Source organism: Myodes glareolus, chromosome 7 (genome assembly GCF_982192425.1).
Source record: "Myodes glareolus chromosome 7, mMyoGla1.1, whole genome shotgun sequence".
In the NCBI taxonomy this organism is placed as follows: domain Eukaryota; kingdom Metazoa; phylum Chordata; class Mammalia; order Rodentia; family Cricetidae; genus Myodes; species Myodes glareolus.
The window spans coordinates 28379346-28451222 of NC_142032.1; the positions used below are offsets into that span (position 1 = coordinate 28379346).

Sequence of the window (71877 nt, forward strand, 5' to 3'; positions counted from 1 at the left end):
AGTGAGGCGGGATTTGAACTTACCTTTTTCCTATCTCAGTTTCCTCCTGAGAACCTGGGCTTATTTTCCTGTACCACCAGGCTCAGTGTTTAAATGAAGTCCTTAAAACTGAATTGTGTCTCTGTTTGCTTTTTTTTTTAAAGATTTATTTATTTTTATGTGCTCTGGTGTCTTACCTGCAAGTATGTCTGTGCAAAACTGCAAGATTTTCTGGAACTGGAGCTACAGACAGTTGTGAACTGCCACATGGTTGCTGGGAATTGAACCCAGGACCTCTGGAAGAGCAGTTAGTGCTCATAAACACTGAGAAATCCCTTCAGCTCCTCAGTTTGTGTAATTTTTTTTGTTTTGTTTTTTGCGAAACAGGGTTTCTCTGTGTAGCTTTGAAACCTGTCCTGGAACTCACTCTGTAGAACAGGTTGGCCTTGAACTCACAGAGATCCTCTTGCCTCTGCTTGCAGTGCTGGGGTGAAGGGTGTGGCTTCAGTTGGCTTTTTAAAATGAGCGGATCAGTGTTTGTTATTGTAATTTGGCCTCTGGATCTTGTACTTAATTTTCAGTTAAATGACAAAATGTAGATCATCTATAAGAAAGAGAATTGCAAAAAGAAGTGGCCCTGCAGTCACCCTGAGTGCTCATTAGACTTTCCTGATATGATTAAGTTTTGATCAGCACATTCCTGTACTTAATCAGCTCCAGTGGGAGTCATTAGAGAATGCTGGAGAACTCGTGACAGTCCCGAGTGTCTCTGAGCACTCTACTAAACTTCTCTTCTTGGTCTGAGCCACACAGCCTGGCGGGGGGGGGGGGGTGGTGTCTGTGCCACACAGTCTGGGGGAATCTGTACCACAGGAGCCTGTCCTTTCTCACGGGACGTTGGTTGCTGGGCAGCCATGTTTGCCCTCTTCTATAGACAGAATCAGATGGGAGCTTCAAACTTTAAGACCTTAGTGTCTGATTCAGACATGACTTCTTGACAGAAAATATTTCTGGAACTTCTTTTTCTCACAAGATTTTGTACTAATAGGTTCATCTTGACAAAGTGAACACCACACGCTTCTTTAATAGCTGTGATTTTATCAGGCTTTATTCTGAGATCAGTTTCTATTTTGTATTCTAACCCTATCACTGTTCAAATCCTCTTCCTTCCCCTCTGACTCATTAGCTTAGGCCTCGGTTGTTTTCCCTGACCACCATTGTGGACTGGATAGATGTCGCAGTGAGGAGCTGTCTCGTGTGCTGTGGGATGTTCAGCAAAGTCCTTAGCCTCCACCTGCCCTACAGTAACCTCGCAGGCCCTAGGTGTGCCATCAAAGCATCTTCAGGCATTACCAAAAGTCCTTAGCTTTTTAATGAAACAGCACAGGACCTTTTAGCATAAAGAATTCCATGTAATTTCAGAAACAGTTGAAGTTTAAATTTAACTCAATGGGCCTGGTAGTCCTGTTGTTGGGATCTAGTGTCCTAGTGTTAATGAGTTTTACAAATTATAGTGGATCAACTGTCTTTTTAGTGTTTTGTTTCAAAGTTAATCCCACACCGAAACAGTTATTTTCCTCACAGTTATAAAACGTGTCAGGTTCCTTTCACACAAGATGGCATTAACAAGGCATGGAGACTCCAACTAGATGAATTGTGGCGCTCATAGGAAACCACTTAATTAAACCTTTAATGCTCAGTTAGGGAGGAAAGCTTGGGTGAAGAGCCAGCAACAGCTGCAACCATGGGCCGGGAAAATGTAGAGTTCTTCCTTCACAGATCAGTAGAAAGAACCCACAAGGAGTTATTACAGGGTTACAAAAGACTTGCTTCGGAGAAGAAATTTCCCAGGGGAGACAGGGTGAAGGTTTTTTCTAAGCCCATGATAAGATGCTTAAATGTTTCGGAAACAAAGGAGAGCAACAAAGAAGCTACAAAATGGGTCCTTACGGGGTTACAAAAGGTTTTGCCTCAGAGAATTACTTTTCCGGTGGAGAAAGGGTGAGTGAAGGTGCTTGAGAGTATTAGGCAACAACAGCAACACAAAATCAGACCACACTGAAGAGGAAGTCAGCAGCAATCATTAGTGGGTATGGAAGGCATCTGTTTCCTGAACGTCTTGGGAGACTGGTTTCAATGGTAACTCCAGAGCAGAAGAATGTAATTCTTACAACAATCATTAAGATAACTCAAGAGGGCTAAGGATATAGTTCAGTGGTGGAGCACTTGCCTAGCATGCATGAAGCACTGGTTTGCATCCACTGGCTCTGTAGAAACAAAAAAACAAGACAAACAAAACCCCTCTTCTTCAAGTTGCAATATATCCACGGATGGAGTCAAAGAGTTTCCCTAAATAGGTATAGGCACAGACCCCCTTGACCTCTAAAAACCCCCAGAGGATTGGGGAAACCATATCAACCAGCTTGAGCTTGTTGTGCTGTCTCTTACATGGGTATGTGGGGAATTGTGGAAAGGGGAGTTTAATTCTGGAAATGTCTGAAGCAGTACTTCCAAGAGAAATGTGAATAACTGATACTATCCATAGCTCAAACAATGTTTATGATATTTAAGGGGATTTGGCATATTAGCATACTTAGCAAAATATGATGAGTCAATTTTTAGATGTGTAATTCAGGAATTGATTTTAGAAACAATATTGAGATATTTAAAACAACTTAAAAATTTTCATGGGTGGGGCTGGAGAGATGGCTGAGGTTAAGAGCATTATCTGCTCTTCCAAAGGTCCTGAGTTCAATTCTGAGCAACCACAAGGTGGCTCACAACCATCTGTAATAGGATCTGGTGTCCTTTTCTAGCCTGCAGGCATATACACAGACAGAGTATTGTATACATAATGAATAAATAAATTAAAAAAATTTTCATGGGTCATGAGCATATTATATCAGAAATATAGATGAATACATTAGTGTCTTTCTACAATGTCATTCTTCACTAATAATAGTAAATTCACATGATAGATCAGTTTTATTGGCAGCAATTTGCCAGAAAGTTCCCCTTTCCATGAGACAAGGACAGATTCTTTCACTCCAATCTTAATCACTAATACTCATTCTCAGATCACACCTGATATGTCACAGCATAGATCTCTGCTGTCAGAGGGTCTATGCAGGAAGAAGGAAGCAACCAGTCTGAGGGAGACAGGGCCGCTGCTGCGGCAGTAGAAACAGGCTGCAGGGGCAGAGTTGAGCTTCAGAACATGGGACATGAACCACAGTGACTGGAGAGGGAAAGGAAGATCCAGGAGACAGATGGATAGACATTTAAGGCTGGCCACAGCAAGGATAGGGACTGAGCTGAGCTGAAGTCGTGGGCGGGGGCGGGGCAGTCATGAGTTCTCTTCTGTCGGGCTCTTGATGAACACGGCAGGAGGGCAGATGAAGGGTCTATGAGGCATCACCATCTGTCCAGGTTAGAGAGATGCTTCCATTCCTGAGTTTGGAGTGTCTGCTAAGTCCTCAGCCTCGTCTTCCTGCCGTGATCTCCACACGCCCAGTGCTTCTGCAGTCCCAGTTCACAGTGACCACTGTACAGAATGACATCTTTGCTTGGAGGAGTAAACTACTTACCAGTCTGCACCTCTCAGGAGAGTTGCGCCCATGGTGCTTCTTATGTGTTCATCAAGACGAACAGTTGCTCACCGTCTCACAGTGGAGTCAAACGTTTCTTGTAAAATGAAGTCTCTCGGGCAAGGCAGTTTTACACAGCACAGAAGAACTTAGAGCAGGGCACTGGTTGGTCTCCACAACACCACAGTAAGAGCACAGTAGTAGCCACTGCAGGCCAGGAAGGTGTTGGCGGGGATGGAGGCGGGTGAGCCACAGGTACCACAATAGAGTTATGCAGCGAGTCAACCTTAGTGTGCCGAGTACCTCAGAGTGACTTATTATGCATTTTATCCTTATAAAGAAGATGGAGAGAGGACTTTGAAGGTTCTCCATGCACAGGAATTACATTGAAACCTGTGGAAATGCTAATTACTCTTTATTTGACCATTCTATATAATACTTGTTTTGAATTATCACATAGAACTGTGTGTAAAAGTATGCAATTGCCACATGCCAATTAAAATTAAACATTAATAATTTAAGTTTAATTTATTAGCTTATAGGACTCTTTAAGTGGCTAGAAAAAGGTATTACATGCTAGCTATGAGTTTTGAGGAATTTGAGAATTGTTTGTCCAACTAGACTCCATGACTCTCAGTAACGAGTTGGCTGGCCGTAATGACCACCGTATGCTAGCTTGCAACTAAGAAATTTCCTAAACACAGCGTCCTATTTTGAACTCTTCCTGCTAGTCTGAGAAGTTCCTCCTCCCAGCACCCCACCTTTGCTTCCTTCTTTATTGGGCGCCTCCACGGGCAGAGCACACATGACTCAGAAACCGGTTCCCCTGGCTGTAACAATGATACAGCTCTGGGATCATTACCTAGTAAGCCAATGCCTTTGCTTCATCAGCCAGTCTCTCTGAAAGGTGTGTTGCTGCCACAGACTGCTGGGAAAGCACTCCCAGGTGTGGAAAGAGAGGGCTTGCCACCGCTTTAGACTTCTAGGGACATTTCTTTCCGGGAAGAAATTTAATGTTAATTGAAACCACCTCTAGAAGATTCACTACTGCACTGTAGACGGGAAGCAAAGCCAGGAAGGACCGGCATGGGTATCCTGTATTCTGAGGTATGTTGTCTTTCTGAACCTAGAGATCCAAAGCGGCTACAAAATTGCTCACATTGTCCACATATAACTTTCTAACCCTGTTTTTATGCCTTCTCAATTCTGTTTAATTTTCCTTGTGAGTATTAAATCAGAAAAGTTCCTGTGTGCTAGGGTTTTTAGTATTTTTTTTAAATATTTTAACACAAATTAGTTTGAAATACTAAAGTTTTAGCTAGATGTAGGTTAAGCATGATGGGATATATATTAATTGCAGAGGTCATCTGAAACCTTGAAAATGGAGTGGCAGTTATGTTGTGTCTCGGTTCACACTGGAGGACAAGAGGAGCTTGTACCTAATTGGGTTTTGTAAAGAGCCAAAAGCTGACAGACTTTGCTATGGAACCCATGAACCCTTTAAGCTTGTGTGTGAAAGGAGTTCACCTCTGGCAAATATTAATCCAGGTTATCACCATGTAGAAGTGGTGACAGGCAGTGCAGTGTTGATGTTTTAATTATTTCCTTTTCATAACTGATAACACGACATTTTCCCACATTTAAAGTAACTTACTACAATCAAATACTTTTGTAATGCTTCCAAGGGTGATGTTTGAACAAGAGTATAAGAAGTACAGTGATATTTTATTATTATTATATTATTATTATTATTTTCACAACTCATTTCCTCTCTGACACAATCAACTTGCTAATCTGCATTCCATTCTCCAAACTCAGAGGAAGCTCTTTGATTTGATCTTCGAGCATGAAAGGTAGTTGTTTGGCGCCCACTTCAGATGTGCATGTGTGAGCATGAGTGTGCGAGGATGTGCATGTAGGTGTGTGCGTTTCTTGAGTAAATGCACAGTTTGTCCATCTTACTGTTCCGGGAAAGTCTTGCTCAGTGATTTTGATCTCATGAAGAGGTCACATATACGTGAGAACGGCAAAACATACAAAGTAGTAAGGCTCCACTCTGGTAAATTATTAAAGTGTCAGCAAGAGAAATTTATTTATAGGGAAGCTTCTAGGACAGCCACTCCAGAGTTCTGATCTAGTTCATGTAGGGTTCAGAAAACTAGTTTTGAAGAGGGGGATCCCAGATAACTCTGGTGGGTGTGACTAGCTCACTACTGTCCTGAGAGACAGAACTCATGCTCAAGGAGGGTCTTTCAGACTCTTACTTGCATGAAGATAATCCCAGTCTTGTGCAAAGGCAGGTTAAGATCAGACATTTTGGCCCTCCAATTCCATGAATATGGCAATGGCTATGGAACGGTACTGTGAGTAGCCTGGGTCGTGGGAACGGCTGTGGCTTGTGGAGTGTCTATCAGAGACCAAAGCAGTGCAATCACCTGTCAGTTTGGTGTTGCTCTGACAAGCAGCTGAGTGAAGGCAAGTACGGGCCAAGGCAGGCATGCTTAACCACCTCCATGTAGAGGAGTGCGAACAGTTCACAAAGTGACTTTAATGTTTAACCCTTCAGCCGGCTCAAGGACAAAGTAAATTGGAGCTTTGTTTTTACTCTCCTGCTGTAATTTTTTTTTTTAAAGAAAGATTTATTTAGTTCACTGCCAAGGGAATAGGACTGGGGAATAACGTATGTTAACATGAAATTCTCTATAAAATCTAAAGTATACCCATATACAAATACCTCTGAAGGATCTCATAGGCAATAATACACAACTCAAATTAGTGTTAATGGCAAGCAGTGTGGAGTGTGGCTGAAGCAAATACTGTTGCTGTCCTGTGAGGGGAGGCAGGCTTAGGTTCCTCCCTGTTATTTTTCTCAGTAATCTGTTTCAGGATTGGCAGTCTGAAGCCCTTAAGTCACTGACGAAACATTAGTCACTGCAGAAATAAGATGTTTTTGATTTTGGCAAGTGATTTCTCAACTTGTAGAATCTCCCGTTGATGTCGGGGGAGAGATCTCCACTTGATACTGGGGCTGGGGATGTACCTCTGTTGAACAGTCCTCGACTGGTGTGAGTTTACAAGCTGTAGTGTTCTGTTATTGCTCCCTTCCATAATGGAAGCTGTTCTGCTCACCTTATGGTGTTCCTCAACCCTCTGTGCACCAACATCTCCTAGAGAACTTCGAGACAGCCACAGTGCTTCCACCAGATTCCCAAATATTCTGAACTAAGGGCTCAATAGTGGGACTCGAACTGGGTTTTACAATTACCACCATAATTCAGCCAACTCTTCAGAAATTTGTTCATTCCTCAAATGAGAATATATAAAAAGTGCCCCACAGATTTTCCTAAAACAAGACTAGCCTAAACCCATTGTCCTTTAAAATGTACACAGAGAACACTGGTCATTTTTCACCTCTTAACTCTTCTCTACATAAATACAAAATAGTTTGTGTCTAGGGAAACCTTCTGAGTGGTCTTCCACTTTAAACTTTCAAACAAATTTTATCTATCTATCTATCTATCTATCTTGAATTTTAAGAATGCCATTGTCTTAGAATAGCCTATTTGTTGTTAGAGGAAAGAAATCTTTTGCACACCTAGGGATTGGTGCCCTCTGTATTTATTTTATTCTGTTACGCAAAATGATCAAACTGGAGAACCCCTGAAACACACATCCAATGACAAATATTCTGGCCAGATTTTTACAGTTTGCTCCAAGAAAGGCAAAGTGTGGTGTTTGCACAGTGTAGGTGTCTGGACTGGGTACATTTTCTCTGCTGCTTAAAGAATTCAAAGGCAGGAACCATCCCCAGGGAAACAGGTGACGGGTGAGACATCCCAAACACCACAAACAGCAGCAGAGTCTGAAGGAAGGCATTTGCTCAAGGGGTGAATCCATGCTCATGCAGACAACAGCCAGAGAAACAGACCCTCTGCAGAGTGGGGGTGGGGGGGGTTGGGGATGGGGGATGGGATGGGGGATGGAGAGATGGGGGTCTTGGGGGTGATGACACAGCGGGGAAGGGGACAGGGAGAAGGGGATGTGGAGAGATGGGGCTTGGGAAGCCAAGAATCCAGTCCCTCCTCAACGGCTGGGTTATTTGATAGCCTCTGAGGATGGTTGGTTGGCCCACAGCTGTTGTATAACAACTCCTGGTCTGCTCTGAGCTTGTTGAGTCAAGCCACAGAAGGAGGTCTGCTGGCGGGAGACAAAAGCCTACAAGGCCTTGTTTTAAGATGTCAGGCCTTTAAATCATGAGAGTGAGGAGGAAGTCAGCCATCTTGGAAATTTGCCACTTTTATTACCTAATCACTGGCGTTTTACCTGTCCTTCTGCCTACCAGGGGATTTGTCTAGCTCCTAGTCTCTTAATTCCTATGGACAATATCAATTTTGGTATGTCTCAAAGAGAAGCATAGAGCTGATTCCTCCATAGTTTAATTTTGGCTTCATGGTTTCCTAGCATGTGCACCTTGCTCTTGCTCCCCTTCCTGCCAGGCCACATGTCTCACTTTGCTCTCATTCCCTTTGCTGGTTTCTTTCTTGCAAGTCCACCCCTCTTCACATTATTGCTAATTTATGCGTGAGGTGGCAAACCAGCATTTTCCCAGGTGACAGACGGGTTTCCCAGCTCTACTCCAGGCTCCTTCACTCCACCCTTCTCCAACCATAGATTTGCTGAAGAAACTGCCACGCCAGCCCAGCCAGCTGTCGTTTATGACTGTGATTCCACTCTTGATGATTAAAGCCATTCCAGTTTTCATTCATCCCAAACAGACACTAGTAATTAGGAATGCACCAGTTCCCTGGCCCCACGTTCCAGGAGTCTCTTCTACCCTGTCTCCACCCTTACTCCTGTGTCATTAGCCCATTCATCTAGACAAACATCAATGTTAATCCTTTGCCTAATTATGTTTACCAATCTATACATTTAAGACAAATACCTATTACAATAAAATGTGGTGACCAAACCAGATTTTCCTAACAAAAACACTTCATCCAAGCTACAGTTCTCTCTACTGAGCTATCTTTCCTTTTTCCATCACTTTGGTCTTAGAGCCAGAATTTTCCTTCTGGGTCATCCTGTTAATCCATTTTTGCCCCTGTCCTGTTATTTCTGCACTCTCTTTCAGCAATCATCTCCTATTTCATAATCACTTCTGCTCATCTTAATTGGATCCGTATGCTTCAATAATTAGAAAAGTATCTAGCGCTAATTGAGGGTTTCGTGTGAGTCAGTCCTGAGCAAAATGCTTTGTCCACACAGTCAGGTTTAATTCTTTCTGTAGTATTATGCAGAAGGAATGGTTAGTGGATGGAGGAAACTCAGCACAAGTGTTTAAAGGGTTCAGATGAACTGTTCAAATAACACGTTTGCTAAGTAGGGGAGTGAAGTTTAGAACACAGGACGCTCACATCCGAAGCTTGGATTTGTAATCACCGGAAAGCACCATGTCTCACCAAAATGCGCAGAATTCTGGTTGGACCCTAGGTGCTATATACTTACCTGCTTTTTCTGTCTATTTTCCCTGCTAAAGTTATTGCAACTTCTCGCCCTAATTCAAGTTGTTCAAAGACGGGGCCTGCCCTGTCATATGAAACTGATGATTGCATAATGACCAGTACATCTAACTTGTTCTAAATCGTACCTGGTTCTTGAGACTTTCCTGTTTTGCTAGGCTGTGTCTGTTTCCGGTTTCTACTACAGGTTTTTTTGTTTAGTTTTGTTTTGACAGGGTCTCTGTGTAGCTCGGCTGGCTTCAGATTTATTATAGAATCTAGTCTGGCTTCAAACTCTTGTTCCTTCTGCTTCTATATCCTGAGTCCTGTGATTACCTATGCCTCCATACGCAGCATATCTTTTTACCTCAGACATGGCTAATTCTTGGTCAGTTTTGGCAAAGCCTTTGAATATACAGCCAAATACTAGCAGGCCCATGACATGAGAGGACTGATCAGAATCCTGAGGGTACAAACTGGAGCTTACTATTGGCAGCAAGTCTTCCAGCCAGAGACACACTTAAGATGGAAGTATCTAGAGGCTGAACGAATGACAGCTATGCTCCAGAGTCTGGTTCACGTCTCCATCACTTATGTCTGGTTCACGTCTCCATCACTTATGAACTGTGACACTTGGGCTACAAAAATGATCTCTCCCAGTTTCACCTGTGTGCAGCGAGGATAAAACTGCTGCTCACCTTAGAGGGTGGTTTTGCGGCCTCTGGGAATGCAGCGAGAAAGTGTAGACAACTGTAATCGCGCTCACGTCGCTAGCGGGCTAGTTGGAGAGATGACTGCCGAGAACACCGATGGTCTGTTTTTAGGTGATGTGACAATTACAGATTTGTAATTCATAATGTACTGGCTCACCAATAGAAAAAGAAAGCAGTGTATGGTTGGGGGTTAGTACTCGGTGAGGGCTCCGTTGTTCCGTGGCAGAAAGATAAAGGGGGGTGGTGTGAGAGAACAAGCCAGAAGCAGACTGTCCTTTTGAAATATAAGGAACCAACCCACTGCCAAAATAAGGAACATACTTGTGAAGTAACAGTACTAATCCATGAGCGTCACGTCCTCGCAACCCAAAAATCCAAATTTGTGCCAACCACGCAGCATCACCATACTGGGTGTCTTAGGGTTTCTGTTGCTGTGAAGAGACACCATGCCCACAGCAACTCTTCTAAAGGAAAACATTTAATCAGGGTGGCTGGCTAATAGTTTCAAAGGTTCAGTCCATCATCACCATGGTGGAGAGTGTGGCGGTATGCAGACAGATGTGGTGCTGGAGAAATAACTGAGATTTTGAGCAACAGGAAGTGAACTGTGGCAGTCAGTGGTATCCTGAGTAGGAACTCTCAAAGCCTGCCCCACAGTGATATACTTACTCCACAGAGGCCACGCCCATTCCAACAAAGCCACACCTCCTAATAGTGACACTCCCTAGGAGATTAAGGGGGGCAGTTGCATTCAAACGACCACACTGGGGATCATATTCCTGATTTTAAAAAAAGAAAAACTGTGAAGGATACATTTAAACCACAGCAAACAGAATTGATTAACTTGGACCAAAAGGGAAGGTAAGGGACTGGTAGGAGAAGCAGCTAGACAGGATTTGTGAGATTTGAGAAGCAGCTGTGTCCACTCAAGAACAGAATCCTGAGCCAGTTGGTCATGGAGGAGGGTCTTCAGTGGGGAGATGATGAGCAGTTACCATGTAAGAAGAATGAGCTGGAGACTGGATGGGTGAGACAGAGAGAGATAACACAGTCAAGGGTAGAGAGCAACGAGGATCTGAACTCCGGTGTCTGTGGGCTGTGCTTTCTGACACTGAGCTGCCTCTTACTGGAAATGCCTTGTGCAAAACACCAGGGAATCTTTTCAGATGTCAGCGGGGGTGGGGGTGGGGCAACGGGGGCAGGGGACGCTCATGCTGGAGATTACTTGTGGGGTGGGTTCTTGTGGGTTTCAGTTAGGTGGCTGAAAATTACCGGTGCTGTTTAAGCTCATTGAGGAGCCGACCCCTGAAGTGGGGTTGGCCCTCCCACACTTGTCCCTAAGTGTTCTCCAAGAACCCTGTTCCAGGGACAGTGTGGCCCAGCTGGCTCTATCACAGAAAGAACAGCAAGACAGGCCACTGATTAAACATGGTGCCTTTGAGGACAACTAGATGGTAAATGATTTCCATAACAAGTTACCGTTGTTTATCCCCATCGCGGAAAATGCCTTTGTGTAGGTGGGAAACCGGAAAGCAGAAACCGGAAGTTCAGCATGGGAGGCTCACTTCCGGGGAGAGAGCTCAGTCGGGAGCTTCTTCAGTCAATTTTTTTTGCCATAGAGTGACCTTGGTTTGTTCTTTCGATCAATCCATGTCAGTCATCTTGGATGTGAACTCCTGACTTAATCTTTTGCTAGCTACATCCTGCTTCTGTCTGCTACTTGCATGTTTGTTCTTTTCGTTTCGTTCACTATATGCTTAACAATCTGGCTCATTTGAGACCAAACCGAACCATACAGAACAGTGGGTGTCTTAGTCGCTGTTTCATTGCTGTGGAGAGACACCATGACTGTGATAAATCTTGTAAAAGAAAGCATTTGATTAGGGGCTGGCTCACAGTTTCAGAAGGTCAGTCCATTATTGTCATGGAGGTGTGCATGGCTCTGGGGTAGTAGCTGAGAGCTACATCATGATATGGAGGCAATAGGCAGAGAGAAAACCTCTCAAAGCCGTTGCCAGGGATACACCTCCTCCAACAAGACCACACCACCATAGTTTGAATCTACTGGAAAAGACCAAAGACTTAGACTCAATTCAAATTTAAATTAAATGAATTTATTCTTACTACTAGCAGAAGGACAACAGCCTTAGAGCTGAACAGCATGACAAACCTAAGGGGGCTAAAGGAGGGGTTTATAAAGGTGGATATCAAAGGTGCATATTACAATTACCTATGGCGTCCACAGCTGGGCAAGAACATTTTTAACTTCCCTCAGGAGTTTCTCTTTCTGTTTGTATAGATATAAAAAGACCATTTCACCCCTGACCCATAGCATAAGCAAGGAGTAAAACAGCAAGTTGAGGTAAGCAGGGTTAGATACCCCCCGAGCAGGAGCACCATTAGCCTAGTCTTATGTTACCTGCAGGCCACTAGGATCTCACAGCTATTGCAGGGCTCTTAGGGATGCCGGGTACCATATTAAGTTCCTTTAGCTACCACAAGGGAGTTATGTGAAAGTTATTACCCAGGTCTGAGCACTCTGCAGGGAGTGTCACTAATGACTGGGACAGAGCAGGCAATAACACAGTGTCATCAGATTCAGGCTGTCACATTCCTACAACAAACTCCAAAAAGGCCACACCTCCTAATCCTTTCAAATAGTTCACCAACTGGGGACTAAGCATGCAAATATGTGAATCTATGGGGGCCGTTCTCATTCAAACCATCACAGTGAGGTAACTCTTCACTGCTTGCTTGCTTATTTTTGTACACGCACGCGCGCGCACACACACACACACACACACACACACACACACGACAATGAACCCAGGGCTTTGCATATATTCAGTATCAGCTCTCACACTGAGCTACGCCTGGCCTCTATCTAACACTTTACTTTTCAAAAAAACCAGAAACTGTGTTCAGATCAAAGGAAGCCTAAGAGAGGTTAAAGGTAAGAGCAGGCCATAGGTAAGTAAGGTTCCCTGTGCAGACTGAGAAAGCCCCTAGTAACTCTCAAGATAATTATGTCTCTTGGTCTTCCTATCTTTACTCTGCAAAGATTTTTAAAGAATCCAAGAAGAGGGATTTTTGATCTTTGAAGTAGGAGCCAGACACCCAACATGAATATTTGAAGTGTACTGGGTGTGGTGTAATGAGAAGTTGTGGGAATTATGGAGAACGTGCAACAACTGCCATGAATCACCAGTAAGCTGGTGTCCCATTTGGAATACGACCCAGCATTAGGAAATCCATGATAATTTAAAGAGAAGCAAGAAGGTAAACTGTTGTAAACTTATTTTAAAATTTGACAAGAGATTATACCTTCCAAGTCACCTGCTCCCAGGATCTTCAAAGAAGACTCAGTTCTCCAGAAGCACAGAACCAATAGAACGCATCCCTAATATTTAAGGGATTCTTATTAGATTAGCTGACACAATCAGAGGCCGAAAAACCCCACAGTGGCAACTTGTAGATTTGCAGAACCTGGGAGGCCAGTGCCAGCTAAGCGCAAGGAATTTGATGCCAGGTGGAATCAATGATATAGCCCCCGATGAGACCAGGGTCTAGAAGTCCCCTGGAGAGACACTGTGGTAATCTTCATCCAAAGGCACAAGAGTCTGGAGTCCATCATTTGTTTTTTATGTTTACTTATTGGTGTGTGTGAGAGAGCACACCTATGCTACAGGGCAGGGGTGGATGGGGTCAGAAGATGGCTTGCAGGAGCTGGTCCTCTCCATCCTCCTTGTGGGTTCTTAGATCAGAGCCCAGGTCATCAGGCCTGGTGGCAAGTGCCTTTGCCAGCTGCGGAGAAAGTCACCTGGGATCTTTATCACCCATTGCTGCCCGGAACTCTTTCCTTCCCTATGCATAATTCTACTCTAGCCAGAAGTTGCTTTTTCTGAAAATCTTTTCTTAATTTGCTGTCATGATATAAAAACTTCCTTAGTGAATAAGATTTACAGTGTTTCACCCATTTATTTACTCATTCATCAGCTTACATTTTGTCTATTCCACCTCAAACCATTTTGGAAAATGTTTTTTTTGTGTGTGTGTGTGTGTGTGTGTGTGTTTGTGTGTGTGTTTTTAATAGTTCAGGAAGAGTTTTTTTTTAATTACTATTCATTTATTATATATACAATATTCTGTCTGCGTGTATGCCTGCAGGCCAGAAGAGGGCACCAGACCTCATTACAGATGGTTGTGAGCCACCATGTGGTTGCTGGGAATTGAACTCAGAACTTTTGGAAAAGCAAGCAATGCTCTTAACCACTAAGCCATCTCTCCAGCCCCATCATTTTGGAAAATGTAAGCAGATCTTCATGGATGTATCGTAGACTTAGAGTGGTGGTTTTTGTTGTTGCTGTTTTTGTTATTCTCAGTGGTTCATGCCCGTATTTCATCAACTATTCTGCTCTTCCTGACTCAGCCCATCTGCCAGGCAGCCTACCAGAACGACTTGGGGCAAGTGTGGCGGTGGGTGAAAGAAGACAATCATTATGTGAATGTTCAAGATGGCTTCAATGGAGACACTCCTCTCATCTGCGCCTGCAGGCGAGGTCACATGCGAATTGTCTCCTTCCTCTTAAAGAGAAATGCTGATGTCAACCTGAAAAACTTGGTGAGTTTGCTGTGTGATGATGGCCTAATGGGCATGGGAGAGTTTCCATTATGTAATTTCTTATAACCATAACCTGGAAAAATCCATGCCAGCATTCTGGAATATGCCTTTAGCTGAACATTTTATCTACATAGAGATACTTACAATTTGCATAAAGCAAAAAAGAGTGTGTCACTATAACGAGCAATAATAGTTTCTCTTCCATTATCTGGTGTCTGTCAAAAGAATAAAATAAGTTAAAAATATGTAAATAAACCAAAGCAAGCAAACAGAACCAGGGAGGTTGTGACAGGACTGGGACAGAGAGGCGAGTGTTGACTGTGACGATTCTCCTCAAATTGCTGGAATTGGTGAGTTTCGCTTTGTCTTCTTATAGCTTCTAATATCAACGATTCTCTTTCGCCTGCTTCACCTAACACAGCCCAAGGGCATCTTGCTGAAAGCATAAGTAAAGCATTCAGCCAGCAGGGATGTTTGTGGTGATGTCGTTATGCCTCTAAAGAAGAGGGTGGTCCACTCTGTTGGCTGTAAGCAGCTTCTACTTGGCCTGTTCTGCTCCCTCCAACCCATCCCCCTGCTCTCTTCAGTATTACAATGGGGAAATGAAACACTGTGCCTGTCATTATTTAGATTTTTACCTGCTGTTTTAATATAGATTGTTTATTTTTATTTTTCACTGACATGTTCATATACCTGGTGATGGGTAACATGAGAGCATTTTCACTCGTCTTCTGTGTCCTTTAGCACATTCTCCATCCTCCCTTCTTTCCTCCCCTTTTGCCCTCCTTTGCTCCCCAAAACAGTTTTGATTTTATTTGCATCTCAAATATTTGTACACAGCTGTGTGTATCTTTATAAAATCTACGACCCACCAACATGAGAAACTGGGATGTTTCTCTGCAACTGACTTAGTCCACTTCCCCTGACTCCAGTTGCATCCATTTCCATGTGAATGATATGACTTCATTTTCCATCATGGATGTAACATTCCATTATGCATATGCCCCACAGTTGGCTCACCTATTTTGCTGGTGATGGGCATTTCATTTGGTTTTATAGCGTAGCTATCATAAAGTGTGCTGCAATAAACATGTTGTGCAAGCACTGTATCTGCGATGATTTGGAGTTCTTTGGTAATACCCAGTAGTGGGTTAGCTAGACCATGTGGCTGATCTCTCTCTCTCTCTCTCTCTCTCTCTCTCTCTCTCTCTCTGCATGTGTGTGTGTGTGTGTGTATGTGTGTGTTGAGTCAGCAAGTACCTGCATACTGACTTCCCACAATGGCTAGACTAGGTCCAATTCCCATACCATATTAGGGTTCCCTTTTGTTCACATCCTTGCCAGTATTTGTTGTTACTTATTTGTATTCCTAGAGACTGCTGTTCTGACAGGGAGAGATAGATTATTAATAGAATTCTACTTTGTATTTCTCTTATGGCTAGTGACTTTTTTCCTAAACATTTATAAGGCATCTTTTGAGAACAGTTTGTCTTTTCATTTTCCCCTTTATTGATTGAGTAGTTTAATTTCTTGTCATTTTGGTTTTTTAGTTCTTTGTGAATTCTAGATATCAATCTTCTGTCAGTTGTAGAGTTAAAAAAAATACTCAGTCTCATTTTGTAGGCTGCATTTTCATTTGACCCATTCTTTCCTCTGCCATGCAGAAGCGTTTTTATTTTAGTTCTTGCACAACCAGAATCCTATTTGGAAAGTCTTTGCCTATGTCTACATATTGAAGTGTGTTTCCTACTTTACTGTAGGGAGAGTTTTCATGTTCTGTCTACCCAGTGCCAAATAGACACACAGAGGCTTAATATTACTTATAAATCTTCGGCCAATAGCTCAGGTGTGTTACTAGTTAACTCTTACATTTAAGTTAACCCATATTTCTATTTATGCTTAGCCTTGAGGCTGGGCACCTTTTCTCAGTAGGGCATTTTCATCTTGCTTCTCTCATCTGCTGGTGGCTCCTGACTCTGCCCTTCCTCTTCCTAGAATTCTGCTAGTCTGGTTCTCTACTCAGTCTCTTCCTGCCCAGTGTTTTATTAAACCAATTTGAGTGACAAATCTTCAGAGTACAGAAGGAGTATTCCACAGCACTCTACCACTGAAAAGTATTATGACATGAATTCTTTTGTATTAAGGTATTTTGTCCTATTTGGACTTCATTCTTATACAGTGTGGAAGTCAGGGATGTAGCTTTATTCTTCTATAAGTGTGCACCCAGTTTTACCAGAACCATTTGTTGAAGAGGCTGTATTTGTTCCAATGTATATTTTTTGCATGTTGTACAATAATCAGGTGTCTGTGGTTGTGGGAATTTGCATCTGAACCCTGACTCTCTTTTTAAAAAAGGTTTATTTATTTATATATTTACTTATTAAATATATAGTGTTCTGCCTGCATGCATGGCTGCTTACCAGAAGAGGGCACAGGAGCACCAGATAGATGGTCTAAGCTACCACATGGTTGCTGCTAATTGAACTCAGGACCTCTGGAAGAGCAGCCATTGCTCTTAATCTCTGAGCCATCTCTCCAGGCCTGGACTTTCTCTTCTAGTCCATTGATCTACTTGGTGGTTTTTATACCAGTACCACGTATACTGCTTTCTTTGCTGTGGCTCTGTAGGATAACTTGAAATCAGGTTTAGTGGTACCTATAGCATTACTCTCTCTCTTTTTTTTTCTTTTTTTCTTTTTTTTTGCTCAGAATTGCTTTGGTTGCCTGAGGGTTTTTTTGTGCTTTTATTTCAATTTTAGGATTTGTATTCTTTTTCTTTGAATAATGGCATTGGAATTTTAATGGGAATTGCATTGAATATATAAGTTGTTTTTCATAATATAATCACAGTCACAATGAACTCTATGATCATGAGAGAACTTTCCATATCTTATTGTCTTTTCAACTTCCTTTTCTGGTGTTTTAAACTTTGTATTATACATATCAAAAGGGAGAGGAGAAAATGAATATATATTGTCTATATGAGTACAGCCATGTCAAAGACCCCAATCAGTGCTTTAGTACAGTAGGAGTGGTAAAACCTTCCCGTAGTGAGGCTTGGAAGGATGTCAAAGCCTTCCTTAAGTCAAACTGTGGATATTAACAAGGTGTACGGACGATGCCCACAATAACTCCCATCACTACTAACTGAAGATTGTTCCCTTACAGAGACTGCTCCTACAAAGATGAACTAAATCTGCCTTCTTGTTGTTCAGCTGTATATAACAATCCTGCCTCATTTTTTTTATGTGTGTATAATAACCCTGCCTCCTTGTTCAGCTGTCTGCAATAACCCCTCTTCCATGTTCAACAGTGTATAATAAATACGTTGAGTTTCTGGGGATTGCTGTAGCTTCTCTTTTTCAAGAGCCCAGATCTCACAATCCTAGTTTTTCTGTATGTGTGTCTATCCGTTCTTCATTCCCTCACCTGCAAGTTGGGCGAATCCCTGGCGCCATGCAGAGCACAGCTGGGACATCTCTATTCTTTTGTTAGGTTTATTCAAAGATTTATTTTATACAATTGCAAGTGGGATAGTTTTCTTGTTATTTTTCTCATATTTGGCATTGATTGGTCAGGAGACTACTGATTTTTGCACTTTAATTTTGTACCCTGTGGAAGTGCTTATTGGGTTTAAGAGCTTCATATTGAAATCTTTAGTCTCTCTTCCATGTTGAGTCATACCATTAGCAAATAATGATGCCTTGAATTGTTTCTTTCCTACCTATATTCTTTTTATTGTTTCTTTTGTTCTATTGCTCTACCTAAGATTTCAAGCATCACGGCATAAGACTGGAGAAAGTGGATACCTTCATTCTATGTCTGACTCAAGTTTGCCCCCATTTAGTACAATGCTGGCCATGTGTTTGTGGCATGTAGACTTTATTATGCTGAGAATACATTCTATCTGTTTGTAGTTCTTAGGACTTTTTAGCATGAGGAGATCCTGGATTTTGTCAAAAGCCTTTTGTGCATCCTATTAAAATAGTCATGTGATTCTTGACCTTGGACTGATTTATTAATTCTGTGTATTGAACCATCTCTGAAATGAGTCCAAGGTGATCATGGTGGATGATCTTTTTGATATGCTCTTTCACTGGTTTTCCAAGCATTTTGTTGAGAACTTTTGCATCTACATTCATCAATGAGATTGACCTGTAATTATCTTTTTTGGAATATTATTATCTGGTTTAATTACCAGGATAATACTGGCTTTGTGTTTCCTTTTTATTTTAGAGACTAATTTGAGAAGTATTAGTCTTTGTTTTTCTTAATGTCTGATAAATTCGGAACAGATGTGTGCCAGGACAAGAAATTTATTTTTTTAATTACTGCTTCATGCTCATTGCTTGTTATAAATTTGTTTAACACATCTTGGTTTAATTTTGGTATGCATACAGAAATCCCTATATTTCTTTTCTATTTTACACTTCAGTGGAATGCAAATTTTTCATGTCCCGATAATTTTCTAGATTTCCCTGGTATCTGTTATAATTTTTACAATTTTAGTTCTCTTCTCTGTGATAAACTCTGACAAAAAACTATTTTGCAGAGGAAAGTGAAGAAGGATGCTTTTTAAAAGAAATCCCAAACTAGCTCAGAATTGAGAAATAGATGGGTTATTTATTTGGGGATAAATTCACAAATCAGAATCCTCTGCTTGAATGGAGATCAGAAACCAAAATCTGCAACTGGAACAGAGTGGCCAGAAAAGAGGTCTGATGCAGGCTCTACATCAGCATATATAGTATAAGAGTCTGTGCCCTAGTGGGTGGGTAGCCACTGGCTGTAAGACTTCCTAAAGCACCTCCCCCTTTTGTTTAAACAAGAGAGTTCTAAACCTAATACAAAATTATATACATTAAGAATAAATATATTTAATAATTATCCTATCCTAACTAGTTTAAGTCTTGTATAATAAATAACTTGGCCAAGTCATGAGAGGAAAGTAATTACAGCTATCTAGTCTTCATCGAAGATCCAAGAAAGGAAATAATATTACTTGAGTAAGCAGGAAGTGCAATCAAGCAACTTCCAAAATGTGCTACAAATGACAGAGACAAATGGCTACCTGGGCAATCACCCAAAGTCTCATTTGTAATGTTGAAGTAACCAACTTTGGCTAAGGCCTAGAGTAACTGACATACCATTTTCAGAGGCAGGAAATTTTTCAAAACCATCTTATCCTGTCTTGGCAAGATTTGACAGTCCTGCTAATCTATTTCCGGATAACATGTATCTTGTCAGTGGTTGATGCATGGGCATTTCTTTGCCCAAAGGCCAGTTTTGCCAAGTAGAAAACAAGCTCCAAATGGAGTGTCTTCAATGCTCAACATGCTCTCAGGAATAGATCGGTGCTACCAGGAGCAATTGTGTCTCACTTCAACAGAACCCCAAGTTATTTAAATGTCATATTCTACAGCTCTTTGAAGTGGTTGAAGATTACCTATGTATGCAGAATATAATCTCTATGTATCTAAAGAACATGATTAGTGTAACTATAAGTATGAAAAACATAGATGACTATTGATTTATAATTCTTAATACCTATATAACTTAAAGACTAAGACTTCATCTTAGAATATTATACAATAAATAATTTTGCAACAAATGAGGACAATGACATCAAAATGTATAAGTATCTTGAAATGTACATTGCAATATGATAAATATATATCAATATATAAAAATATTTTAAGCAGAGGTAGAAGCATGCATGCTTACGATATTCAATGTAATTTATCTTTGTATCAATATGCAAAAATCTATACCATTATACTTGCCAATAAATAATAACTCACAAGTATTCACTCTATTACTCACTATTATTGTTAGTGTGAGTAAGCTCATATTAATCTATTAACCCATCCAATTTTTTCCTTTTTTTCAAAGAGATCCCTGAGCCTATAAAATTTCTCCCCCTAACCCCCAACCTATGCCAATTATAATCAACCCCTAAATTATGTTCCTAACCCTGAGGGTAAACTTTGTTGGGAGAGGGGACATCGTCTTCTAGAATTACTTTCAACTTTCATGAAGGCGATGTTCTTTCTATGGGATCCTGTGAAAGTAAAATGATGGTAAAGTTCCAAGATTAATGTCTGGTATAATTTCAAATACTCTGTGTATTTGGTAGAGTTTTTCTGAGCTTCCTATTTGGAGGTCTGACCAGAATATTGTAAAAAAGTGCACCAGTTCAGCTAACCAAGTTGGAACCATCTTGAGCAGCTGGTACCCAAAACAGGTCTTGCAGTAGTGCTTTTAGCATCATGATGTCATATCAACCAGGTGGAGTTGTTGTTGTGGTGCCCCATCTTCTTCCTGTAAACTTCAAAGATTACTGCAGATAAATTCAGAACAGAAGTGAGTCAGGACAAGAGATTTATCTTTTTAATTACTGCTTCATGCTCATTACTTGTTATAAATCTGTTTAACACATCTTGGTTTAATTTTAATATACATACAGAAATTCCTATATTTCTTTTCTATTTTTATACTTCAGTGGAATGCAAATTTTTCATGTCCCAGTAATCTTCTAAATTTCCTTGATATCTATTTGTTATGATGTTTACAATTTTAATTCTGTTCTCTGTGATAAATGCTGACAAAAAACTATTTTGGAGAAGATAGGGTCTACATCTACAGGCACAGTCCGTCATCATGAGAAGCTTACAGTTTATCCTTATTTTTTGCTTTTTGTTAAAATATAATTTTTGCGTCATCAGTTCATTTTATTATTCTTTTTTATTTCATTAGTTAAAATTATTATTATTATTTATTAATTATTGTGTGTGCATGCGCAAGATGTATGTGTAGTCAGAAGAAAGAAAAAGAAGAGGATAGAATGAGAATACAACAGGACAGATTTGTTTAGCTGCCATGCTAAATTGACACTGGATTTCAAATTAAAAAGGAATAAACGTCAAGAAAGAGAGAGAGAGAGAAAGACAGCTGGACAAGGATGTGGGTTCTGAACATGATCACTTTTCTGCTTGTTGACCCACCCTGGAGTCTTAGTATTTTTTATTGAACTCCTGAATCCAATCACACCCCTAAGTGTGGCCTTTGAGGGAGCCAGTGCCATCAGTGAGAGGTTCTTCACAGCTGCTCTTGTGAGTGCTTAGTCCATCTCAGGGGGTCTTTCCTAAAGTCTGATATGTTCTTAGAACTCCTGTCTCTGTGCCTCTGCACACTCTGGCTCTAATTCTACACTGCTGAACACTGTACCATTTTGATGTTCTGCCTTCCTAGCAGGCTAGAGACCAAGTGCCTGAGTGCTTAGCGGAGATGGTTTTCCTAGTATCCCACCTTCCTGTATTGCCGATGCAAGGCATCCAGTTTTTATTGCTTTCCTCCATTTTTTCTCTTTTTAACCAAATGCTATAACTGAAAGTGTGGCATAGATTTTCTGAGCTCTTTCTGACATTATGGCTCTGGCCCAGCAGTGCTCTGTCTTATTGCTTCTCATTGATGGGCAAGAACTCCCTCAATTGTACCAATTTCCCTGGGGTGGATCCTGGACTTCCTTCTATTCTTCTCTTCAAAAGTTTCTATTTTACTTTTCTACAGAAATGAGAGATTTTTGGCCCCATTCACTTATTTTGACAGCTATTATCCGGCATTCCCTGGTTCATTCCCTTGAGATTCTAGTAGACCGTTCTTGCATGCCCTCCACCATTCAGATGTTTCCTGTTATAATGTCTCGGTCTCCAGAAGATCCTAGAGTGTGTTTAGTGAACCTAAGGGTTTTACTATGACACCTACTGGAGACAAAGAAGTTGATGAGGAAGAAGCTATGTGAAGGCACGCAGACACCTAGAGGATGTGTTTAAGGAAGCGCTATCAGTGATCTTGGAGGTTTCAGAACCAAAGGGGAAGAGTATTAGTGTGTCTTTTGAACATTTCTGTGGCACGCTTTCTGACCTTCTAATATCTGCTTTTTAGTAGAGGCAACATTTAAACTGTACTGAGTAAATATCCAAAACAACCTTTAATATAATTGCAAATGTCTTATAGCCACTCAAGAGCTTTCAATGAGCAAAACAGGTAGTAGGGAACCACTTGCCCCTTCCAAGTCAGTAAAAGACCAGAAAGGTAGGAGCAATGATGTATTATTGAAAATTTAATCAGGGGCTAGACAGATCCCTCAGAGGTCCAAGGTTCAGGTCCCCACACCCACATAGTGACTCAGCCATCATCCTTTATTTCAGTTCCAGGGAATCTGGCGCCCTCTTCTGACCTCCATGAGGATCAAACATGCATGCAGTGAACTTAGATACATGAGGACAAAACACTCATACACATAAATTAAAAAAAATTAATAAAAAATAATGGTCAGATTTTCTTGCTTGCATTTACTATATTCTTGAGTGATCTTCTTTGGATCCCCCAGTGCATCAGCATGAAACCCAGGGCTTTGCACATGTGCCAGAGCCATGCTTGCAGTTTGGCTGAGTTTAAAAGCAAGTCATACTTGAGTTTACTCTTACAGATAAGCAGTTCAGTAGAATTACAGGACTCTTCTGGAACGTAGTGGTGGAGGTAGGTATGCAGGGTTGTGGTGAGCAGTTGTCAGAAATCAGATGTCTGTGGGTTCTAGAGTCATGCTATAGGTAGCTGAGGAAGGGGGATATTTGGCAGCCCAGGAGCAGGCTTGGGCTTTGCTTTACAGAGGTGAACCTCAGCCATCCTGATAGAACTTCTACCAGAATAAAAGTCGTGGATAGGACCTTAGTCACCCACTGTAGAATAGTCGTGTTTTTAGCAGAGGCATTTTGGCTTGTATTTTTGGTTTTTCATATATTTTAATAGTTGCTTGATGCTTAATTTTATTCTTCTCAGTTATGAGGTGTACATTAATAATTTGATCCAGTATTTCATATTTTTAAAATATACTTAAGAATTGTTTACTAAGTATTGAGCAAAAGCCTTGACACATTGAACAGCCCTGCTGTTATTTCAGAAATAAACATCAGAACACTGATTCAATGGATAGCAAGCTGAAATAAAATCAAAACACAACACACCATAATTGGCTAGGATTAAAAAGGAAAGCCACATATTGACTGGGAATGTTGACTGGGAAGAAAGTTGAAATCATCACTTCATAGCAGAATAATTTGGTAGCATCGTGTGATACACACTTATATCTTTGTTTCAGGTGTCAACTTATAGAAGCGTATGCAAAGAACAAATTAGAATTTCTGACAAGACTTTATAAACGAGGGTATTTAGGCAATATTCTTTGTAGAATTTAGAGTTTAAAGACTTGAAAAGTCTAACTAGTAGGTATGACTAAAGAAGTTAGAAGAGCTGTTTGATAGAAACCAAGTAGCCATTACAAACTGATGCTTAAACATATTGGTGTGATGGTATGGAAGAGGCATGTATTCTAGATACATATTTGAAAATGGATGAAAGAAACATATGGTTTTGAATATGAAATATTAAAATACTGAATGAGTAATATACATGTTTTTATCTAATAAAACAAAGGAAAAGAATGAATAATATACATGTTTTTATTTAATAAGACAAAGGAAATAGAGCATAATGTCCATCATGAACTTTGGGCTCTTCAATAATAATAATTTTAAAGTCTATTACTATATTCTTGACTGTTTACCAACACTTTTACAGATAAGACAGATAATTTGAGAACAGCGCTTCTCCTCAGTGGTCACCCGCCTCTCTTGTTTTCTTTCTCTGCTGGCTTGGTTGGCAACCCAGCTAACAGTGTCAGCCTATAGGCCTCTACTTACTTGTTCATATTTCTGTCCTACTTTAATTATGAGGTCCTGAAGGTGCACATTCCCCACCTCTCATCAAGACCTATCCCCCAGTGTATCTAAGTTCCTAAGATACTGATGTATCTAAGGAATTTCATTGTTTGCAATGTTTTAGTACTGCCTATGTGCTAGGAAACAAGGGGGAATTGTCAAGAAGGTAAACTTTGCACAGCAATCCACAAATCACCAATGACCAAGTGCTATCTATATATCTTTTCATACTAACTGTATTCCTATGTCTTATCTATCTATCTATCTATCTATCTATCTATCTATCTATCTATCTATCTATCTATCTATCTATCTATCTATCTATCCTTGTCTTAAACAAGCATGAGGATCTGTCCTGTGATGGTTTGCATGTATACTCATCTCTGCTGTTTACTTTGGTCCTTCCCTAGTTTTTCCTTCATAGCGCACAAATTCAACATTCTGGTAAACAAAACTAGGAGTTAATTAATCCGATATGTATCATAAAAGAACGTACTTAGGCTGAATATGTATATGCAGCATATGATTTTGAGTATTTTAGTTCTACATTTTAAAATTCTCTCTCTCTCTCTCTCTCTCTCTCTCTCTCTCTCTCTCTATATATATATATATATATATATATATATATCCCTGAAGGTATATGGCATGCCATCAATAATCATCTCTGTACTACTTGAAATGATTATTTAAAAATGAGAAAAAAGTGCATGGACTAAATTTTTTGGTACGATAATCTAAAAACTATGGAATTTAAGCTAAAGAATCCTTTTCTGAATTCTAGAAGGAGAGAACCTGCTTGCACTACGCTGTGAAGAAGAGGTTTACCTTCTTTGACTATCTACTCATTATCCTTTTAATGCCTGTCTTGCTCATCGGATATTTCCTCATGGTGAGTACTGTTGCTAGGACAAAGGGGCAGATGTGTAGGAGAGCCATGGAATGAGTCATCAAGTTTCCCTTGGCAGAGTGTGATGTAAAGAAATGGTAATAAAATTAGCCCTTGGTTTGTGTAAGTGTTCCTTGACTCGCAGTAGAGTCCTAGCTCAACAGACCCCTTACAAATGAAAATGTTGTAGGTAGAAATGCATTTGCTTTAGCCAGCCTAACAAATGCCATGTCTTAGCACCATAGTGCATTCTAGAATAAATATAGGGTGTGACCAGCTGTTCACATTGGGAGCGGTAGTTCACCTCCATCGCCTAAGAGCACAAGAGTCTCAGAAATACTGGCTGAAATTTTTCCTTTATGTCATCGCTCCCCAAGTTTCTGAATTTTAAGGATGCACCCTAGTGGCGATTTGGAGGAAAAATCCCAAGTCCTCTGCCTTTGGAAGCTGGAAAACACAGAAGGAATTTTTGGAGGTTCTGACCCAATCTTTCACCTCGAGGACCTGAATCACACTTGCACAGGTCTTTGGCAGGATAATTTTCTTGAATAAATGAGTAGGTAGGCAGTGTGAGAATTATTAAGAAGAAGGTCAAATTTGGTTATTTTGTTTGGTTTTTGTTTTCTTCAAACATGGTGACTGCTTTGTTCACTTTCTTCCTGTCTCGGGCCTACCATGAGCAGTTCCATCATGGAGAGGACTAAAACAATGCTTCACTTACCCGAGATAAATAAATGACTATGCTGTCTCCTTTACATAGCCAGTCAACAATAGACATTAGTTATTCCTATTAACACACAAGTTCCAGTGAAAATTCTGCCAGTTAAAAATGCTGTTTTATATTTAAATGATATAGAATCTAAGAAACATGTTGAGAATTCTTTAATTCACTTCTGAACACACCATTTGAACACACATCTTTGAAGGCTTTTTGAAAAAAAAAACTGTGTGTGTCTTACATTATTTGAACATTTGCAATTTCTGGGCATGACGAACCTGACATTCACTTGCAATTAAGAGGTTTTAAAGAAAAGCGTTCCAAAATGATGCCTAAGGCTCCCCCCCCCCCCCAAAAAAAATTTACTCTTACACAGCTCTGCTTACAAACAGGGCTTAGAAGCTAGAGGCCTCTGTAAGATACTCACTGTAACCAGTAGCCCTGCTGTAACTGCAGAACCACACTGTTAGTGGGTCCTGGGATTGTAAGTTTGTGCTGCCTAAGGAATAGGCAGCATGAGACAATTATAGGCGAATGGACTTAGAAGGACAAAGTCACTCCAGAGAAGAGCCAAGGCAGAAAGAATTTGGAAGGCAAGAGGGAAGGACAGCATGGTGGGGAAGACACCCAAGGGAAGCTTCAGAGGTTGAATGGGAAAAATGCCAGGCTTTGCTCATGTGAGCAGCGAGGCCTTTGTCTCCTTAGGTGACCAACTGTTGGAGGAAGTTTCCTACTGTAATGGGGTCAGAATCTTAACCGGCTAGAGAGAGCTAGAAAGCACATTTCTAAGGAGGCTGAGCTCAGGCCATTCACTTCCTGTGTCCTTTAGCATATGTTTCTCATGACCCCTTCTGTGCAGGCCAGGAGTTGGGGGGAAATACAAGGGCAGTTGCCTTTCCCTCATCAGTTCTAGCATGATGGGAAGTTGGTCATTATCAAATGGCATAGACTTGTGGTAAATCACCATGAAGCCGGGGACACGGAGGATACAGGCATTACAAAAGCCTGGAAGAAAAGGGTTTCCCCTGGCCAAGAGAAGAGGGCTGTGGATTGGGAACATCACAAACACGTTTGCTATGCAAAGAAAACTTTTAGTTGAAGAAATATTCTATGAAGTGATTCTCTGCAGGGAGGACACTTGGTAGGAAATGAAGACTTAACAAAATCCATTGTGACTTGAATAGGGGAATCAGGAGGTAAAGCGTACAAAAATGCTAAGTTCATGTGCCCTAGGGCCACTCAAGAATTTAGCTATTTTCCCCAGAATAATGGGAATTTATGAACATTTTGAGCCAATAAGGGAAAGACAGGAACTAGATTTCATTTAAGATGTGGTAGAAATAGGGTTAGGCCTGTCATTGTGAATTCTGAACAAATTCCTGGGTGCTGAAGCTTGTATTCTGAAGCACAGCTTTAGTACTGTGGTTTAATTGATACTGGTGTGTGTGTGTGTGTGTGTGTGTGTGTGTGTGTGTGTGTGTATTTTAAGAAGTAGGAATTTAGGATTAACATGAAGTCAGTTGATTGGAACAGTCCCAAGCGAGATGTACGAAATGTTTCTGAAACACCTTCTTGTACTTGCTGTTTGTAACAGGTATCAAAGACGAAGCAGAACGAGAATCTTGTACGCATGCTCCTTGATGCTGGTGTCGACGTTAATGCTACTGACTGCGTATGTTTGTATTTTGGAATAATACTCAAAGGATATGCCTGGGTAGAATACTTGCTGTTGGCATAGTTGAAAGCTTTATTTTCCTGAATGTTTACGTATAGTTTTGCTTTCTTTTTTCTCGCTGCCATCTAGTAACTTTGAAGTTATTAATCGCTAAACTCACGGACATAAAATATTTGTAGATTATTTTAATTTTAAAATAATTTGCATTGGACTGTAGTGACAAATTAAGGAAAATGATACAAAAACACTGTCCTTAGCAGTTTGGCAGTGGCTTTAGGTACATTTAATAGGTACAGCCTATTTGCACGTTTAATCTTGTCACGTGTTAGTTAAGTGGACTTGGAACACTTAAAAAAAATCTGACTCAATTTTCTCATCTATAAAATAGAGATTTAAACAAATTGTGCTGGGGCCTGAACTCAGAACATTATACTTGCTAGGTATATACATATCCTCCTTAAATTTGCTTTTTTGTTTGTCTGTTTGTTGTGAGGCAGCATTTTGTTAAGTTACTTAGGCTGGCCTTGATCTTGTGACCCTTCAGCTTTAGTGCCATGAGTATCTGGGATTACACACCTGCCCAATTTGCCTAGTTGTAAATTGGACCTTAGTACTGACCTTCTAGGACAGGTTCCTGCAAAGTCCTCAGAAGAGTAACTAGGCTGTAGTCAGTGCTCAGTAAACGTTAATAGCTGCTCCCGTCATAATTCTAATCCCTAAAAGAGAAGTCCCTCTCACAAATGAAAGGGAGATAAGGTCAAAGTTTAGAGAATACCCCAATGTTGCTAGGAGCCAGTATAACCGAGATACCATCACCTTTCTCCTTCCCATAAGGAAGTGGAAGGTTTTATTTTCACTGCTTACTCCAGATTTACTTCTGCTAATGCTTAGGGTCAGCTGAAATTATATTATCCTTTTATTTAGTTTTCTTATATTGGTTAGATACAATTTTAGCTTTCCCATGTTTTATCAAAAAGCGCAAGTTGAAATTTGATTTAGAAAGAATTGAACTCCTATTTGTGATGCCTAACGTATCCTGTGGGTATTACCATTGGTCTGTGATAAATGTCTACCTCTTTCTTGTTTCCAATAATTACATTATTTAATATAATATTTTACTTATTTTAAATGAAGATGAGTTTAATATCTTTTTATAAGTTGCACATTTTGGTTTAGAATAGAAAATAAGAAAGGAGAAGATAACAATGACTTACTGGATTTTTATATACATAGTGAGGAAGAGAAGAAAATGTTTGTAGTAAAAGAGATACAGCTGCCCATAACTGGCTAACAGACTGGCTTTGGTTAGTTGTCTCCTACAAAATGTGAACAGTTGCTCTAGCAGTGAATGCCAAGGTCTATGGCCAGCCTGACCAGTAAACTGCAAAGTTGGTCCTTTGTGTTTCAGTATGGCTACACTGCCTTGCATTACGCATGCCAGATGAAGAACCAGACTCTCATCCCTCTGCTTCTGAGAGCCCATGCAGACCCCATGATCAGGAACAAGGTAAGGACCTAACAACTGTGATCTACCCAGTGGCAAGCTTTTCTCATCTGGGCCTTCTGTAGAAGTTCAGTTCACTGTCTCTCCAGTGAATCACAGGAGATTAATGGCTCCTCTTAAGGAAGGAAGGATCGTACTCGTTTTACTTTTGAATTTAAAAAGTATTAGTACTTTTCATATTTAGGATTAAGTACAGAATGTCCATGTAGGGTACTGAATGTTTTTCAGTCTTTTATTTTTATTTCTTTTTGATATTTATTTATTTATTTATCTATTTATTTATTTATATGAACGGGAGGCTTTCTGAAGTCTCCTCAAAGCCTGAGTGAACAGTCTGTCTAAACGGCTGACTAGTCCTCATTGACACGGGAGTAATGGATTTCTTTTTTCTGCAGCAAGGAGAAAGTTCCCTGGATATCGCACAGAGACTAAAATTTTCCCAGATTGTATCGATGCTCAAGAAAGCCTCATAGTTCTGTGACTTCTCAAGTGGTGACAGAGACACAGACGAAGGACTGGATGTTGTCCCTGTCTTGGATAATTGTTACTCTCCGGGCACTCAAGCTGGATGCATCCGCCCCGTGACAAGCACTGGACTTAGAATGACTTTTATTTGGTGGAGGTCACTATGGCCACGATCTCCGAAGTATCGATCACACTTGTTGGAATTGCTATTACTGTCAAAGCTAATTTAAAAAAAAAATCTGATTCAGTGTTTTCTAAAGACAAGTCGGAGTTACCTGAGGTAACTCTCTTCCTAGTTGTGACATCTTTCAGGAGACTTTGCTCTCCATCCTGTCCTGGGAGATGAATAGTTCTTCACAGGCACCTTGACATACTAAGTCAAACAAAGCATGTGCACTCAGACAGCATGGCATGTATGTGTGGGAAGTAGAGATTCCAACATGAATGTCCCTATGATGGAAAATCTTCAGTAAAAACATGCCAGCTGTCAGTTACGAGCTTGTCCAAACCATAGAAACTGGCACATGCTCCACGGCAGAACTGGTTTTTGTCATTGTTTCCCGGGGGCTGGCTTACCTACATATCAGCATACATTTCGCCATCAGTTTGTAAATAAGTGTCTTTTCAGTCTATAAGTTATGAAAGTATCAAAAATGTCTGTACAGAGTCTTTATGGGGCTGAAGCTGTAGCTCAGTGGTAGAGCATGTGTTTGCTGTGCACAAAACCCTGGGCTTGATCCCCAACACCAAAAATAAAGAGCCTTCTTGTGAACACAATTTAGTTGTTATTTACTTATATATTTTCCTTTTTTGTGGTATTGGAAATTCAACTTAAGGCCTCACTCATACTAAATCTCCTACTGTGTCATCTGTCACTAAGCGATACCCTCAGCCCCAGTTTTGTTTGGTTTTATTGACAAAATTTTAAAATACCATGACTTATTTGTTTAAAGGTCTTATTTTTTTTTCAGAGAAACAGAAGTATTTGGGTTATATTTCTATGTGAATGAGTAGGAGTAGAAATAAATCAACTCATAAGTGAATTTTGAAAATCCAGATGATCCGAGCATAGCTGTAGATATGGACTAAGGCACACTACACACTGCAGCCACAACAGCTAATAATGAAAAATTAACTATCCTCAAATGTAAGAAGGATCAATAAAAACCCAATCTGGAAATGTTTAGGGACCTATATACAGACCCTGAGAGGACATGTAGGGTTCTGAGGTCTCTAAGGGATTTATGTCAGATTCATCAGCACTAGACTAAGTTACTGAGTAATCCGGGGAGACAGATGAGCTTCACCGTCTAATTCATGTTCGGCAGACACCCATTTAGTCCCAACCTACCGGGTACCTGCAGCAGGCACAGTGGAGCTTTGACTTGTCTTCAGAGTAGACTGCCAAATAATATTTGTAATTTACAACTTGCCGCCCTTGAAATTTTATGAAAATTAAAGCATTTTCTAAGGAGTTAACACAGATTCATGAATGAGTTGGGAGCTTATTTATAACTGATTCTGTTTTGATTAAAAGATAAAATATACAGCAATTTATTTCATTCTCCTCATGACATTATACATGTTTCTTCATGGCTTTCATTTGGACCAACTGGTCTCCTATTAGCAGCCGAAAATCTCAGTACTGACACACAGATATGCTATATGAGATACATAATTTTTATTGAAAAACTCATAAATATCCTACAAAATAATCTTTGTGATTCAGTTTAATTCTATTCTAAAGTTGTTTAGCCTAGATTCCACCTATACCATAATTTCATTTTTCTGTTGTTGTCCAAATAGCTTGACTTCCGGAAGTATGACCCTTCCTTTCTGGCGGTAAGACGGCAATGTCCAGATCCTTTTATTCAAGCCAACAGACCAAAGATTTACAGTTTTAATCTGTGTACCACTTCTTCCTTTTACTTCACCACACCAAAATTTAATTTACAGAAACAAAAATTAGTTAGGAAAGGGCGAATGTTATAATGAATGTCTAGAAACTTTTTGTCAGTCAAGTAACAACCACACTGCAAGACGGCAGAAGATCCTGAGCCCCGGAAACCTATGTTCACCAACTTAGCTTCCTCAACTGAAAGAGAAGGGCAGGCATCTGCTTTTGCATCAAACGAAGAAGCCTGAAGTTTGGTTTGGACAGGCAGGTCTTCTGGCATCCCCCCGCCTCTCTGTCCTTCTGTGTAACTGGTGCAGCACGTTTCCAAGCCTGGACATTCCTTCAAAAAATCCTTCTCCTGTGACCCCACCCATAACCAAGCAGAGATAGAGGGAGAAAGGAGGCGGAGTCAAGAGAGAGCCAGCTGACAAAGAAGAGGCCCTGAAGGAACTCCCCGGAGTCAACTGGTGTTGCGCTGTCACGGGTGACCGCAGAAAGGATTCCAGAGCCCTCCAGGATACACGTTATGTGACGCTGTTGCAAGGCTTGCCAACAGCAGGAGCTTCACAACGTGACCTTGCAGGTTCCCTGGGAAAGGCTGGGTTCCCACTTCATCAGGTGTATGATTTCATTGTACACCCGCTGAGGGGCATCCAGCCCCCAGATGAAATCCACATGCGCCCATTCAGGGATGTTCTTGTGGTAGATGAGGTTGGTCACTTCAGAGAGCAGTGTCTGCACGTCATCTGGGTTGGAAAGCCAGTCCTGACCCCCAGTCCACATTGCTGTGGGGACCGTCATATCACGGACTTTGTACCTGATGGGAGTGGGCTAGATAAAAGAGAATAGTTTGAACTCCACATAATATTTTGAACCTCCAAATTTACAGCTTCTATTTCAAGTAAACAGAATGCACATGTCCTGGCTTGTGATGAAAAGTGTGTGTGGGAGTTAGAGTCACATAGAACTCTGCTAAGAACTTCTGTTCCAGGTCTAATTTTAAGGAAAACTTTCTTAACATGATTCAGCTTCAGTGTCTTTATTGTGAAATAGATAACGGCTCTAAAACCTTCCTAGATCCTGTAAGAAGGCATGCAAATTTGTTGTGTGTGTGTGGTGTGCATGTGCCCATCCCCATGTCTATGTGTGTGTGCGCACGTGTGCATGCACACATGTGTGTATGTATTTCTATAGGGATTTAACCCAGGGTTTGATGCATGCTGAACACATGTTCTAACACTAAGCTGCTCTGAAGCCCCTATGTTGTACTTTCGACATTGAATAATGTGTAATTTTCTTATTAAACATTTTGTATGTAAATTTCCTTTTTAAATAATGTCCTTGTTAGTTACAGTTTATGGGACAAAATTGGAGACACTCCACTGAAAAGACAAGGGAATCTGTTACCAAAGTCTGTGTATTCCCAACAGACACAGTGCAGGTTCAGCCTCCCTGAACCTCCCAGAGCAGGGGAAACTACAGATCAGCCTCAGGCACTCAGCGACTCTAAACTAAGGAGGGCATAAAGTTAAATACTTGTCCCAAGCCCATACCCAACTTCACCCTAAACCATCCAAAGAAGTCTTCTTTATCCAGGGAACGTCTGTTCAGACGATGCTGGTAGACTTTCCTGGCAGTCTTAGTCCTTAAGATCAGTCAACACTCAGAAATTTCCATTGAACCAGGGAGGCCGGCTTCTTAGCACAAAACCAACCGCAAGCCAGTTTCAATCCTAGATAGCTCCTTTGTCTTCCTGGCTCCCTAAGAACTTCAGTGACTGCCAAGCAGAAGGACACTCTCTGGTGTGAGTAATGCTCTTTCTCATCCTATGGGTGATAAGATACCCATAATACCCCACCTAGCTCTAGCTGACACCATCTGTGGCATCTTCCCACACATTTGTTTTTCTTCCCTTCGCGGCCATCTTCTTGTGCCTAGTCTGCATTCGTCATCGGCTCTAGAACTCAGCCTATCAAATCTTGATAAATGAAAAACATCTTAGAACTTGAAAGTTCTCTCTAAAGCCATGGTTCTGAAGAGAGTCAAGGGCGATCTCAAAAGAGGTAGTTGAAAAATGTGACTTAAATTTGGTATCTAAGGGCAACCACACAGTTCATCCAATTTCCTAACATGTTAAATCTGAGTGGATTACTGCACTGGAGGTTAAGTATAATGTGAGACCCCCCAAAGAAATAGTAGGCTGTGTATGAACAGTTTTTATATCTATATTCATGATAACCAGGGATCTTCAGTGAGACATTTCTACTCAAAAGAGCATACTCACTCAATTCTAATTCTCCATCTTTCTATTTCATACTCTTGGCAATGTAGTACTATTTGTGTGTTTCTTTTGTATTTTAGATGAAAATTATATTCATTGAAAGTATGATCAGAAAACACATGTGAGTGTGCACATGTGTGTGTGTGTGTGTGTGTGTGTGTGTGTGTGTTGTATCTATCTGAGTATATGAGACACTGTGTGCGTGGATGGAGGCCAGAGGAGCATGGGACAGCTTGTCTACCACAGCTTGTCTTGTCTCCTTGAGACAGGGCTCTTACTGAACCTGGCATACACTATTTTCTTGGCTAAACTGACTGGTCAGTAAGCACCAGGAATCCTCCCATCTTCCACACACAATCCCCAACACTGAGATAGAGAGGCTTGGCCATGCCTGGCTTTTAATGTAAGTATCAAAAGAACTCAGATCCTAATGTTTACACAGCAAATACTCTTACCTTAGGAATATCTCCCCAGTCTGAAAAGGCATCTAAAGGATTGCATGTAGAATGGTTTCTATTTTACAGAGAAGTCCTGGATCATGGCAGCCTACCCACAATCCCACGGGCTTGAGGTACAGAGCCATTACAAACAGGAAGCTCCATCTGCTGCCTCAGGCTCTCTTTACGGTGTTACATTACACCATCATAGTGTCTCTATGTGCATGTTTGTTTTGGTCCTAAAAGGACCCGTTTAGTATGCACTCATTCCTGATTAACTCGACCCCATCTTGCTCCCAAGAAGCCATGGTGCCTTGCTCCTGGGACAGGCTCAATGAAACAGGCCTCCCACTCCTTGCAGAAATGAAGAGTGCTGGATAAGCTGTGCACTTTTCCATTTTCAGATGCAGTTAAACCTTAACTATCATCTCTCCTGCTTGAATTTCTGTGTTTTATTCCTATCTCTGGAATAACATGCCACTGTCACTCCCTTCTCATACGTTTCTGAAGGGGGATGTATTTTTAGCAGGTGATATTTGACAGTCTTACTTGGTTGCATTTCTCCAGATTTTTGGTCTCACTTCCCCAGTCAAAGGCACGGAGTTCACCAGAATTCACTGCCTAGAAAGAGAGAGAGAGAGAGAGAGAGAGAGAGAGAGAGAGAGAGAGAGAGAGAGAGAGGAGGCATTAAAAGGGAGAGATAGGGTATTTGAATGCTCACTCCATCCCATCTTTGGTTGTGAGAAAAGCAGAGAACAAAGCTCTTTGGGCTATTCTCTCATTCCACCCTGACAGTCCTTTTAGAAGAGTGCAAGGCAAAACTCTGACTCTTTTAGGGAGAAATATGGCATGAGCTTTGCCAGTACATCTATTGTAGGAAGTGAGTCTCCGATGTATCAGTGTGGATGGGTGTGTGGTACAATTCCAGATGCAATGGTAGGACTACACACCGCACCTGTGCAATGCCATGCTGATGGGAGAAAGTGCCCAGAGCTTTTCTACGGACTTCCTCCTCCTCCCTCCTCCCTCCTCTCTTCTTCTGTTCTTCCTCTCTCCTTCCTCCCTCCTCCTTCCCTCCTTCTTTCCTCCCTCCCTTCCTCTCTTTTTTCTAATCTACTCTCCATCTCTCTCTTTCTTTTTCCACGTGTGTGTGTGTGCGTGTGCACACCCACACACCCACACACCCCTACCTTTCTCTCCTGAGACTGTAATGCTTACTACACCAAGAACTCCTGTGAAATTTTCTTTCTGCAGTTTGGCCAACCCTAACATTTTTGTTCTGGCTTGACTGTGCTGCTCAGAAAGCTGAGAAGGTCAATTAGAAACAGAACTTTTGCAACTCTGACTCCAGACAGAGAAGAGTCTCATTCGAATCATGCTGCTCTCAAGAGACAGCAAAGACAGGTTTAAGCCACTTTCTGCCCTTGCCTCCTATCACTGGGAATTTCAAATCAGTTCACATTTTAATATCAGTGGCCAGATTCTAACTCAGGATAAACAGAAACCTTCTGGATATATGATTATTCCAGACAAAAAGTGCAAGGATCCTTCCCCAGGGCTGTAAGCTGGGCACTCTTACCTGGCTCCAGTGAAGAATATTCTGCACAGATGTCCCAGCAGGCGAATGGGCCACATAGACATTTGCTCGGCTCTGTAACAAAGCATAATGACTTAAAGACCAGATGTCAGTCTTGTCAAGAACAAACCTCCATGGTGTCAGGGTAAGAAATGGGACCATCATTAAATCACCAGCCATAATCTACTGAACAGAAAAATACGAGCATTTGAGCAACTGCAACTGCCTTCCGGTAAAACCGTGTTGTTCATTGGAGAATGGGTTCTCATTAAAAAGACCTTGCAAGTTTCAGCCCTAGCACTGTAAAAATAGATTAAACACTAATGAATAAGTAACTTTACTAGAGAAATTTAGAACAAAGACTGGAGTATTGGACCTAGCTCTATTATTTGATTTTGCAGGGGATCTGGCAAGTTAGTTAAACCCTGAATTCAGTACACCAGCTCGGACAGTGGAGACATTAGTAACACTTGTTTCTTGGGTGTTTCTTGTTTCGTGTGTTGCTTGTATTGGTTAATGAATAAAGAAATTGCCTTGTCCTAATAGGGCAGAACTTAGGTAGGCAGAAAAAGACAGAACTGAATTCTGGGAGGAAGAAAGCTGAGAGGGAGAGACACCATGGAGTCACCAGAATCAGACATGCCGAATCTTTCCTGGTAAGCCACTGCCTCATGGCAATACATAGATTAATAAAAACGGACTAAATCAAAGTGTAAGAGTTAACCAATATGATATTAGAGCTAATAGGCCAAGCAGTGATTTAATGAACACAGTTTCTATGTGGTTATTTTGGGGCTAAGCTAGCTGGGCAGCCGGGACAAACAAGCGGGCCCTCCTGCAACACTTGGGTTTATTGTCGGGGCAATTTAAATCGGCACAGTACAAATGCCTATTAAATGATGCTTATAACTGAATTCTTTGCTTTCCTTCCTTAAAAAAGACAATTTCTAAGGAATGAAGGACATTATTCCAGTCACTGAAAACGCTACAGGCAGGGCAATCCTCCTTCGTCAGCTCTCCCGGGGATCTCCTGCCCGATGATCCATGCTGTGGCCGAAGTGTTCCTCACTATCATCTCTGTATGATTAGTCCACCATCGCAAATCCTGGAGCAGTGGTTCTCAGCCTTTAATGCTGAGAACCTTTAATACAGTTCCTCATGCTGTGGTGATCCACAGCCATAAAACTATTTTGTTGCTACTTCGTAGCTGTCATTTTGCTATTGTTATGAATCATGATCTAAATATCAGAATATCTGATATGTGACCTCTGTGAGGATCATGACCCCACAGAGAATCGCTGTCCTTGAGACTCAATTTCAGTTTGTTTTAAAATTACTTCATAGCCCCACTTTTTATCTGCCAAGTCTATTTTCCTTCCTTCTCTAGGAATTATCTCAAGAGTCACATCATCTTCAACTCATACATGCTAGAGATCTCACTGGGTGATGCCACCAGAATCTATACCTAAGCCAAGCTGAAATTCCCATTTCTGTCACCAAAATGCAAATCAAAAGTCCTCACGTGGAGGGTAGAGATGAATAATGTCTGGTTGATTGACTGCCTGCTTCCTGGTGACTTTTCTCCATGTATTTATTTCCTGTAGGTTTTCAACTTTTGCATGTAATCTGTCAAGTTAGGGTCGGGCAATGCAAGCTTGCCCAACACTTTCTTACAGTTAGGAAATCGCAAATTACATGCTGCACACACCATGTCTCCAGCCCTTGGCTGGTGTTAGTTCATCTTCAAGGACTGAGACTAAGAACTCCCGACTTGGCTTAGGAAATGAAGCTCCTACTCACCATGTTCATATTGTTCGTGTTGAATCCCCCCAGAAGTAATATGATGTTGCTGCAGATTTGGTCAAGAATCATCTGGCCACAAAGGTAAATAAAGAGCTGTCTGAAAAATCTAGTCTGGTACAAAAATTCTTGCCTGCCAAATAATCCCTGTAAAGATAAGAAATGAAGTAATGTCCATGACAACATACCCAGGAACAAAAATGGGCTCCATTTAAAGTATACATTTTAAGAAACTGGGCTGAAAGACTTCCCTGCAGACAGACATCTGGGCTGTCACATACCTTGATCATCATATCTGGCAACAGCAGAAATTTGGTTCCAGGACTTTTTGCATATTTAACAGTGGCTATAGGGGCTAAGGCAAAATACATTTTGATTTTATGAGCTAGCTCTGGCATCGTGGAAAATGCAATAAAGCCTGGAAGAGAGAACAATCACTGTGGGTATAGAATGTCCAAGAACTCATAAAAATTTGTCAAAATCTTCTAATAATTATGCATGACCATGTTTTAACCTTCCTCTGTTGCACTTGTAGGATTCAGGGATGTCACGTGTGTATGGGTGCAGCGGGAGGCTCAATGCAAAACCTCTCGTGTTTCACATGACACCTTTCATATTTGGTTTTAGGTAGTATGTTCTCAATGAGTTAAATTGTTCAGTGTGTGCACCCAGAATAGAAAGAACATTTTCCCCCAAATACTCTTATCGAAGACCTCTGCTGAATCTATGAAAGAGAAATGTTGTCCCATGAATCCAGGAAATCATGCATATATGCACATTTGAAATAACGAATGTATGCACATTCTGTCTTTAGGCCGATGTCTCCAGGTTGATGGATGGGATAGGAAAAAGCTGACCCCTGACTTCTGTTCAGTTCCCAGAACCTGAATGGGTCTGAGAGAAGACAGAATCTTTCTGTATAGTCCTTCCTCTGCGCCTGACTGCTTTGCTAACTGTAGCAAAGGCAAGCACAAGAGAGACTTGCTACCCTCTCTCGCTCTCTCAGCTGTGCTGTGGGTACAAATGGCCTAGCCTGAGCAGATTTAGTTTTGACCAGGTTAGACCTCTCCTCAAATGTTGAGAGCTGAGAACCCTAAATGACCTCTCCAGGAAAACTTCTCATCATGCAAAGAAAGTTCGAGGTTTTTACTTGGACAGCCCCATGGTTTGCCATTAGACTAATGCATGCTTTCTTGCTCGTTCCTCTCAAAACAGCATCTAGCCTTGCCATTTGAGTGAGAGCGGAATTTCACTTCCTAAACATAGGAATTTCAGAGAAAAGTAAATGACTTTTGTATTCATTGGGAAAAATTGTAGCTAGTGAAAAGACAAGTTTGGTGACACCATTTATGATCAATGAGAACTTTGGCAGAAAAAGACCACCTGGAGAGTCAATACCCACAACCAGAGTGACTGTATGGTGTACTGGCACCATGGTGTATTGCTGAGTTAAGACAACAGCAAGAATCCTAGGGGTTAAGCTTGCGCTGAGTGAGGTCTATGAGCCTGAATTCATAACGCTTTAGTAGGATAGCAGACTTCAAAGGAATCCATATCGGTTCCTTGACAGATTGGATTTAGTAATCCTCAGTGGTTGTGAAGATGGAAGTAAGACTCTTATAGGAGTTGAGGAGTGTGTGTGTGTGTCTGTGCGCTCACACACGTGTATGTGTGTGTACTTCCCATTCAATGTGTTGTCCTCACGGCGTGTTAGTTTTTTGACACATAAGTGCAGATATTGGCTTAGTGGCTCACGGTTAAGTCCTACTTCTTTCATTATGTCACAATTCATTCACCTAGAAAATGGGGATATGATTTTTTTCCCAAATATTCCCGTTCAGAGATGAGGCAAAATGATGCATTTCTGATGACAAGCAGTTAGTAAATATTCTTTTAAGGCAATTATTATTATTATAAAATTAAAACATTAAAAATATGGTATTGAACCCACTTAACTTCATCTTTCTAAAGAGTATAACGCCTGTCTTGGTAGTTAGACACGGCTTCCCTGATTAAAAAAAAAATATGTCTTTTTCCCTAGAAAACTGTAATTCTGCTCTCAACCCAGATTTAGCCTTAGAAAAAAAAACAAAAGAGACCTGATGAGTCCCAGGTTTGAAACCCTCCTTTTGTTACACAGCTCTTCCTTCTGGTGCAAGCCCAATAGTGTTTTTTTCATTAGTTTGGGTCTGATGAGACCAGAACAGTCAACATCCCCACGTCCCCAGGTAAGTGATCTTGTTCTGAGGGACTGCCAGGCACGTCTCTCACAAATTCACTCAAAGCATGACATACTAACAGGAAGAGAGAAACTTGAGGCAATACCATCAGTTCTGTTTGTCCGTCGATGAGAGATAGCATGTTGTATCTTTGCTACTGTTCACTGTGAGGCCAACTTTGAACTCAAGACTTCATGCCCTGAACACATTCATTGAGTGTATACTAGGACTACACACTTTTATTACAACTGTGTTGTAGACAAAATACTGGACTTCACAGAGCTAACATACACTATTGTACTAAAGTGGTCCAATTAGAATACCCTTAAGAGAGAATTCTTGTCTCCATTTTGCAGATGATGAAATTGAGACCAGCATGATTAAAAGATTTGCTTTGGGATATCATCTAAGGCGTGGCAGAGACGGCATTTACATCCATACCATTGTTCTTTCTGCCACATCCCAGGCCTCCTTCAGTTCAGCCTCTATTCCCTGAAGCTTTTAGAGCCCCTGAAGAGGAGAAGGTCAGGTGAGGGGGGGAACTGACTGAGCCCAGCCACAGTTTTGGTCTCAGGTTCATACTTCGGCAGATACAAACCTTTCCCGGGAACCTACCCATGGTGGTGCCTTGTGAATAGCCAACATAATAGATCTTTTTCTGGCCTGTTTTCTGTAAGATAAAGTTTATCACAGCGGGAAGGTCAAACCTAGCCATTTCATCATAACTACAAGAGGGAAAAAGCAAAGTTAGATGACATTTATGATACAAACAGAGCACAGCCAAAATCACGCGCTTCCCATGCCCAGGTTCTGCCAACGAGGTCCCTAGGGTAAGCTCGACTAGCTTCTTCCTGTGCCTCAGAACCCTCAAAATGGACTTGTTCCAAACCTGTGGTGACACTGTGAGGCCACCGAGTGATAGAAATGTCATTCTCTCTGGATACGATAGCAGAGTGATGATTTTTAAATCGCTTTGGACACGCAAGCCACCTTCTAATGTGAGAAGCGTTCTACCCCATGAGCAGAACCGCACAGTGGGATGCAGATTTCTTTGTCGGACAGATACTGGAAGTGGAGCAGAACTCATGTCTGATGAAGTGGATAAGAACGGGTTGAATATCAGTAGTAAGTGAGGACCTTAGGAGCTTGAGTTATGAGAGACACTAGTTAAGTTGGTGGCATACAAAGCTTAATACATCCCCATTTAATGACACTTGGTCTCCTCTCCTGGGGGTATCAGCCATGTTGTCACATATGAGGGAGTTAATTCTAGATACTCACTCACACAAAAATGAACTTAAAGTTTTCTCACTCCAGTCTCAACCACCCGACACCGGCCACTGTTCTCACCCCACTGTTAGCCAGACCTTGGGAAACCCATTCTTCTCCATTCTTAGCCAAAGCATCACAAAATGGTTAAGAAAAGAAAACCCCGGGGAAATATCAAGTTGAGATTTTGGTGATACAACTAAATGAGCTATCCAAATGCTACAAGTCACGATTCTTTACCCAGTTCTTCCAGGCACATCTATGGCCACCTCTATCCTCAAAGTTTTCTTGTACCTGAAAGCCCAGAACTCATCTTGATCTATAGAGAGAGTCTTGTGTTTCCGAGACCAGGTATTTCCTCTGCTGTTTCCCATCCACACATCAAAGCCAGCATCCGCCAGAATGAAACCGAGGCTGTTGTTGGGCAGGTTGGAAATCCAGTTGCTAGCATCCCCAAGAAGGCCATGCTGCAGTAACACCACTGGCCTGGATCCTGTAGACAGGAGAAAATTCCAACTGGGGTGAGATGTTCTCTGTTCTTCTTGCTTTCTCTACAAACAAGGACTTGCATGCCAGGAATCTATGTGCAAATCTTTCTTTTGCCGCTTACTAGTTGGAATATCTTTTGACTTGTTAAAGCTTTTTTGTGTTTTAGTTTCTTTACCACCAGAAAATAGCTTTTTTTTATATATGAATAAATAAGATACATCACAGGGAACAGGCAACACACTGCCTGTCAAAGGAACTTTAAGTACGGCACTGTTAGTATTAGGTCCTCAGAAAATATCTGGGCTGTTTCAGAAGAGGCTATTTTATAATGACGAACACACACATGTACATATATAACACGGTCTAAGGCTACTACATGTAAAAATGACCCTCACTTCAGAAAAATGCGCCTCTCAGAATAAAGATATAAGCTGGGGGTGGTGGTATACACATGCAATATCAGGATTGAGGCGGCTAATTCAGGTAGATCATGATTTTGAGGTCAGTCAGGGCGACATAGCAAGACACTGTGAAAACCTAAATAAATAATCGTTATCAATTACAGCCCATTAGGAAGTAAAGGGAACTGTACAAATATCAACCACTAGGGGGCTGTATTGCACATCAATTGGGCAAAAAGGCTTTTTCAATGCTCGTGCCAGTCACCAGTGTGAGCTATATATAGCTTGAGCCTCAGAGAGGCGCTGGTGATCTCTTCCATACTGATCAATCAATACGTTCACTTGACTGGAAGAACCAAGCCTGTAGGATTTGTGAAACTTAGTGAAAAGTCTGTTCCTCGGGTATTCATTTATTTGCACATTTCGTTCCCTCATCTCACAAATAAACTTCTCAAAACCTAGCCTAGTCTCAGCCTCGTGTTAGCTGTTGCACAGGCCTTGAGTGAAATAGAGGTCCCTGTTTTCATTGAGTTTCCACTCTGGTAGAGGAGAAAACAACCTGTTAAGAAAGTAGCTACCGTATGGAATGTCTTTCGGCGTTATAAGGGAAAGTAGGAGGGAGAGAGGCCGGATGTTAACAGCTGGTATGAGGCTGCATTCTGACTAGGGTGGTCAGGGAACAAGAAGGGTCTTGGAAAGTTGCAAAGAAAAAATTGCAAGTTCAAAGGCAGTGGGGTGGAAACCACGTAGAGCCGCATCAAGTTGAACATGCGTCAAACCGGCTGTCATTTTCAAAAGGCTATCCCAGTACAAATCGGGATAAACAGAATTCTGAACTTTTACATCAAAGACCAATAATGATTACCCAGTATTTGTTAAGAACGTGTTGGTTGTGTTTTTTTTTACTCTTTTGGCTTTTTTGGGGACCTTTCTATTACTTCTGTGTATCCTACTTTCTTATTTAACCAATGGTTGGCTGTGTAAATGGGTGGCTGGTCCCTAGTGTCTTCCTTTCCTTATTCTTGCTCCTTCCTCTTTTCTCTCTTTTTCTCCTTTCATTTATTCTCTCCTCCTGGCAGCCCACCTATCCCTCTCCTGCCTAGCTATTGGCTATTCAGCTCTTTTTTTTTTTTTAGAGAAATCAGGTGTTTCAGACAGATACAGTAACACAGTTTTACAGAGTTAAACAAATACAGCATAAAATAAGACAATTGCATCCCTAAAACAAATGTTCCACAACATAAACAAATGTAGCACATCCTAAAATAATATTCCACAACAATCATGGGCTGCACTCTAATGAACATCTTGTTTTAATTGACATATACTAGCAAATATTAGCACAGAATTTCTGGTGTGGTGTGTCGCAGAGTTATAATAAAAATGACATGAGACTAAGAAAATGAAGCACTTAGTATTATAGTGGGCAGACAGAGAGGACCCAAGAAGTTATATTTTGGCACCCATGACAAGCAATGTAGCTGCTGTTCAGAAAATAAAAGGCACAGAGACCAGTGGAAACCAGTTCACACATACTTTGTTGATGAGGATGAAAGTTTACAAACAGCATCAACTGAGAATCTCATAGAAAAACAAAAACTAAGCAATTGACAAACACATGCTGAAAATTAAATAGTTGTGCGTAGATCCTGGTTCCTCCTCCTTAGTGGAAAAGGAGGCAACCTCATAAATATCTGAAATACTCTTTGGGTAAGGAACAAATTTCACAGTGTCGAGCTTCCAACACTTGATTGGAGCTTTCATTCTTCATGAACAGAGGTTGATATGATCTTTTCAAGGGATCATCAGGGAATGCTCTAGAATTTTATGTAGGAGGGATTTGGAAATAGATTAAGTGTCAGAAGACATTTTTAACTTTTAAAAATTCATTAAAATTGATTTTTCTTGAAGACTTTGTTTTGTTCTGTTTGTGGGTTTTACTTTGTATCTATCTGTCTGTCTGTCTGTCTATCTATCTATCTATCTATCTATCTATCTATCTATCTATCTATCTATCTATATATCGTGGTGTGACTGAACCCAGGGCCCCACAAATTCTTGTCATGTGTTCTACCCCTAATCTCCCTCTCTAGATCAAAGGTAATTTTGAAAAGAAAACACGTCTGAGATAGCTGAATATGGGTATGGATGGGATGTAATATGATATGGGGGAACTGACATTATCTTTCAGCCTAACCAAGAGACCTCAGACTGACTGCCCTAAGAACCAAACTTAATTCTACATATCAAGAAAGTCTAGGCTGAAAGAAGATTATCCTCCTGGGGTGATACCATACCTTCCTTTTTGACCTGAGTCAATCCTTGAGGAATTCTGTTCACAGATAGGATATACCCGTCTTCGGTTACAACTTCATACTCCTCACTGGGATAACCCTTGTGTTTGATGATTTCACTCTACGGGAAACAAACAAAAACCTTACAGTTGATTTAGCATTCAGCTCTACGCATCACTGTCCCAAGGTCTCAAGAGTAGCTTATCTGGTGTTGCAAGGTCCTTATCGGTGGCTTTCATTTGTGTTTATGTTTTTCAGTACTGGTGATCAAACCCAGGGCCTTCCATACTAGGCAGATGCTCTACCACTGAACTCTACCCCATCTCTCTCACTTCTTTGCTGTTCATGTGGAGACTGAACAGGTCATGGCTTTCAGTAGTCAAGGTCAACTCTGCCGATCTCCCCTGGCACTTTCTAGGAAGGCAGAGCATGGCTATAGAGTCTACTGTATTAGGAGCTCTGAAGGTACATCTCAGTAATGTGTTTCCAAAAGGTCTTCACAGGGTTCTGATATTTGAAAAATACTGAACCAGAACGTGGATTCCAAAGCCTGAATGTATCCCAGAATCATTCAGGGCCACTGAACATATGAAATCTTAGGCTCAGGACAGGTTAGAAATCAGGCCGTTGTTCTGCAATGCACGTCCGTTCTGGGGGTGTCTTGGGGACATTCCTCAGCCCCACAGTCTTTCAGACTCTTTCAGCTTTAAATTTACAGACAGTAATTCTTAAGCTTTTAGACAGAAAACCTCCTTGGATTTGGGGATAGCTATAAAAGTGTTATACATAAGATTTTTTTGGTATGCAATTTCAAGATTCTCAAACACCTTCAAGCCTACACTGGATCACTGGCTAAACTCCAGATAGTAGTGCATGCTGAAACTCTTCCTCCTAAGCATGCTCACGGCTCTTGACATCGGTCACCATCTCATCAGTCAGAGGAGGGGACCTTTTCAATCAGGGGTTGCAGCAAAATGAATAAGAAAGGAGAAGCCGTGTACCAAAGGCCCAGCACTGAATACAGAGCAATAAGCATAGTCATTACGAAAAAAGGTCAAACCAGCGGCGGTGCACACCTTTAATCCCAGCACTCAGGGGTGGGGGATTGAGGGTGGGGGCAGAGGCGAAAAAATCACTGTAATTTTAAGGCCAGCCTGGTCTACAAAGCAAGTTCCCAGGAGACTGTTGTACAGAGAGAACCTGTCTTGGAAAAAACAAAACAAAACAAAACAAAACAAGACAAGCAAACAAAAGGCTGAGGTCTCCTGTTGGACTCTAACTTGATGCACAAGTTGCCTGCATGATATTGAAAACTTTAGCTACTTATTATTCTTTGCTTTATTCCTCTGCTAGTTCATACTATATAGGATAAGGCAAAGAATATGTATAGAACCCTAATGCAATGCCTGACACCAATGATAGGGACTCAGTAGAAATTATATACAATTAAAATCCAATAAGTACACAATTAAAACCCAACTAACAAAGCATTATGGAATTGTGTGTGTGTGTGTGTGTGTGTGTGTGTGTGTGTGTGTGTGTGTGTGGGCACGTCACTATTGCATAATTAATTTAAATAGTTTTGATCATGTATTAAACCTATGTAGAGGGCTTGTCAAGACACAAATTGCTGGATTCCATTCTCAGAGTTTTGGTAGGTCTGGGGTGGACCCAAAGCATTGTTTTTTTTTGTTTTGTTTTTTTTTAAATTCATCTCTCATACATTACATCCCAACTGCTGTTTCTCTCCTTTCACTCTTCCTAGTCCCTTTCCCCCAACTTCTTTTTCTCCCCTAGATCTACTTCTTCTCCATTTCCCTTCAGAAAAAGAGCGAGTCTCCTAGAATGTCAAGGTAAACTTGGCCTAACAAGATACAGTAAGATGAGGCACTGATATTTCTAACAAGCTTCCAGATGCTGAAGAAGCTATTTGTTCTGGATACTATCCTTCAAGAGTTGCTGTTGGGGTCAGCTTGGCGAGACAAGATACACACATGAAATGTTTGAGAGCCCCTGAGAAAGTTTATGTAATATAGGGGTGGGTGGGTGATGTGTCAATGGTTGAAGGATGTGACGAAAGGAAGGCAGGAAGGGATTCTGACCAGGGAGAAATCCACGAACAAGACCAGCTAAGCAAAGAAGAGAGGGAGATAGAAAATTTGAGTTTGTCTAAGACTGAATAGGTACTACCTAAGAGAAACTAGGAGGTAGATTTTGGGGACATGGGCATCTTAGAAAAAATAGGATTATTATAGGGCCCTGTCTTCCCTGTTTCTCGAGGCCGAAGCACAGGATGCAAGAATTGTTTACGCTAACCAGCTTAGCTTCCCCTGCTCATTCTGCCAGCTGGAGGGAATTAGTTCAAAGCCTTGTTTCTGTCTTTGCTATGATAATTTCACCTGCTAAGGAAGGTCCTCACAGGCGCCCTAAATCTCCTCCCATCTGTCTCTCAGGGTCCCCACCTCGATACCCCCTACATGGAGGCTCCAGTTGGCGCCAAGTGGTCAACACTATGATCTCACTTCCAGATGGGAGGGGGCTCTTGTCCTCTTGCCTCCAAGTACATAAGCTGACATGTGCTAAATAAAGTGGCCATTTACCCTTTGGACAAATGATCCGGTGTCTCTGTGTGTTGTGTGTCTGTTTTCAACTCCTAGGATATTAATCCAGACTCACGGTGTGGTATGGGAAGCGCGCCCTGTACCGGAGAGTGAGGTTTCGCAGATAAGTGCGGGACAAGTGATTATATATTAGTAAACACTGTTAACAGATGGTCAACAGGCTGTATTTGGCAGGAGAACTTACACAGGATAATATTAAAACACAAATTTGTCTACATAAAAATACACATCCAACATATTCAAAGATGTCTTAGTAATCATTTTTCCTTTTTGTTTTGTGGATAGATCTCTTTCTCTTTGTAACCCTGGACGTTCTTGCTATGCAGTTTAGGCTGGCCTTGAAATCACAGCGATCCATTTGCTTCTGAATTCTGAGTGTTGGGATTCAAAGTACATACCACTATGCCTGGCTGCATAGCCATTTTTTAGAGTTACATCTATCAATGTATATGCACATATATACATGTGTGTGTGATATTAACATGCACACATATATGTATTTTGAGTCAGAGACTCACTGTAGAGTCCAAGCTGGGCTTGAACTTGGACTCCCTCTGCCCTCCTAAGCGTAAAGTAAAAATTCTAACCATATTTAATATTTAACTTTCAACATAATTAAATTTCAACATATTTAACTTTCAACATATCTATTTTAAAATTTTTTCCTGAAAGAAAAAAATCAGTTATATGAATTAAAACATTACTCTAAGAATGTTTACCTATTCTGTTTGTTTCTTTGTGTGTGTGTATGTTGCTATATTCTGGGGTCAAGAGTTCCCTCTGCTTCCCCTAGAAGCTTGTGACTGCAGATGTGTGCCACTATACCCAGCTACAAGCATTCTTAATAGACATATTGCATGTGAATTATGCTTTAAAACATGTCTGCTCTCTGAGAATCCCACCTGAAACAAATAGGCACACCACAAAGTAGAATGTGATACAGAAAATTGATTAATGTTCTTAGAGCTTTTTTTAAAACCTTGGGAAATTCTTCATGGTATATATTGTTAATAAAAAGTGTTGGCAAACTGTATACAATGTTCCTTAGTCTTCTCAGAAAATTCATAAATTTACAAGAAGATTACAGGACACAACAAAACTGTTGGGATTAGCTTGGTGTATGAATGTGTTAACACATTAGTCGTTATTGGCTCTGAAGTTCTTAGGTTTTGTATAGCAGAATCATACTGCTCTTATAATAAAAATACTAAGATTTAAAAGTCAACTCATGATAAGCTACTCTCATCTTGAATACGGCTTGAATATGGCATGCTTTCAGATGCTCCAGTTCCTCAACACGCCAACCTCTTCGCCAGCAACCCCCTTCCTCCTATTTATTCTTCTGGCTACAGGCAACAAAACATTTCCCTAAAGTCTGGGTTAGTTTTCTCTATTTTAAGCTTTCCTCCATTGGATCTCAGTCTTGTGATGAGTAATTGAGAGTTAGCCTTTTGTGCTGGGTTGTCAGCTCAGTGAAGAAAGGGCATCTGATTTTCTGGGATTTCTCTGTAGCCTCGGTGCATAGCCCAACTTCAGGCATCCGCAGTGGGGGAGCCCAGCTCCTTCCAGAGATCCTGACAGCCTGGAGCTGCTGGGCATGTTGGCCTAGGAAGGCAATCTTTGTCAAAGAGACTCCCCAGATGCTAGAGAACTTTGTGTGAGGCATTCAGGATTCCTTAACATTAGCAGTAATGTATTGGGAGGGCAAACATCAGGTAACCTGTAGGATGATTGAAAGAAGCCCGATACCTGTACTCTGTCGACTCAGAACATTTCTGCAGTCTGTAAGCTTTAGAAACTATAATAGCAGATGATGGCGATGAAGCCTGACAGTCCTGTGGGGATTCATTAAAAAACAAAACAAAACAACAACAACAACACAAACCTTCTACTCCTTCATTATAGTCTGCACTAGAAGAAAAGAATGTTTGTATAGAAAGGGTTTTCAGTCCCCAGACATTAAGTTTCCTCTCTCAATGGATATATCAGGTGAGGCTGAGGAGCATCCAGCACAGTCATCTCACTCATCTGGAAGTTGACTCTCCACCCTGTCACGTGGTATGGTTTATTGCGTAATGGTTATAATTACAGTCCTGTGTCTAGGTGAGCCTGAATTTAAATTGTAGGTCTACCAAGTAGCAGCGGTGGGGCTCGTTTAACTTGTTTAAATGCCTCTTTGATCTTAGTGCCTTGATTTGAACAGTACAGATAATTGTATCTCCAGGACAGAGCACTGAAAATGAAATTGTATCTCTACCATTTTTATTTCAATGCCGTCTATGGAATAAATGATATTGTACGGTGATCATAAACCAACTAGGGGTTTGAAAGTACATACAAAAATTCTCCGGAGGACTTCTGAAGAGATATGCTGTTCCCTGTGCATCGTCTCCCCACATCTTCTCTAACATAAACAGGGACCTCTCATTGCTATTTGACAGAGTTAGCATCCAGAGCAGGATGTGAGTAGAAGCTACTAGAAACAGATGCTCTCACAGCAAGAGGTCAGGGGTGACGCTTTTATCAAAAGGACAAAGCAACAAATGTCTTTCATTCAAAGACAGAATGAAAGTCATCAAGGGTCTAAGACAGGTCACACATGTTTTGGTTCTTTCTTTATTGGGTGAATCTGAGAATTCAAGGAAAAATTAAGTTGTTCTTAAAGCCCAAAGAGATTAAGTCATTCACCCTAAATCACTGAATTTGATTGGGAACCCCAAGGCCTACTGCTAGCTAGTTTAGTTTTTTCCAGCTCAGTGTGTTATTTTTCACCATACTGTTCTAGCATAAAACATCTCAATACAGAAAAATACACAGCATGCAACTACTGCACAAATGCAAGCACTAACACATAGCCCTTTATTTCCCCCAAATATGAAAAACCCCAACTTACAACATTCATGAATGCTTCCGGATCTGCAGCTTTTGTTGGCATATGTCCCGAGTTCACATTTCTTTGGAGTAAATAAGCCACCAGGATCAGAAGCCATATCTCCACTCTGTGTGATACAGTCCATGCTCTTGACAAGATTTCTGACATGGTCCAACATCTGCATTTGCTTTGTTCCTAAGGATGTGACAACCGCATCTGGAGTCAGGGGAAGAACCTGGAGGTTTAAAACATCTTTTGTGTGTTTTCCAGCGGCAAAAATCCGAAGCAGATAAAGCAGATTTGGGAATAGGAACGAACCAACATGTGTAGGCTGCAAACATTGCTTAGAATGTCACAATCCCATCTGGCTCCTCCTGTTCCTGCCTCACTCATCTTGTAAACACCAATCCTTCCACTTCTAGGTGTGTCCAACTTTCCTTATTGCAACTGGGAGTTTCATGCATGTTCTATATAGCCCATAAACACTTGTTGGTCATCGCCATGGAAGAAGGGCTACAGCAAGCACCTCCCTTTGCTTAGTTCTTATCTTTGATGAATAGCAAGACATGGAGCCTGCAGAACACACTGCAAGTTTCTGTAGCTGCATATGCTGGCTTCAGTCATCACTGTCCGGTAACTGAAGATCAAACGCAGGACTAATTACTTTTATTTGAAATGCCAGAAACTTGAAGAACATTTCTTATTTTTCGTTCTGGGTAGAAATATTAATTGTAAGAAAACAATCTCTGTTTAGCTGTTTCTCTCAAGTTTAATACATATATACTAAATTTTAAATTGGACTTGTAGTTATGAGTTGTTGTTGACAGTGATACCTTGTAATTAAATCACCTGAAGTAACCCAAATAATGAGTGGCAGCTTAGTTATTTTTATGAACTATGTGTCCTCGTTAAGCAGACTGTGAGATAATGTGAGAGCAGCTCCTTGACTTGTTATTAATTGAGCATGCCAAGAAGGAAGATTTATTAGTTTAAGACTGTGCTTCAAGTTAATAAAAAATATACTAAGGTAACTTCTCTGTGTTTAACATCAAGTCTTCAGCTTTAACAGCAGCCACACCCATTTGTAGACTTTGGGAATGTAGTGGGGGAAGAAGCCAAAGTTAAATCTGGAAAGACGACTCCGTGGGACCGCGTCTGCCCAAATGACTCATCCTTCACCATTCCTACAGGCTGGGTAGGTACGAAGAGGCAAACCCTGGGTCTTTATCTGGGTCTGGCTGAGCGTTCATCCACAGTAGTGTTTATTGCTACATGTTAGAGAGGAGAGATCTGACCCAATTGGAAAAAGCAAGAATGAAGGATTGTCGCCCCAATGCTCCACATCCTCTCCCTGGAATGCACTGAGCTGGCTCTAAAGTTGTGCAAAAATGAGATCCCAGGAGAGAACTTCACCTCCCACGGCTGACATTACAGGGTTTTAAAATGCTGTATCGCCTAAATGGGGGTGGGAGGTGGCTTTCGTTTTCATTTCAGGATTAAATGATTGCATTATCAAGCTAGATTGTGGTGACGCCAGAAGTAAAACTTAGATATTGGGACTGGGTTAAGTGCATATACTGCTCTTGTAGAGGACCTAAACTCAGTCCTCAGTACAGAGGTCCAGTGGCCTATAATTGCCTGCAACTCCAGCTCCAGGGGATCTGACATCTTTTGCTCTCAGTGGGCACCTGCATACCTTACCCAGTGCTCATTATCCGTGCACGCACACACTCACACATGCATGGGGATGCACATTATTAAACATAAAGAAACAGGAGCTAGTAAATACCATTTTGAATGAGGTTACCTAGACCCAGAAAGACTTATCACAAGCACTCATTCCTAAGTGGTTTTTAAACATAAATCAAAGAAAACCAGCCCACAAATCACAATCCCAGAGAGCCTAGACTACAGCAAGGACCCTAAGAGAGACATCCTTACATCTAATCTACATGGGGAGTAGAAAAAGACAAGATCTCCTGAGTAAATTGAGAGCATGGGGACCTTGGGAGAGGATTGAAGGGGAGGGGAGAGGCAGGGAGGAGAGCAGAGAAAAGTGTAGAGCTCAATAAAAATCAATTAAAAAACATGAAAAATAAATCTTTAAAAAACTAGATATCTTAATCCACTGTTTAATATTATGGTACTGTGGAAAGTCCCCTCAGTGTGTCCTTCCACACAAAAGGATGGAGTCAGATAACTCTGCCATGCTGTGTGAACTGCTTCTCATTACTGGGGAGAAACTGAACCCAGGACCCTGTGCATGCTAGGTAGTGTAAGTTGTTTCTTCAGGTTCTGGGTTTCAAATGAGCTTATTATATGTTTAACATATACAAGCCACACATATTTGCTTCGATATGTTCAACTAAGCCAATTCTTACCTTTGAATAGTATGTTTCTGGTTTCTGTCGAGACTAACAATGACAAGAAACTGACTGAAAAAACAAAGCAAAAGAAAAACCCCTCAACCTCCTGATTTTCTTAGTGAGTATACAAAATTTCCTCTAGCCATCCTGCCTATTTAAGCTCAGATTAGAGGGCTCTCATATCAGCGTTCAATCGACTTTTATTAAAGTGATTCTTCCGGCTATTACAAGCAACCATGAAACTAGTTGGGTATTTGACAAGGAAGCCATTTGACTGACACACAGTCATAGTTCTTGCCTCACCTGAATCAGAGTGACTTACGGATCAAATGACTAAGATGTTTGTGTTGAGTCAAACTCATAGCCCACTGCTTTGAACATGGGTCACTTCTCAGGAGACTCTGAGGACTCAGGCAAATGGGCAAGGCTCATCAGTTCCCTGTTTTGTCAGACATGCCTGTACGGGCATAGTTCCCACGGAGACTCTATTCACGCAATCAGCGCACCATGGTTTTTTCCAGTAAGGAGGTACTGGGAACCATCTCTTCCATAGTCCCCAAACAGGCAGCATCATCTCTGCATCCTAGCCTTGATCTTGGAGTCACTTCATCACCTGCTGTCTTACTTTAGTTCTCCCTTCCCATAGGCCAGCTTTTAAAAGCATCATTATTTAAGTTCAGTATACAGTAATTAATTCAGGTTCTGGAGTCATCTAACAAGTGTCATTGCTTACTTCATGCATGGCTTTGGGACATGTTCCCACGGTGCCCGAGCCTCATTGTCCTTATTTCCAAGATGTGACAGTAATGGTGCCTTCTCCTAAGGCTGCCAGGAGGATTACATCAGACAGCAAGAGAACCTGATACACAACAAGCACCCAGCAGTTTTATTTCATGCAGGTTTGAAGGCTTGTACTGCCTGGTGGCTGTCTTCCCACTCCCTGTCCCAGTGCTAAGATAAAGTGGTATTTCTCCATTAGTTTGTTGTACTAGGGCACCTCCAATGGAGAGAACGGCAGTCACATTTCCCCCAAACACTGATTGAATTGTGTTTTAGGCCAGTGATCTTGGTCAGTTACTCAGTCTTTCGCAGTCAGAGACCATCTGACGTTTAAAGATGCAGTGTGAGGACCAGGGTAGCCATCTAAGGCAGGAGCCAACTATCTAGAGGATTGCCTGGCCTTTCTCTTTTACCCATCTTCATTTTAGCTTTTCTGCTATGTTTGTTTGCTTGTTTGCTTTTTGAGACAGGGTCTCCCGTGGTCTAGGTTGGCCTGGAACTATTAGTTTTCTTCCTCAACCTTCCCGGCACTGGAGCTACAGAGGTGTGCCGCCACACTTGCTCTTGCCCCCTTTTTCTTAAAGGAATCTGTGATGTGAACATAAACATGGTTAGTTACCTTTGTGAATTTATTTGTAATCTTGACTTAAGTCACAGATTTCAGAAGTGGTTTACTTCAGCATGCTACTTTATTTCTTTATTTAAATTACATAATTTAGTAAAAGTTATAAAATGCATATTTCTGTAATGCTTTAACCACCATGATGTGCACAGATTGAGATGTGCATATTTTTCCTGAAATTAATTTTCATTAACAATTTGGTATATATTTTCAGGACATTTTATATATATTTTGTGTATATGATAGAATATCATCATAGGACAGATTTATAGATGCAGAACACTAGTAGTAAGTATGTATAGTCTGTATCCTGTATGATCCTGTCAAATTGTTCTCTGAAAGATTGGTAGAAACATGACCACGACCCCACCCTTCCTTCAGCAGATTAACACTTCAAGAGTCCCTTTAATTTTGCCAGTCTTGTGGGGCAGCACCTCATGGTGATTTTGCTTTCATTTTCATGAGCTACAGTCATAGACTATAGTGTTTTAATATATTTCAAATATTGAGTGTCCCTTTGCGGATTGCCTTTTGAGTTACTAGACTGTTACATCTTAATGTTTCAAAGAACAATCGCCTTGAGCCTTTTCCTTATTATCGATATTGATCTTCAGTTTGTTGCAAGTTAGTTAAGACATTTGCTCTCTCCTTTTAAACTTTGGCTTGTGATGTGTAGTTATTTCATAAGTATTTCGTTATACCTCCTTCATAGTTGTGACTCAAACTTTTCCCTTCTAGGATCTCTGTCTCACTCACATTGGCCTTTTTCATCCCAAGGTTAAATTCTATGCTTTATGTATTTTTAATATTTTCACAGATTTTTTTCATGTGATTCGAGATCAATTTAAAATTTCTTTTCAATATAAAATGGTATTGAATCTGAACTTTATTTTTCTAACTTGTCATTAATTTTACAGAGATCACATTCTAAGTCTTTTCTGATTTCCCTGGGATGAAAGTCATCTGTATGTCCTCATCTTATGTAACAGAAACCTGTAGCTCTGGTGAGATCATGAAGTTCCTGGAGCAATCTTTCTCAGCTGAAGCTTTGGCAAGGTCTATAGAAATTTGGCTGTCGTTGCTAGGAAAGTGCTGCTGGCATCTAGTGGTAGAGGCTAGAGATGCCACTAAACACCTTAATACCCAGGGCAGCCCCACAGCGAAGTGTGTGGCTCCCCCTAAGGTCAAATATGCCAAACAAGAAGAGAAATCATGGAGACATGGCATTCTTTGTTTACAGATTTATGAAAAACATAAGCTCTCACTTAAAAATTATACATAAAGATCTGTCAGTCAGTAGTGGTATCTGTTGACAAATCTTCCTGAAATTGACATTGGGACCTATTGTTTGTTTTCCAATTTAAAGAAAATGCTGAACTTTTTATGTGTCTGGTGGGTACCTGTGGACCTGTAGACATTGGAAATGTTCATAGTTCACAGATTCTTATATGCAAACCTAGGACTCAGGTCACATGAACTAGGTCTACAGGTCAGCAATTGGAAGGTGCTGTCTGCCACCAAATACCACCCACCATAGGAACATGCTTTACACGTAACCTCAGCGCGCGCGCGCACACACACACACACACACACACACACTACATCTAACTGCAAAAAATAACTTTGGTCAAGAATTTGTTAACTTCAAGAACCTTAGACAATGCTTGCTCTCTTACCTTGTAAAATCCAAGTTGTTTGAAGATTGCAATTATTTGAAAATAACTATGAGGGACTGGAGAAGTGACTCGGTGGTTAGGAGAGCTTGCTGTTCTTGTACAAAGAATGGTTTCCAGCATCCATGCTGGGCAGCTCACAAGTGCCTATGACTCCAGCTCCTAGGGACCTTATGCTTCTGGATTCTTTTTGCATTCACATGGAGATTAAATTCACACCCACAGCCCAATCCACCAATCAAAGGTAAAATCAATATTGAAAAAATAAAACCAACTATGACTGCAACTGTGTGTACGCAGATGGTGTCATATCAGACAGTCAGACAAAGTGGACCAGTGATATCTGTGCCAGGCGGTTTGCAGATGCTGTCATTTGGATCTCCACCTCTTTGTCTGGAAACTTCTAAAATGGTCTCATCTCTTCACTATATTTCCGAATGTGTGGCTGAAATACATTTGAATGTTACATGGTGCATTTATTTATATTAGCTGCTTTCTACTCACTAATCCTATGAATGCTGGAAGCTGTGGAATATTTTTATTTGAAAATGTTGTATCTAAAATGTTCAAAATGGGGAATATGGTTTTTATAATCCTCCTCTTATATTATATCTAAGTGCTTTAGTAAATTAGAAAATATTGGTTTCTTTGTGGCCCTTTGCTCTTTTGGACATTTTGAGGTGCGGCATCCCATGTTTGGAGATTATTTTAGTCCTGGAGTTCTGGGAAGAGAGCCAGCCTCAGGTGGCTTCCAAAGTTAGTATGTAGGAGAATTCTGAAAACAGCATGGAGCATCACAAATCCTTAGGAACAGGGCCAGGTGCTGGGAGGCTACTGCAGTGCCAGGTGCTGCAATGTTCCTAGCTGGCATGAGAAATACATGCCACTCAGCTCTGCCTTCAGCCTGATTTTGCAAGCGATGAAGTTATAGCACTGAGTAATGCTGGGACTGGCAAAGACCTGGCAGAGCAGCTAGTTTATTTTATAGGTGAGGAGCTCTGGGCAAAGTAAAGGAAAATCATTTGCCCGAATCTTTATGATGAGCTTGAGCTGCAGAGAGACTGGGGTGAGCAAAGGGGAGGAGGGACTGAAAAGGAAGATGGATGAGTAGGAAGCAAGGCTCCTTCATTTCCATAGGGTTCAGGCACTCCCGAAGGCTGTTCATTTTCTCACACCAAGAGCGCTAAGCAATGTGTTTATCTTCAGAGACTGTTTTCTTCTTGTGCGCTCTGCCTTTTGTACTGATGCCCTGGCATGCCCACTTGTAGAACACATAAGCAGGTTGCCTGCCTCAATCTGTCACTAGCACCGCCAGACTCCATTTCCAGACGCTCTTTCCAAAGGGCCTTGTTTTACTGTCTGGGATATGACTGGTGTATTTTCACACCAAGAAAAATGCAGCAAATTCTTAATCACATTGATATACCCCAGATAAAATAAAGCAAATCACACCAAATTTCACTAACTTTAACAATAAAAAAACACCCTCAATGATCTTAAAAATCTGGAGGGAAGCTAATTTCTCCTTCACCTTATTGATCTTTCAAATTTGTGATTATACCTAATGAGTGATGGTGTATCGGGGGCCAGGAAAGAGAGAAGATGCTGCATGTTACTAGATCTTTCTTTCCCCTTCCTCCCTTCTTTCCTACTCTCTCTCTCTCTCTCTCTCTCCCTTTCTATATGTGTGCATGTGTAGAGCAAACTAGACCAGTCCAGATCAACCCCCCCCTTTTTTAGTCTGGAACTAAAAAAACTACCTTTCTTTGGTCTGGAACTTACTGATTTGGGTGGCCAGTAAGCCCCACGGATCCTCCTGTCCTAATATCCCTCAGAATTACAATCACTGACATATTATATGGGTTCCAGGGCTCAAACTCAAGTCTTCATAGATACACAGCAAGTACTTTCCCAACTGACCTCATCTCTCTCTAACCTCATCAATGGATTTCTTTAAAAAAATTTGATTGATCCATATGGAGATAAGCACAAGGGTATGCATATGTTTGGTACGACATGGCAATATTGACTGAAGCCTAAAGCTACAGGATTCTCCATCAAAGAAATCTACCTGGAAGAGACAACAGAGGACAGTGAAATTGAATAGAACTGGGTTCCAACGCCTTCCCCTAGTTATGGGTTCGTGGAAGCTTTGTTAATTTTTCAATGTACTTATTCATAATTCGATACTAACAGTGACTTTATAGCACGGTTGTAAAACCAAAGTAAGTTATGCGTGTCGAGACGCACAACATAGTTTCTGGCTCACCGAAGCCGGTTTATATGTTGTTGTCATTTATTGTTGTTACTGTCATTGTCATTAGGCGAAACATCAGCGGTGGGCCGGGGGGTGGGCTGCTCAACACTCTCTACCTTAAATTTCAGATAAGCTATGATAAGAAGAACGGGTCAAGTGACCCCAATGGCAGATCACAGCCTGAAGTAGTTTTATTTTCTAAGATATCAGCTTAGTGAGCATCTGATTTCTCCACTTAGCAATCTGTGTGGAGGAGCAAGGCTGGCTTCTCGGGTCCCTTGTCTGTAGGGATGAAATCATCTAATCCAGTGTTGACTGTGTGTTCCAACCCAGTTTTCTGGAAAGACAAGGATACTTTGCTGCGCCAAGTCTTTCCTCTGCACCTTGGTCAAATGGGAGCATTCTGAAAGTAGAATTCTTTAAGTGAATGTAAATGTCCTTAGAAGAAAGGTTCATCACTCTTTTGCCCAATTAAAGAGTTTTGCCAGTTCAAGAGCCCTACTTCCTTCCTGCTTCTCCCCTTATACACAGTCAGATACAAGATACAAGACACAAGATGAAAATGGGCAGACAATCCCACCTATCCCACATAGTATAAAATCAACATAGTTTTCTCTCTTTCTCCAAAACAGGCTGTCATTTATTTACTGCTCTATTCTCTCAAATGTGCAATTAACTCACTTAAAAATATTGACCATAGTGTATATTTTTATATTTGTGATGGGGCATTCAGAGACACATCCTCCACATTCCAATATTTGTAGTTGAGAAATATATTGTAGAAGCCACCATTGTTAGCAGAAATCTTTAAAAGGAAAACAGCGAGAAACCGGGAAAAAAAAAATCACAGATGGTCAGCCACATTGCATAAAATGGCTACACAGAGATGGGGCCGTCTAGAAGCAGAAGGATGTACAAGCACAGCCTACCTTGACAGAGAGTCACCGTGCTCCTGAAGGCCTGGTTCAGGAGTGGAGTCTTCTACAGTACAGAGGGAGTGAGGTAAGGAGGGCACAGGACATCGGGTATGCAGAGTTTCCCTTTAATCATCCATTGCCATAACAAACAGCTTCACTGCCTCAAGCCAAAATTCCTCTAGGCGTGCTTTAATAGACCGCGACTATTATTTCTGTCTGCCGAGACAGTTTCCTTAGCAGTGTTTAATTTTCATGTGTAGAGTGTTCACCATTGAGGCTCCGAAGGATTTTCGCCGATATCTGAATACAGTACTCAGCTTTCCGCTACTGTGACAAATGCCCGTGACGATCAACTTGCAAAAAGGGAAAAGTTCCCAGTTTTGGGAGGTTCGCTCTTTGGTTAACCTCACCGCTTGTGGGACTTCTGTGACTTATATCATTATGGTAGGAACGTGTGGCAGAGATTCTTACATCATGCCCCTGGGAAACAAGAGGAAGTTGCGAGGCATCCAGGGACTCCTTCAGAGGCACAGCTCCAGTGACTGACTTCCTCCTACCAAGTCCCACCTCTTAAAGATTCTTTCCCCCAACCGTCTCAGACTGGTAACCAAGCCTTTAACGCAGAGACCTTTAAGATCTAAACCACAAGGCTGGGCATGGTACGAGAAGGCATAGTACTGCATGGCATGACAATTCATCTCCACACTTTAGTTTCCTGTAGCTGCTGTAATGAATACCGCAGATGTGACTTAAATTCACAGACATTTATTCTGATACATGGTGGAGGTTGTGGTTCTATGATCAAGGTACCAGAGGGATCTGAAGACTTCAGGGGAGAATCTACTTTCTTCCCTTTTCCAGCTTTTTCTACTAGGAGATGATTTTCTCTCCCTGGCTCCTAACCCACAACTCTAACTCTGGCTCCTTTGTAACTTTCAGTTCTGACTTTGATCTTCTTGTCTCCACTTCTTAAGGCTCTTGTGATTACACTGGGCCAATTTAATCTCAAACCCAACCCAATCCCCCCAAATAGGGTGACCTCATCACCTCAGCACTCCTAACTATCCAAAGGTACCTTTCATACGTAAAGTTTTACATGTAAACACAATATGCACCCTCATGTGTGATGTGAAAGTGCATTAGTAATCGAATATTCACAAGTAGAAAGATACAGAGATTCATGTGCAAGGATACAGAAAATATTCTAGAAGTGGTGGGGAGAGAAATTCCATTTGTAACACACTGTTTACACTTATGGGGCAGCTAGTGAAGGGGCTTGTTGCATCGTTTTCTATACAATTTTGTAGGTTTGAATAACTTTACTTTGGAATGAAAAACGCCATTGTTTGGAAGAGAAAGAACATGAACAAGATGAAGCACACAGGAGAGAGGAGGACACAGACAGACAGACTACAAGCTAACATGCACATGACTGAATATCCTAATAAATGCCAGCAACCCTGAGAAGTAGTTTATCACTAAACCACAGAGACAACCCAAAAGCAGATGCTCAGCAAACGAAGTAGAGAACTGATTTTCCTTGGTCACATTAGGTCCAAAAGTTGAAACTAAGAGTGGACACACAGGTATTTAAATACATGACCTAGACAACTTAAGTTGGATAAAAGCCTGCTAGTGTGGGGTAGAAAAATATCACGGTAAAATAAAATTCCAAGGAGGGGACTTGAACAGCATATGTATAATAATTTTCATGATGAGATGTAAAATATGCAATCATATAGACCAATAAATAATACTTCTTTAAAAATTACAACAGGTTGTCTAAAAAATGTGTTCATGACAACTGTGACTTCAGATTTCTTTGCTCCAATGCTCAACTCCAGAAGGCGAATGAGAGTCTGCCAACTTCTGAAGATAAGGTCTTTTGTCACTTGGGCACAAAAGGCATGCCAGACATATACACTTAACAAAATTCAATATGTTTTCCTTCTCCAAAAAAATAGTTAAGTCATATGTAAAAGACTAAGAGATATGGGAAAAGTAACGGAATAAAAAATAAAAGCTGGACACAGACAGAAATGTAGGTATGTATTACAATAGCATAGAGAATTAAAGAGCTCTGTAGTTCCAAATCTTCATAATATTTGCATTTTCGTAATCTCTACCATGTACACATCTTATTTTATCACATTGAAAGTAGCCACAGTGTCATATAATATAAATCCTAAGCCAAATGTGGTGATGCAAGCAATCCCAGTCCTTGGGAGACTAAGACAAGAGGGGTGCATTTAGGGACAGCCTGGACTACATATAGAGACAATCTCAGAAAACCCAAACTCAAACCAAAACCAAACCAAACAAAATTAAAGCAGAAGGCCATTCTTAGGTTCTATGTACCCCCACATTAGAGCTCATGGATTACATGGTAATTTTCCTTCTGTACCACCCCAATTCTTTTTTATTACCTCTGTTCTTGGTGATCTAACTTCTGCATCCCACACTGTTGACATGATCTCACAGAGGCATGATTGGATGGTGATCTTTAGTAGTTTCCAGGGGACTCTTAGTAAGAGTCGAATTTCAAGACGTGAAAGATATATTTTCAAAGGGCTCATATTGATGAAACTTATAAAGTAGGTGCCCTTCAAAATAAAATTAGCTCTCTGGTCTTAGCCGATTGATTTGGTTATCCGAACAATTCCCACAGAGCATGGACCACAAATATAGAAGGTGGCAAGACAATGAAGGTTGACTTCAGCGTTCTCTACTTCAGTGATGCTCAACCCTCCTAACACTGTGACCCATTAGTATAGCTCCTCATGTTGTGGTGAGCCTCAACCATAAAACTGTTTTTGTTATTACTTCATAAATATAACTTTGTTACTGTTATGAATTATAATGTAAATATCTGTGTTTTCTGATGTTCCTAGGTGACCTCTGTAAAAGGGCTGTGTAACCCACTAAGAGGTGGCAACCCATATGTGGAGAACTCCTGAAGCACATAAATACACTGCTGCCAAAACCAAAAAAGCTTTAGCAGTGAAGACTATTTTAGCTATAAACAAATAATCCATATGCACAATGAGAAAATGCATGGGTTACATTTTATTTCAGGTGTTCTTAAATTTAATATTTTAATCACCTTCTGCTGGAACAACTGTACCATATCTATAAAAATGTAAACTACAATAGACGTCATGTTATTGTCATGAAACACCGAATTTTATGTTAATAATGCTTCCGTTTTTGTTGTGTCTATTTTACCAAATCATATCTTAAAATTTATTTACTAAAATGACGTAATACTTATCATGTCCGTTGTACAAAAGGCATTGTTTCATTTCACAATGCGATTTTCACGGTGATCACTGTCACCCTTCAGTCCTCATAAAAATGTGACTGGAACGCTGGTTTTGAGAGAAGAGTGCCCGCAGCAGCCAGCAGCTTGGGGACTTGCCAGCAGGTCACAGAACTGGTTCTGGCTTCTCCAGGCATGGCTTCTTTCAGAGAGCACAGTAAGAGGGGGCGGGCCTGTCTCAGTTGCACATGTTTGTTCATGATCTGCTCAACAGCAGTTGGTCCTTTTTACTTCACTTTCCATGCAGCAACCAGAGTGATCGCTGTCACAGTCTAATGAACAGGTCCCTTTTGAAAACACCCTCAGTACCTTGCCACCTTGCTTTTAAGACAAAGGGAAACCCAGGCACTGGTGGTATAGGCCTTTAATTCCAGCATTCGGAGGACAGAGGCAGGGGATTTCTGAATTTGAGGCCAAACTGATTTACACTGTGAGTTCCTGGACGGTCAGCAAAGGAAGGAAACCCTTTACATACACACATCATTAAACTTAACTTAATGGGCCTCTGTTTCTATCTCCAGCTCAATTCCTCACTATGTTCTCATTTGGCAGTTTTTACAAAATATTCAAAAATATACAAAATTCTATTAAAGGGGTACTTCATATTGAACAATAAAGTCTCCCTATGATTACAATATAAAGCTGAATTATAAAGTTCACGTATTCTTTAAACCAACATTTCTGTATTATTGTACTTATACTGTAGATACAAATAATATTTGCATAGTTTATTTATATTATAGATACAAATGACATCTACACAAACACATATACAATATTCTTATATTATCCACTAGGCAAAATTACAAAAGATTCTAACCCATTTAAATTTTTGTTAATAATGAATTTGAGGTAGTTACAATGATGCTTGGATGATGAGCTTGTAGGGATAAATTTAGTGACCAAAGATGAAGGTAAAAAAAAAAGCTTTTACAGAATGCTATAACTGGGTGATAAAATTAAATGGATAACCTAATTTTTAAAGGTGTTTGTGATAAAGCCATGGAAAGATGCACAAAACACATTGCTAAGAGCTGTTGTCATTGAAAGAAAGAATGTATAAACAGAGTACAGGAGAGATTTAATTTGTAGTCTATTTTGTAATTTTATCTTTTGCACCTGAGTGTGGTTGAATGAATTATTTTTCTTAATTGCGCACTTCTGGCTACTTAATTATTTTTGTGCCCTGTAATTTGCAGTCTTCCATGGTAGATGAGGTCAACTATCCATTCCATGGGATTAGGCTTGGTCATATGACCTGAATGAGCCCTGTAAAGGCAGCAGGGCTTTAAGTGAGCTACTGCAGCTTAAGCCTTCTTTTCTTTGGGATATATCACGCAAAGAATAATCCCAAGAGTTGTTCCTTCCAAGAGGAAGATGTGCAGAACAGACTTGAACCTACCCTATGGCTTTGAACCAGAATCCAAGAGATTTTATCCAGAAGCAGACAAAGTTATAGACTTGTAAACATGTAAAAGAACTCTGCTGCTGGAAGCCATTGAGTTGTTAATAATAGTTTCCTCCACTGTGCTACTTTAATAGGAATTCTCCCAATTTACCATTCTTTAATCAGGTTTCTGTGATAATGAGATTTTACTGTATTCTTATAAACCATTTTCAGTGCCTCTGTTGGAGTCTGGGGAGGCGAGACCTCCTGGTGAGGAAAATAGGGTCTCTAGCTTGGGTGAAGACCTATCATTCCAGTAGGGCTGGTTCAACCACTTTGGCAAAGGAGGTGTGCTCACCTTAAGGCATGCTAAAGAGATGGGAGGAATAATTAGGTGTTCAGCAAGATACTGGGCGTTTCCTTCCCTGAAATCCCCAACCCTAGAGTAGAAACTTATGGGCCGAAGTCATACCGGGTCATATAGGTCTGCCTGTTTGCTTTTCCAAACTATACAGAAAAGGATATCTTTATCTTTTTTTACTTTGTTTTTAAATCATGTTTTCCTTGGCACTTTGGTCTCCTTCTCCTCCATGCACAATATTTTGAACTTCCTTATTCTTTCTCTAAAGCTTCCTCCTTTCCCAAATGGTTCTCATGCCAGCTTGAGTAACATGGCTTTTCCCTTCTCTCCTCCATTTTCCTCTGGGAAATAGTTAAGGTTTTACTACTGGCCCACCCTACAATTTTTCTTCTAAACTCTGATAAAATGTCCTGGTGTTTCCATTTGAATCTGTCCTTAAATTCTTTTATTAATGAGACTAAGAATGCACAAAGGGGACCGTGGTTTTTCCTGTGTATAGATTCACCACTGTCAAAGGCTATGAGCACACTCATTCTGTACAACCATACGCTTCACCATGCCTGCTAGTTGAATCATATACCTTTAAAGCATTCTCAAACACATGTGGCCTCTTAGACTTACTATTACAGTTGAATAATTTCATTAAGGTGGGGTAATTTGATGAAATGGGCATATTGCATGTATGAAACTATATTGGATTTTTTGAAAAGCTCAGCGAAGTTCCTAAAATTGCATTTGGTTAATTATTTTCAAAAGTAAAAATGTAAAACTGTTGAAGATTATATACTTAAGCTGAAATCTCTAATGTTTGATGTAGTCATCACATTTATAAACACTGCAGTTAATAATAATGACAAATTATGAATATTCTATTGGTGTGGTTAGATGGTAGATAGGCAGCTTCTGAGAAATGTGGTATTACATGCAAATACTAGTGTTCTGCCTTTCCTATTTTAAGTTCAATTAAGCTGTATCGTTTTTCTATGATTCCCTGAAGGCCACTAACAGTTTTTCTAATTGCATCTTCACAGAAGGTAAGGAATTCTTTCAAGTTCACACCATCCAGGAACAGAAGAGCTGATAATAAAACTTTATGTGACATACTTCTTTCTTTCTACTAAATTCTAAGATCAAGGTCCAGAGCCTTTTAGAGATGGAAATAGGATTATTTTACCCTTTTATCTATTTACATTTCTATATATGTGAGAGACTGCATGTCGTGCATAAGTGTGTCACATGCTTGTGTGTGAGAGGGGGTTGTCTGTGAGTAGGTATTAAGGTCGGAGCAATGTCAGGTGTCCTATCTACTTTATCACTTTTTAACCTACTCCCTTGAAGCAGAGTCTCTCAGTGAACTTGGAGCTAGGTTGGAGGCCAGCAAGTCCCAGTCATCCTGCTGTCTATTCCCCAACACAATTCTGGGGTTGCAGGCATATACAAACACACTCAAGTCTTCATTTGAACTCAAACTCTATGCTTGCGCAGCAAATGCTCTTACCTATGGAACCACCATTGCCTTAACCCCAAGTAGAGCGCGTGCGCTCTCTCTCTCTCTCTCCCTTCCTTCCTTTCCTGCCTTCCTCTCTCTCTTTCTTCTCTCTCTCTCTCTCTCTCTCTCTCTCTCTCTCTCTCTTCCTCTCTTTCTTTCTTTCTCCTTTTTTTCTTACACTTCTTTTCAGTTCTAAACTAGGCTTTCTGTTATCAGTTAGCCTGATTAATTTATCGTTGTTTCAGTCATTGCCCTATGGTAGATAGTTTTAGTAATTAGCAATTTATTTTTAGCTCATTTTCCCAAATTTTGTGTCTTTGCACACCTGCCTGTTTATAGCATTATAATATGCATCTGAAAAACACAAATTTTAATGGTTTTCCGTAGTGCTGTTTTCTTATGGGCTTGTTGATGTCAGCTAAGATTTGTTTTGTGCCTTGTTTATAATGCCTTCCAGTCAAATTTTGACTTCGGGTATGGCAAAGTTACAACCACATAGTGTGTACTCCAATGGCTGCTTTGACTAAGTCTTTCTCTTTAGGCCACATTCCCATACTTACATTCAATTCTTTGATAAAGAGGAGAACATATATATGAGGTTCAAACATAAGACTTTGTGCATGCTAGGCTAACACTCTACCACCTGAGGTACACCCTCAGCTTTTGACAAAGTCCTCCATAAACACATCTCCCAATTATACCATTAGCAAAGAAATGATCGCTAGATCATATTGTCTTAAAAAGAGTCTGTTTCTGATCTTCATCAAGGAGATAACACCCTGGAATTTCAGAGTTAGACATTTCTTTGAGAAGCACAAGTCATCATTCCTAGGTGGTGTACTGAGACTCAGGAACACTTCAACAATAGTAAGGGAATGCTGCAGGCAACCTCAACACTCATCAGTGTTTTTCTTAAAGTCATCCATGGGCTTGGAAGCACATTTGGACTGAAAATGAACTGGGTTTAGAGATATTCTCTCATCAAACCTATGATTTTACTGTACAGTCTTTGAGGGGCATCAAGGCCCCAGACAAAATCAAAATGGTTCCAATCTGGAAAGAGTTTGAAATAGCGTAGATTTGTAACTTGGGGAAGTATCCTGGCCACATCTCGAGGTGTTATGAGGACATCATGTCCACCAGCCCAAATGGCAGTGGGCACCTTCATGGCTGTCAGGTCATAGATGGGAGGGCGACTCTGGGAGAAACAAAAAGCAATCATGAAAGACACTCTTCCTTAGCAGCGCATGAACTTGAAATAACAGAAAACCTGCAAACTGAGTATCTGCTATGAGCATAACTCTGTTAGAAAATGAGAGAGTGAAGGGTGAAAAGTTCCCACACAATAAATGGTCCCTGCCTTCGGGGAGTTTGGGAAAGAAACGCGCAAGGAAAGATAGCTATCCAGGTACTTGAACACAGACTTTTAAGGGAGTTGGGTTTTGACAGGTGTGGTTGTTTGAATAAGAATGACCCCCATAAACTCATATATTTGAATAATTGGTCATCAGTTGGTGGAACTGTTTGGGAAAGATTGGGAAGGGTGGCCTTGTTGGAGAAGATGTATCGCTGGCAGTGGACTTTGAGGTTTCAAAACCTAAAGCATGCCCAGTGTCTCTTTTTGCCTTATGGCTGTGTCTCAAGGTGGGAGCTCTCAGCTACTGCTCCAGCGCCATTCCTGCCTGCCTCCTGCCATGCTTCCTACCAAATTCTTAACCCCTGAAACTGTGAGCCCCAAACTAAACTTTTTTTACAAGTTGTCTTGGTCCTGGTGTTGTCTCAATAGAAATGATGACAACAGGCAAAGATACATGCTGGAAGGCTTCCCAGTGAAGGGACAGTGTGCAGGCCAAGACTAGGAGGAATAAATACATCAATGCACCATGCTAAGGAATCCACATCTTTTAGAATCTTTCAGACAAAGCAAAGTCATTTCTCAGAGCCCTGTAATAGGACAGATCAAGTATGAGCTGTGGGCAGACTCGAGAAGGAGAAGTCAAAGATGGATCCCACCAAACTGAGGACACACAGTGTGGATTCTCTAAATTAAAGCTCTAGAGGGAAAACTGAATTCTCCAAAGAAGAATAAGGAGAACCTTTAAATACTCTTAGGAGGATGTCAAACATTAAGGAGGGTTAGGCAAACGAGGAACTAATAAAAGGGACAAAAAGGAAAAAACAAATACCCAGAGCATTGGACCACAGAAATCTAGGAAAAGAGGAATTGTTCCAAACTGATAGAAACAACTTCAAAATCTGAGACTAGGAAAGCAAATTTGCTAATTAAAAGTCATGAGTGACTACACGTGGATTGCCATATAATAGGATAAAAAACCCAAGTAGATTTTTCCAAAGTCCAAGAAAGAAAGGGAAGGGGAAGTAAGCTTTTCTTACTTCCGTATGAAGGGCATTGGAAGAATGAGAAGGATGGAATGAGGACTCCAGAGAATCGGTGGATCAAAGAAAGGTTTGTTTGTTTATGTTTTATAAAGGACAGCAGTCTGGTAAGGCAAAAAGAACAGCTGGTACCAAAAGCACTTTACAGATTCAAAGTAACCCACATAAAAAAATCTAATGAGTTTCTTTATAGAAATAGATGAAAAATATCATAAAATTTGTATTTGGAAGCAAAAAAGGACACATATAACCAAAGTAATTCTAAGCAGATAAAGGAATGTTTGTGAAATCACAACATGTGGTTTCAAATGTACTGCAGAGTTATAAGAATAAAACAAGGCCATGTAGACTAACTGAACACAACAGAATACCTGGAAACTAATGATACAGCTACATGGATGCAAAAGTCATGCATTGGGGAAAGGAAAACCTTTTCAAAAAATAGTGGTGGGAAAATTGGAGGGCCTCAGGTTTAAAAATGAAATAAGAACTCGGCTTTTTGTAGAAAAGCCAATTCAAAATTCAGCACCAATGTGTTTATTTCACATTTAGAAGTCCGGTCCCAACTGTGAGAAAAAGTGGTTAATGGCTTATTAAAAGCACAATGCTAAATGAGTCTACAGTTCTATGTTAGTTTCCATCAGAACTGTGGATTTATTTATCACCATACTAGTTAAGATTCTTGTGAAACAATTTCCATTATTATGCATCCTTCAAATTTTTTGTTTAAAAAACTTTTTAGTGACATTGGTTGTTTCTTACTGTAATTTGAAATAAAGAAGCAAGAATAACAGGTTTATAAAGCTAATATACATGCTAAGAAAATTGAGATAAAATATTAATATATCTGACACCTTTGGGTAGAGGGAATGCAAGCAACTTTCTCTCCTTTTTTGTATGCTCCTTTTATTTCTAAAAAGTCTGCATACTACAAAGTTCTGCAGACTAATAATTTTAAAAGTCTCAGTATAAATATTAGAAGTGAGCATATAGAATTCTTCCTTCAATAATTTCCCATCACAGTTTCTCAGCACCCTATCCTGAGGGCTCTGAGTGGCTCACCTGGTTGTAGTGCTTCATGTTTTCAGCTTCACTTCCCCAGTCATAGGCTCTGAATTCATCAGATCGGTAAAGCTGAAACCAGAGTTTTAGAGAGGAGATTCAGGGCAAGAGTCATGAGAACTACAGTGACGCTTAGAGAAATAACCAGGTGGGGAGGAACAAGGGCTCTGGGTTCTCAGAAGGAAGAAAACATCTTATCAAGACAGAGAATGTTGTCCAATAGACAGACTAAGATGGGTTTCCTTGGTTTGAAGAAGAAACACGTGGAAAAGTAAGCCCCATTAGAAAGCCAGCTCTCAGACATTTCTCTCTTGGAGGAAACTTCAACTCACTTCAAGGTGCCCTTTACTGAGGCTGAATGCATATTTTATCAGCTCTAGTTAAAAATGGGATTGATTTGTGTTACACTTGCTCTCTATCATAACACTCTTTCTCCTCAAGTCCAGGCAAATCAGTATTTGAAGAGGCAACAAGAACAAAAACAGAGACAGTTTCTAAGCTTCTAGAGACAAGCCCGTTGCGAGAGTAAAGTATGACCTTTGGCATTAACTGAGACAAGGATGGGCTGACTTTCCGTGAGAAAGCTGTTACCTGTTTTATATGTAGGATATTCTGGATTGATGATCCCGTGGGAGCATGTGACATGTACACATCCAATCGGCTCTAGGAAGTTAAAAACAGCCATTCAAGGAAATGAACCATGTCTCTCAGAAACAGAGACCAGTGAAGAGTTCATAACAAATACTGGTGCTTTGAAAAAGACAGCTGAGCCATCTCTGTGAGCAGACCTAGGGTGACACGGGCATGGGTTTCCTAAGGAAAACAGTCTACACTGTCTGAATCTTGGTGCAGGTGAAACAACCAAGGGAAATGTTACATACAAGCACAGGAACTGTGTATATAGGTACAGGTGTGGTGTGTGCTAAGCAGACATGTAGGCTGACATCACAGATCCTGGGGTTCAGGTCCACATTTTGTTAGTTATCATCTTTCGAACTCTGATCACATCATTTAATTTGAGTTTTATTTTTTCATCTACAAACAAATTTATTAACTTAGTAGATGTGAAAAGGCACACCTTTAACCCTAGCACTGGTAGGGTAGAAAGCAGAGGCAGGAAGATCACTATGCGTTCAAGGACAATCTAGGCTATAGTGCAAGGCTATGTCTCAGAAAACCATAGAAACAAATACACAACACACTAAAAATCATGTTATAAACCTGCTAGGTTCCTGTGGAGAGAAAACATACTACAAGAATAAAGCTGGAATCCTTGTGAAGATTGCTTTAATCTTTGTGGAGATCATAGAGGTGAAGATGATGGAGTCAAATAATCATACCTGTACCTTAGATATTATGATTCATATTCAGGGAAACTACTAAGCATTCTCACTTCTGAACAAAAAGGCCTTGATCAGTGGCTCCTTGTGGCTGTAGCCGTTGAAAGCATAGGGATGAGATGGGATGGTGAACAATTCTTTAGGAACTGGCTTCATTTTAACTGTTTGTATTCTTTCTAATTAACGACTGCCAAATTCTCATTAGACTATAATAGGGATAGTTGTGCGACCACTCTGAAAACTTAGACTCTGTCTTCTTGAATTCTCAGTAACAGGAAAAATGAGTTGCTAATAAAACAGAACTTTAATTTCCAGAAATTTTCTTCTCTTCTGTGCTAGACTTTCCATATTAAACAGTTAATTTTCTTTGAATCCCAAATCTTGAGTTACTGGCTACACCAACATAAGAAGTGTACTGCTTACTCAAACTTCTCCTTTCCTAGAATTCTATTTTTAGTTTAATTTACCAAAATGAAGTAAACTGAAACCACCTTAGTCACAGCTGCTCACAAGCATGTAGGAGTATTCTTAACACTCATTAGTGTTCAGTCCCTAATTTTGGTAGATAATGGAATGAGTCTTTCCTTCCTCTTTCCTCATGTTCATGGTCTGTTGACATACCTAATCCTTCATGCATATCAAACATCAGTCTTCAAGGGCTTGCAATGCCTATGCATTTTTATAATAGAACAGATAAACATAAAAATGAAAGCTGGAATTTCTTTAAGCATCAAATGGCCACTTAGCTATTATACATACCATATTCATATTCTTTTTGTTGAATCCAGCCCACAGGGACATAAACTCACTACACAATGGTCGGAGTAGTATTTTGTTGCAGACTTTGATGTAAGATGCCTTTGCCTTCTTATCTTCTAAAAAGAAACCTTTGGTACCAAATATAAGCTACGGAAATCAAAAAAAAAAGAATATTTTTTTAAGATGTCTCCTTAAGTTCTTTGATATTTTCTTAGTTATAAGAATGAACCAATTTGGGCATCTATTTGCATTTGCATTTGCTTTCTATAGTGAAGGAGACAAAAATAACTTAGGGGAGGGGCAGTAGGCATCTGTTTCCAAATACAGAAGGTCATAAATTGTAGTAAGCAGTCTTTGACTCCAAGTTCACTTCTCCATGGTAGATCTCTCCTGTAATCTGTCTAATCAGTGATTTCCAAGTTTCTCGTTCAGTGGTAAGAAAGATGAATGAAGTTTTCACTTTAAGATGAACTATTACACTGAACAGGAAGGACATGAGGGTTTTATCAATATTTTTCATGTGTGTATTAGCTGTGTATTTCTGTCCTAAACTAACCATTCTTAATGATGAAAAATTGAGAACAAAATACCAAAGATAATTTGGTCTTGGGCATCAAATGCCACAAGGGCAGCATGTGAAAATATCCTGGGCTTGTGAATGTAAGCTAGGACAGATCTCCTGTGTAGTCTAGGAACTGCACAGAAAATCAGTGGTGAGGGAGTCAGAGAGTTAGGTCTTAAAGAGGCAGAACCTCTGACAATAGGGAATGCATATAGAGAAGACACAAAAATCAGCCTCACATCTGGTGTATGTAAGAAGAGCAATGTGTTTTACAAAACTGATATATTTATAGATGGATGTGTCTATTCCAAATTTCACTTAACGAACTAGTTTAGTCAGCTGAGTGTGGTGGCCCAGGAGTTAGAGACAGGAAGACTGTCATACTGATTTAGTGGAAGTCTCAAAAGATCAACAAAAGAAAGAATGAACGAAAGAGAGGGAGGGAAAGAGAGAAGGAGGGAGAAAGGAAGACAGGAAGGCATGAAGGAAGGCAGGCAGACAGATGAACAGACAGATAAGGAACAGATTGATTCAATCAACCCTACCCAGATGTAGATAGTAGTCAAAGCTAACCTATGACAACATATTTTGAAATCGTTAAATTCCCTATGCTTAGAGTAAACAAGGCAATGAAACCGGTGTGTAACCAGTCATTTGACCATAGGAAAACATCTTCCATGTGTGGAAGGCATGCTTACTAATGTGCTCGCGTCCATGGGCTCACAAATATTCCCTTTCATTCCTACAACTCCAACCCAGAGCCATCCCAGAGCAGGGCCTCATCTTTTTTTTACAAGAATTATTGTGATTATCTAACTTTCTGGTTTTACTTTTGTACAAATTCATTTTCATAATCATTCCAAACTCAAAGGACAATATCAACAAACTATTAATATTATGCTTCAAGAAATACTATTTGTAGCCATGACAAAAAGAAACTGAGACCAACAGAAGATATAACCAAAACATCTCTCAAGGGAATGGAATTACAAATCCACAATTGCT

General features: G+C 40.6%; 3 protein-coding genes across 5 annotated transcripts in view; 1 reads left to right on the top strand and 2 right to left on the bottom strand.

The window, feature by feature from the left end:
* The first annotated feature begins 4413 nt into the window (after positions 1-4413).
* Positions 4414-30202, top strand: Ankrd22 (ankyrin repeat domain 22). The gene is made up of 6 exons (XM_048438684.3): positions 4414-4673; positions 14207-14398; positions 24959-25066; positions 27376-27453; positions 28865-28963; positions 29356-30202. Exons 1-6 carry the CDS (start codon positions 4653-4655, stop codon positions 29431-29433), a joined length of 576 nt encoding a protein of 191 aa, XP_048294641.2. The 5' UTR covers positions 4414-4652; the 3' UTR covers positions 29434-30202.
* Positions 30203-31084: 882 nt separating this feature from the next.
* Positions 31085-49926, bottom strand: LOC125403485 (lipase member M). Of its 2 annotated transcripts, XM_048438860.3 has the most exons (9): positions 49603-49922; positions 44092-44209; positions 41199-41397; positions 40251-40360; positions 37698-37834; positions 37417-37563; positions 35620-35691; positions 34590-34661; positions 31085-32153 (listed from the first exon to the last, which is right to left on the bottom strand). In XM_048438860.3, exons 1-9 carry the CDS (start codon positions 49747-49749, stop codon positions 31887-31889), a joined length of 1269 nt encoding a protein of 422 aa, XP_048294817.2. In that variant the 5' UTR covers positions 49750-49922; the 3' UTR covers positions 31085-31886. The 2 variants fall into 2 exon arrangements, with proteins under 2 accessions (XP_048294817.2, XP_085549917.1); XM_085693791.2 differs by lacking the exon at positions 37698-37834 and having other exon boundaries at positions 40251-40305; positions 49603-49926.
* Positions 49927-61242: 11316 nt separating this feature from the next.
* LOC125403484 (lipase member N) overlaps positions 61243-71877 on the bottom strand; it is a 20409-nt gene continuing 9774 nt past the window's right edge. The window contains exons 7-10 of one of the 2 annotated variants that reach the window (XM_048438858.3): positions 70311-70457; positions 68803-68874; positions 68212-68283; positions 61243-65950 (exon numbers count right to left, since the gene is read on the bottom strand). In XM_048438858.3, the coding sequence (XP_048294815.3) occupies positions 65717-65950; positions 68212-68283; positions 68803-68874; positions 70311-70457 (525 nt within the window). In that variant the 3' untranslated portion in view covers positions 61243-65716. The remainder of the gene's footprint in view (positions 65951-68211; positions 68284-68802; positions 68875-70310; positions 70458-71877) is intronic. The other variant, XM_085693790.2, reaches the window with a different exon arrangement.

What these genes read in the sequence shown, in the direction of transcription:
- LOC125403485 (XM_048438860.3), bottom strand. Translation starts at nt 49,749, where the DNA reads ATGTCAGAAATCTTGTCAAGAGCATGGACTGTATCACACAGAGTGGAG. An exon ending in CGGAAGCATTCATGAATGTT is followed by an intron (nt 44,210 to 49,602) that starts GTAAGTTGGGGT and finishes TGTTTCCCGTAG; the next exon opens with AGTGAAATCATCAAACACAA. An exon ending in TGCCAGATATGATGATCAAG is followed by an intron (nt 37,564 to 37,697) that starts GTATGTGACAGC and finishes TTATCTTTACAG; the next exon opens with GGATTATTTGGCAGGCAAGA.
- Ankrd22 (XM_048438684.3), top strand. Translation starts at nt 4,653, where the DNA reads ATGGGTATCCTGTATTCTGAG. An exon ending in TCATCGGATATTTCCTCATG is followed by an intron (nt 25,067 to 27,375) that starts GTGAGTACTGTT and finishes TGTTTGTAACAG; the next exon opens with GTATCAAAGACGAAGCAGAA. An exon ending in ACGTTAATGCTACTGACTGC is followed by an intron (nt 27,454 to 28,864) that starts GTATGTTTGTAT and finishes TTTGTGTTTCAG; the next exon opens with TATGGCTACACTGCCTTGCA.